The sequence below is a fragment of the Artemia sp. Qi Xiang Cuo genome, chromosome 7 (assembly GCF_049724085.1).
Source record: "Artemia sp. Qi Xiang Cuo chromosome 7, ASM4972408v1, whole genome shotgun sequence".
Lineage (NCBI taxonomy): Eukaryota > Metazoa > Arthropoda > Branchiopoda > Anostraca > Artemiidae > Artemia > Artemia sp. Qi Xiang Cuo.
This window is the reverse complement of record NC_142800.1, coordinates 36,371,954-36,444,042: the sequence shown is the minus strand read 5'-3', so window position 1 is coordinate 36,444,042 and position 72,089 is coordinate 36,371,954. Positions and strand designations below refer to the sequence as shown.

General features: G+C 35.5%; 2 protein-coding genes across 10 annotated transcripts in view; one reads left to right on the top strand and one right to left on the bottom strand.

The window, feature by feature from the left end:
* Positions 1-16,224: 16,224 nt before the first annotated feature.
* Positions 16,225-51,231, bottom strand: XRCC1 (DNA repair protein XRCC1). Of its 4 annotated transcripts, none has more exons than XM_089091513.1 (4): positions 51,210-51,231; positions 24,735-26,123; positions 20,504-20,648; positions 16,225-16,357 (listed from the first exon to the last, which is right to left on the bottom strand). In XM_089091513.1, exons 2-4 carry the CDS (start codon positions 26,116-26,118, stop codon positions 16,312-16,314), a joined length of 1,575 nt encoding a protein of 524 aa, XP_088947639.1. In that variant the 5' UTR covers positions 26,119-26,123; positions 51,210-51,231; the 3' UTR covers positions 16,225-16,311. The 4 variants fall into 4 exon arrangements, with proteins under 4 accessions (XP_088947639.1, XP_088947637.1, XP_088947638.1 ...); XM_089091511.1 differs by lacking the exon at positions 51,210-51,231 and adding an exon at positions 51,029-51,134; XM_089091512.1 differs by lacking the exon at positions 51,210-51,231 and adding an exon at positions 50,722-50,821.
* Positions 51,232-59,452: 8,221 nt separating this feature from the next.
* The window catches only part of LOC148950218 (uncharacterized), a 146,015-nt gene continuing 133,378 nt past the window's right edge, over positions 59,453-72,089 (top strand). For all 6 annotated transcript variants that reach the window (XM_089092241.1, XM_089092243.1, XM_089092239.1 and 3 more), the window contains exon 1: positions 59,453-59,510. The gene's annotated coding sequence lies outside the window, so the exon portion shown is untranslated. The remainder of the gene's footprint in view (positions 59,511-72,089) is intronic.

The window sequence follows — 72,089 nt, the reverse complement described above, 5'->3', positions numbered from 1 at the left end:
ATTTTTGTCCGTTTTAAGTTTCCAACTTCACTCTTTACTTCCCTCGGAAAACTTTGTTTTTTTTAAAATTAATTTGATTACAGAACAGAATCTACTCCATGCACGTTTACAAGCAAAAAATAAATTTATATGCCAGATACACTCAGATGTTAAGGCATTTGAATTGAAACTAACATTATTTATCAAGCATATTGAAGAAAGAAGGATCGATTATTTTCCAAATAGCAAGAACGCAGTATTAGAAGATAATATACATTTTGTTTGGCAAAATACTATTGAAACTAAGGAGTGACATTAAAACTTAAAATGAACATGCATTACTCCGTTTAAATAAAAAAGATCGTGGTAGCGCTGTTTCTACATTAAATTTAATCAAAAACGAACTAAGATTAATTTAAAAAAAAACAATGTTTTTCCGAGGGAAGTAAAGAGCGAAGTCGAAACTTAAAACGGACAAAAATTATTACTTCACAGCCTATTTAATATACATCAATAAAACTACTCCAAATTATCAAACTAACTATGTTTCCTTATGTTTCTAGGATTACAGAAAACTAGCGCTTTACTGAAAACACAAAATAATATAGGAGTGTTAAGGCATTTGAAATTAAACTAACATTATTTATCAAGCATATTGATGAAACAAGGTTGGATAATTTTCCAAATAGCAAGAAAGCAGTAGTAGAAGATAATATACATTTTGTTTGGCAAAATACTAAATTGAAAACTGCATTAATACAAATTCAAACTGAGTTTGAAAATAGTTTTCTCATTTCAAAAGATCTCACGTAAGGTTGATATAATCGTACACCCCTTTGCAGTGGATGTCAACAATGTACCAAGTGATTTGCAAATCAACGCGATAGACTTGTAAAGTGATAGGTTACCACATTTAAATTTGGCCGGGTGAACAAAAAACCTTGGTGGATATCTTTGGAAGTTTGTCTTCTGAAATTTACTAGGACTTAAAAAGGTTTGCACAGCAAATAATTACTATGTTTGGTTGTACACATATTTGTGAGCAAACCTTAACAATTCTGAATTATCGAAAAAATAAACACTATTCTCGATTATCGGATATACATTTAGACGCAATACTACGTGTCTCTACTACAAAAATGCAAGCTAGTATAAAAAAAATTGTAAGTCAAATGCAACAACAAAAGTCTCATTGATTGTATTAACTATTATAAACGTCGTAAAAATATACATTAAGCGCTTTATTTTTAAACCTAAAATATTTGTATATAAATATTGTAGATATATTTTAATCATTATGGTATACCTACAATACTACATTACAGTGTAATGACATGTGACCTAAGTGCTGCCCTGGCAATATCCCCACTTAAAATTTTGGCCCTTTTACAACAAAAGGTTGCCAACCCATGCTGTAGAAAGTCGACCACATGAATATTGGGCTCAAGACCTCTGACACGTGGATTCATGTGTCTTAGAAATTCCTGTACACTTTTAAAATCAATGCTTAGATGTTTTATCAAAGCTTCTGCGATAAAGTGACAGAGGTTATTTTCAATGAAGCTCACCAAAATAAGGTTTGCCCCATAGAAGAGTTAAATTTTGGAACAAATGTTGTGGTGCACTTGAGAATTTAACTTGCCGGATTTAGGAAGCAAATTCTAGTGTACGTGGTTGAACATGTTAGTCAAATCAGGAATAGAGTTCACCACAAATACGACACACTGAAAGCACTGTCGCTTTTTGATCCTGAAATTGACCCTGTTGGATAGCGCAATAGCATTTTGCCTTTGACCAGTAGGATTTTCTACACAATTAATGAAACCAAATTTAAACAAGAAGAGGTCCAATGTGATCTTGATGAACTTTGGAACTCAATTTTCAACGAAAAAGAACACATTATACACGTAACCACTGTAGAAGAGAATTCGTCAGTTTTTTTTTTTTTTTTTGCTGCCTTAAGAAAAAGTAAGAATGCCAAGGGAAAGAAATTTTAAGGACCTTTGTTGTTTCATGATGACGTTGTGTGGTCCATTACTTTTAATCCCCCTTGAGAAATTTGATATGGCAAAGCCACAGGATAGAACTGTGCCAGTTAAGAAACGAGCAAGGCCAGGTGCCATTGCCTCACCTTGTTATTTCAATAACTACGTCCTTGAGGCTGAAGATCAGTGTCAGATATACTGCGTTCTTTCTGGTCCTAATATCCCCTTAGTCACTTATGCTGAAGACATTTTTAACCTTAGCCGAACTCTAGAAAAAATTCCTGAAACATTTCAAAAACTGCAAACCGAGTATTTAAAATCTGATCTTGAGTTCATCGCTGAAAAAACTGACGTAGTCTTTTTTAATTGGAAAGTCCCACTTCCTGATGAAATTGTACTTGGAAATTCAAAGATCCGCCAGTCCGACTTCACCGTTTATCTTGGCATTCCCATTGGAAATACAATTTCTCACACTCGTCATCTTTTAACAGAACACTTCGCCGCATATCAGCTTCATACGCTTCAATAGTCTCTGCTAAGCTTCGTTTTAATCACCGTTATCTGTCAACCCTATACAACACCGTTGCTCTCCCCCACATCCTCTATATTGCATCCTTCTGGAAGGTTCTTACACACGTTAATAAACTGAGAATCCGTTGAACTCTCTTCCGTTTCACAGAATATTTACTGAGATATCCAATTTGGAGACGCAATTCAAAGCTCATCAATAGACTTCACATAGCAGATCCTACTATAGCTGCTGTTAAGCTCATAGAAAAACAAACCCAAAGGATTTCAAACCACGCTTGGAAACAACTCCTTTCTACTAGCCACATCTATATACATTGTCATGGCTCCTCTTCTTAATTTTTTTTTCATTTTCTTCATTTTCGTTACAAGTGCGTGTGTTCTTCATTATTTCTGTAATTTCTAATTGTCTTTCGTCCTAGAAAGTATAGTGCCCTTCCGTTTTTTTTTTTTCTGTGCTCCGTCATTTTTGTTGTTAAAACATGCTTGGAACCAATTCCTTCTACACTAGTTACATTGTAATAGTTGCATAGTTATCTATTGCTTTTTTTTAGTGTTCTGTCATTTCCTTTTTGTAATAAGACAGGTTTTCAATAAATAATTATATATATATATATAATATATATAAATAAATAATTTAATATATATATATATATATATATATATATATATATATATATATATATATAATATATATATATATATATATATATATATATATATATATATATATATATATATATATATATATATATATATATATATATATATATATATATATATATATATATATATATATATATATATATAGCCAAAAGGAGTCTATTTATAGATTCCAGGTGCTGTTTTTTGGAAGAATTTCCCCCTAAGATTGGTCTAGAAGACCATTTTTATAAGAGAACTTTAAGATTGATCAACCCAAACATAATAAGGACCAACTTTATATTTGTTGTTTTGAGTAAAAAACCAAATAGCTCTTTTTCTTAAATAGCTTATAAAAATCTCTGAAACAAATGAAAACACAATATATCATTGGTTCCTGGCTGGCCACCAGAAGACCAAGCTAGTGACTTTAATGTAAAACTGGCCCCATTTAAATTATGTTCCGGCTGAAGCTGAAGATGTCCATCTTCAGCTTCTAGCTGAAGATGTGTACTTGGGGATGGCAGGGAGATGCAGCAGAGGATACCACTCACGCAAATAACAGGATACTGCGAGCCCTAAAGAATCCATTGCTTCGGAGTCAACTTGAGCTCCAGCCCTATGTGCTGGAGCTGTTTACAGATTTTAATATTCTTTCCAAATGTTGTACAAAGATCCTACTGAAATATAGTGTACCGTCTTGGTACGGAAGAAAGATAGCAGAAGAATTACAGAGTTTACTCCTTTTTTTATCTTGCTCAGAGGTCCTCAGATGCTCCTTAACATAGTCAGCATTGTCTAGTACATTCCGACTTTACTATTTCCGAACATTGGTATGGAGTGGTTCTTTTCTACCTTCAAAGACGTTAAAACATATTATAGAACTCGCTCAAAAGTTTGACCCTTACCTCAATTACGCTGGCCAAGTCTAGCATGAAAAGAAAGAGACATGTGTCCCATGATTTAGAGGTCGATGCTCCCCTCTTAAAACTGCTCAAAACTTTAAAAACTAATGCACCGGCAGACGAGAACGTTCAGTGCAGTTAAAAAAGGAAAAAAAAATGATGAAAGTTTCTTTTGTATTTGAGGAAAAAGAGAATTGTATATGAATTTTGTTAAGTATAGGAGATTTTTTTTTATGGCTAAGATATTTATGTTGCCAATGAGGGAGGAGGAGCCCTAGGACAGACGAGTGTAAAGCTTGTCTCGGGAACAGAAACAAAAATTTCTACGTGACGAAATACTGTCAGATTTTTTGATTGGAGTTGGAAATTTGCTGCATTTTGGACCAGCATGGTGTCGTAAGAAGTCACCTTCTGTGGTCGGGTGTCTGCATTTTAAGGATTTTTATACAGATCAAACGGCAATCTTACATGAAGGTGAAGAACCAGTATTTCCACTTCCCCCGATTTTTCGGGAGATATACCGAATTTCTAATGCATCTCCCGACAAAAAAGGAAGCTACTGAATCTCCCGAAAATCTTAAGAAAACTTAATCCCTGGAAGATTTTACTTTGTGGTCATTCTTTTTTCTTTTTTTTTATCTGGCCGTTGTCTGTGGTCTCTTAGGGATTTTCCCCAACGCCCCAGGCAATTGAAGCAGTGCGATTTGAATTTATTGGCACATGTATGAACATTGCCCTTTATCCATTCCACAGTGGTTGCATTGATTTTCTGTTTTTGATCGTTTGAACACATTCAAGGTTTGTAATTAACTAATCATTTTTAATTCATAAACTAACCACAGGTGTCGGCTTGCACCAAGAAGATGAGAACTAGTACTATCTCGGTCCAGCTGATTCAGTAGGTTCAAAATGATCCAAAGTTACTACAAATTTAACGAAATATGACAAAAATTAGACTTTGTCTGCAGTTGCTCAGTAGATCTGACGGGGTTTGCATCAAATGATCCAGTACAAGATACAGAGACAAAAATTGCGGCATTTTAAAAACAGTTTACCATTTTTGCTGATGACAAATTAATCTCATTCCTGAAAAATATGCCGCATAAGAATGTTACTGATAAAGGAAGATTGGGTAAGCAGAAATTGACGAATATAGTCCGCCATGGCCTGTCAGTGTATTTTAAAACATAAAATCGCGAAGGAAGGATGAAAACGAGGATCATTAACAGCCAGTAAAAAAAAAACGAAAAAGCTTAAACCCGAAAAAGCTAAGTCACTAAATCCACCCACCCGTGGCCCATATTTAAGATGCTACTCATTGCCAGGGTGGTCGAGAAGCGCCATTGACAGAGAGTGGCGGGAACATCCGATAGTGCCAACGATGATGAAACGGTAACTCTGACAGCCAAGGATTACTGGAAATCAGCTTTGAGTACGAGGGATCACCGTGGAAACCAAACTTAGCAAAGTTTGTACAATACTTGTTGTCCTTGCCGTTTTCGAACCTAACTTCAGAAAGACTGTTCAGCTTACTCAGGGAAGTAAAGACAGACAGAAGAACTCGTTTGATAACAGTAACTTTGACTTCCACAATTCAGACGAAAATTGGAATGAAACGAGCCGGATATACAGCAGACACACTGACGGTAGACCTGCCCTTAGAAAGAGGCTAAAAGGAGTAGTAGCGTCTGCTAGCACAGCTGAGTTACTACATGATCAGAGTGGGCTGCTCATATAAAAAGCCATGTGATAGACACAGATTATGATTGTAATGCGGTCTCTGAAAGTTTTGCTATTTTTTGTACTTTTTTTCAGTTATATGAATTCTAATGAACTGCGACTTTGCATGTTTTCTTTATCATTTGTGAATAACTCTGGGGATGATGGTAAAAAAAAAACATTATCTGCTTAACCTAGACTCAATGGTCACAGGCCTGGTGTCCGTAATTTTTCCAGCTTTTCTGTCCCCGTCCTGAACTTAGCGGGCTGATGTGTGGAGCCTGTAGGTGCGAGAAAAATTCGGTGTAGAGGAAGAAAAATGTCTTAATTAAACAGCTTTAGAGTCTGAATGAAATGTGGCTGCACTTAGTTTCAAAATTAAATACATTTCAAGCTTCTAGCTGCTTCCTTTTGTTATGTTTAACAAAGTTAATCGACGAATTTCCTTTCCGGAATCGCAGCTGCCTCCAGTAAAACTGCACTCTTAACTCTTAGAATGTTGTACTTTATTCGCAAATCACGCGAACACCTCCAAACCTCCACCTCTCAACTTTTAGAATGTTTTTCTCCCGAAAATTGTCAAGATTTTACAGATTGTTTGAAAAGATAAGTGGAAGCACTGGAATGGGCCCTTTTCGAAGTTTCTACGACAACTCCTTCGATACGAAGTACCCTGGTATGAAAAAAAAGAAAAAAAAAACATCGTGCCAACATCGTTATTTACTTAGGCAGCGCGATTGCGCTGCCTATAATACAAAAACAGCATGACGTTGTAAAACTTTAGCTGGCAAAAACTTAGAAACTAAGCACGGAAAATGATAATGAACGTTATATTCTATCTTACTCAAATATTTTTAAAATGCCTAAGCCAAGACGAATCTGGGATAACATTACTGGTCCCTAATGAATCAAAACTAAACGGGTTAATTAATTGCTACCATTGTATTACACTTTTAGGAAACTCAAGCACCATTATCAGAGGCAGCGTGATAGCGTTGCCTATAGTAAAGGCCATACGGCTCCAATGTTTTATTATTATTATTTTTTTCCAGAGGCACTTCATATGGAAGCGGTCGTCGCAGAAACTTCAAAGGGGACTCATTCAATTGGAAATTGAGAGTTCTAGTGCCCTTTTTAATAGTCTAGAAAGTGATTGGAGGGCAACTAGCCCCCTCCCTCCCCACACCCATCATTCCCCCAAAAACATCCAATCAAAATTTTGAGATAGCCATTCTGTTCATCGTAGTTGATTTTCAGATAGAAAATATATTTTTACTTTTTGATAGTCGAAAGTGATTGGAGGGCACCTAGCCCCCCCCCACGTCCATAATTCCCCCACATACATCCAATCAAAATTTTGAGATAGACATTTTGTTCAGCGTAGTTGATTTCAGATACAAAATATGTTTTTGAGGAGGACACTCCCCCACAACCTTCAAGGCAAGAGTTTTAAGTTATACCCTGGGGGCATATAAGGTTTTTATAGAAGGCGTTGTCGTAGAAACTTCAAAAAAGGCTCAATCGATTAGAAATTCAAAGGGCTAGTGCCCTTTTTATTAGTCGAAAGTGATTTGAGGGCAACTAACCCCCCTCTCACGCCCACCTTTTCCCTGAACACATCCAATCAAAATTTTGAGACAACCATTTTATTAAATGTAGTTTTAAGTTCTGGAAATTAGGTCTTTGAGGATGGCAACTCCCCCACAACCTTCAAGGCAAGGGTTTTAAGTTATACCCTAGAGGCCTATAAGGTTTTTATAGAAGGCGGTGTCACAGAAATTTCAAAAAAGGCTCATTTGATTGGGAATTCAAAGGGATAGTACCCTGCTGAATAGTAAAAAGTGATTTGAGGGCAGCTAACCCCCCTCTCACGCCCACCTTTTCCCTGAACACATCCAATCAAAATTTTGAGACAACCATTTTATTAAATGTAGTTTTAAGTTCTGGAAATTAGGTCTTTGAGGATGGCAACTCTCCCACAGCCCTCAAGGCAAGGGTTGTAAGTTACGGACTGGGGGCATACAAGGTTTTTGTAGAAGGTGTTGTCGTAGAAACTTCAAAGAAGCCTCATTCGATTGGAAATTCAAAGTGCTAGTGCCCTTTTTATTAGTCGAAAGTGATTGGAGGACAACTAACCCCCTCCCCTCTCATGCCCACCTTTTCCTCAAACACATCTAATCAAAATTTTGAGACAGCCATTTTATTAAACGTAGTTTTAAGTTCTGGAAACTAGGTCTTTGAGGATGACAGTTACGCCCTGGGGGCATATAAGGTTTTGTAAAGACAGCGTTGTCGTAGAAACTTCAGAAAGGGCTCATTCGATTGGAAATTTAAATGGCTAGTTCCTTTTTTAATAGTCGAAAATGATTCTAAGGCAACTGACACCCCTTCCACGCCCACCATTTCCCAAACACATCCAATCAAAATTTTGATATAGCCATTTTGTTCAACGTAGTTGAAAGTTCTGGAAATTATATGTTTGAGCAGGACACTCCCTCCACAGTCTTCAGGTGCGAGGGTTATAAGTTATGTCCAGGGGGGGGTCTGTATGGTTCCTATGGGATGAATGCTCGTATAAACTTCAGACAGGGCTCATTTGATTGGAAATTGAAAGTTTTAGTGCACTTGTTAAGCATCAAAAGATATTAGAGGGTAACCAGCTTCCCCCCCCCATCCTTTTTTCCCAAATGCATCCAATAAAAATTTTAAGATAGCTATTTTGTTAAAATTAGGTCAAAAATAATATAACAAACATTCCGGTGTCGACACAACCCACCAGGGCCCAGGGGCAGGCGTTGTAAGCTATGCTCTGGGGGCGCATATGGTTCTTATGGAAGGAATGCTCGTATAAACTTCAAAGAGGGATCATTTGATTGGAAATTGAAAGTTCTAGTTCACTTTTTAAGAGTCAAAAGAGATCGGAGGGCACCTAGCCACCCCCCCCGCCACACCCTTTTTTCCTCAACCCCATCCGATAAGAACTTTGAGATAGCTTTTTTTCTAAAAATAGTTGAAAGACCATATAACGAAAACTCAGGGGTCAACACAGACCCTCCCCCCCAGGACCCGGAGGGAGGTGTTGTAAGTTATGCCCTGGGGGAATATATGGTTCTTATTGAAGGGATGCTCGTAAAAAATTCAGAGATGGCTAATTTGATTGGAAATTGAAAGTACTAATTAAGTTTTTTAGAGTCAAAAGAGATTGGAGGGTAACTACTCCCCCTCCCCACGCCCCCTTTTCCCCAAATGCACCCAACAAAATTTTGAGATAGCCATTAAGTTAAAAATTTCTCAAAAGTCAGATAACAAAACTCAGGTGTCGTCACAGACCCCCAGGGCCCGGGGCAAGGCGTTGTAAGTTATGCCCTGGGGCATATATTGTTCGTATGAAAGGGATGCTCGTATAAACTTCAAGAGAGGGCTCATTTGATTGGATATTGAAAGTTCGAGCTCACTTTTTAATAGGCAAGAGAGATTCGAGGGCTGCTAGCCCCCCCCCCCCGCGCCATATTTTTCAAAACCCATCTGATGAAAATTTTGAGATAGACATCTTGTTAAAAATAGTTCAAGGGTCGGATAAGAAAAAATCCGGTGTCAATAGAACCCCCAGGGCACAGGGGAAGGCGTTCTAAGTTACGCCCAAAGGGCATGTATGGTTTTTATGAAAGGGATGCTCGTATAAACTTCATAGAAAGCTCATTTGATTGGAAATTGAAAGTTCTAGTTCACTTTTTAAGAGTAAAGAGAGTTAAACTAGCCCCCCCCCACGCTATTTTTCCCCAAACCCGTACCCTACAAATTTTGTGATAGCCCGTGTTTTGTAAATTGTTCAAAAATTAGATAACAAAAACGCCTCCCCCCCAGAGACCAGGGGATAGGCGTTGTAAGTGTTGTCCTGGGGGCGTATATGGTTCTTTTGAAAGGGATGCTCGCATAAACTTCAGAGGGGGCTCATTTGATTGGAAATTGAAAGTTCTAGCCAAATTTTTAAGAGTCAAAAGATATCCGAGGGCAACTAGCCCCCCCACACACCCTTTTTTCCCCATGCCCATCTGATGAATTTTTATAAATAAGCCATTTCATCAAAAAAAGTTCAAAGGTCAGTTAAGAACAATTCCTGTGTCGACGGAACTAGCCAGGGCCCGGAGTCAGGCGTTATGACTAAAGCTCTAGAGGTATATATAGTTTTTAGGGAAGGGATCCTCGTGTAAACGTTATAGATGGCTGATTTTATTGGTCATTGGAATTTATTATACAATTTTTAAGAGTCAAAAGTGATCAGAGGGCAACTAGCCCCCCCCCCTCCTCCATGCCCTAAATTCATCAGATAAAAATTTTGAGATAGACATAATGTTAAAAATAGTTCAAAGCTCTGATAACAAAAAACTCCGGTGTCGACAGAGGGCCCGGGGGTAGGCGTTGTAAGTTATGCCCTGGGGGCATATATGGTTGTTATGGAAGGGATGATCGTATAAAATTCCTAGAGGGCTCATTTGATTGGAAACTGAAAGTTGTAGTTCACTTTTTAAGAGTCAAAAGTGATTGGTGGGCAGCTAGCCTCCCCCCACACTCCATTTATTTTTTTCCAGAGGCACTTCATATAGAAGGGGCCGTCGTATAAACTTTAAAGGGGGCTCATTCGATTGGAAATTCGGAGTACAATTGCCCTTTTTAAGAGTCAAAATTGATCAGAGGGCAACTGCCGTCCCCTCGCCCCGAGCCATTTCCCCCCAGATACATCTGATAAAAAATTTGAGGTAGCCATTTTGTTAAAAATAGTTCAAAGATCAGATAAGAAAAACTCCTTTACGTATGGTCATTTCGTTAAAAGTAGTTCAAAGATAAATAAGAAAAAATCCCGTGTCAACACCCCCCCCCCCAGGACCGGAGCAGTTATTGTAGTTATTGCTCTGGGGGCATATATGGTTCTCATGGACATATATGGTTCTCGAAGGTATGCTCGTATAAACTTCAGAGAGGGTTCATTTGAATGGAAATTAAAAGTTGTAGTTCATTTTCTCAGAAAAAAGATCGGAGGGCAACAAGCCCCACTCGCCCTCCACGCCTTTTGGTTTATAGGATGGATAAACCCATCCGATAAAAACTTCATGTGACAATTTTTTTAAAAATAGTTCAAACATCAGATATCAAAACTCCAGGGTCGACACAACCCCTCAGGGCCCAGGGATAGGCGTTGTAAGTTATACTCTTGGGATATATATGGTTCTTATAGAAAGGATACTCGTGTAAACTTCAGAGAGGGCTCATTTGATTGAAAATAGAAAGTTCTAGTTCACTTTTAAAGAGTCAAAAGAGACTGAAACTTAATCTAGTCCCCCACGCCCTTTTTCCCCGAACCAATCCGATAAAAATTTTAAGATAGCAATTTTGTCAAAATAGTTCAAACATCAGATAATAAAAACTCCGTGGTTGACACAAACCCATTTTTTCACTTTGATATTGTTATTTTGATATCAGTTTTGATACTTTAATAAATATTTGATTTTTTTAAGTTTGATTTTGAAATAACGAATTCTTAAAAACATGAAATTTTTTGCAATCAAAAACGAACAGAAATTAATTAAAAAAACTTTGTTTTTCAAAGAAAAATATGTTTTCAAAGAAAAGTAAAGGCGATTTTAAAATTAAGCTCAGCAGATACAAATACCTTTTAAAATTTAAACTCTAAACGACCATAAATTACTATTAAAGAATAAATGAAACCCAAAACGAACAGAAATTAAATAAACAATCATAGCAAAAACACACAACAAGTAAGAATATAAATGAATAAATATATCTTAAAGCGAGTAATGCTTAGATTGAATATGAATATGAAGCTTAAAATGAAAAAAAATATTTTCCTACTGAAGTATAAATGAAACTTAAAACGAACAGAAATTAATAAACAATCAGTGCAAACAAACATACAATAGATATTAATGTAAATTAATAAATAATTCTTAAAACGAGTGAAACTTAAATTGAATATGCAAATCAAGCTTGAAACGATCAAAAATCACTATAAACAAGAATTTGGGTATGACCTCCTTCTCTCACTGTAAAAGTATAAAACCTACTGCGGCATTGGCGCTTTACTGAAAACTATATGCGTCTTGAACAGTCTTGGAAAGTATAAACAACATCAAATTGAATATTTGATCTTTAATGATATTTTAAAAATTAAAACTCGTTTTTTCTTGCTTAATTTTTAGGTGATTTTTGTTCATTTCAAGCTTGATTTGCATATTCAATTTAAGTTTCCCTCGTTTTAAGATTTATTGATTAATTTAAATTAATATCAATTGTATGTTTGTTTGCATTGATTGTTTATTTAACTTCTGTTCGTTTTAAGTTTCATTTATACTTCAATAGGAAAATATATTTTTAGTTTTAAGCTTGATATTCATATTCAATCTAAGCATTACTTTCTTTAAGATCTATTTATTCATTTATATTATTACTTGTTGTACGTTTTTGCTATGGTTGTTTATTTAATTTCTGTTCGTTTTGGGTTTCATTTATTCTTTAATAGTAATTTCTGGTCATTTTGAGTTTTAATTTTAAAAGGTATGTCTATCTGGTGAGCTTAAGTTTAAAATGGCCTTTACTTTTATTTGAAAAACTTATTTTTTGGAAAGTTTTTTTTAATTAATAACGAAAACAACGAAGATACCGCTTAAACTCCGCTCTTATCTTACTTTTTATATAAAACAATTGACCTCGTAAGGGCGCCCTCGCGCAATCCAGATGCAAACGCAGAGTTTAGCACGATTCTTGACAGCTTTAAGACCGGGGTCTTCTTTCCAAACCGAGCTTCGAGTTTAACCTGGACGGGAGAGACAGCCACATTCTCAGGCACTCGACTAAGCAAAGGTAATAAACATTCAGTAGCACTCTGGCTTGTGATAAAAAAAAAACTCGTGCACAATAGATTGAAAGGGATCTTGACGCAAGACAACAGAGTAGTTAGGGTAGCTTTAATTAGATGCTTAGAGAAATCTGGGGGAAAACAAGGGAAGCGTCGGATGATTTGCACCCAACCACGCATTGCACTCCTGGCCAATGTCATCGAATCAGGATATCGGCACCTGCGCAACGCAGACCATGGTCACCATGCGAAAAAGTTTAGTTAGGAAAAGTTAAACACAAGGATAATTCGATGGATCAGAGGTTAATGTCACAGTAAGAGAGAGGGGAAGATGATCAAGATCACATACGTCTTCGTCAACATGAACGACTGCACAGGGAACATCGGTGGACCAAATACAATAACTATACAACATTAAATCTTTTGCAAAGTAAACAACTAGATCAATACAATCACTCCTGGCAAAACAAAATAAAAAAAATAAAAATTACAACACAAAAAACACCTATCCGTTCTGGGGGAAAAATGCAAAATTAAACATTCCTGATTATAGTGGTTTCAGAAATCGGCTCATGGACACTTCTGCATACTAAATTTGACGGCGTCTTTTTATCGCGAGTACCCTATTTTTTAGTTGTTTTCCTTCTTCTTCTATTACTATGCGAACTTTCTTATGTACTAATAACTTTGGATGTTTAACTTCAAGATCAAAACACATACATATTTGGAATTACTCTAAAATACTGATTCTTGGAATTAATGTTATCAATAGTTCAGCTCTTATTCTTTCGCTATTGATAAAGATCGGTATTTACTTACCATTCACTACTATGAAGAAGAATCTTATCTTATTTTACACCATCTAAATCAGATAGAAAAAAAGTTTGTGCAAAACTGGAAAGGGGTCATTCAGTCACAAATTAGAACTCATATTGCCCTTATTAAGATTCAAAACCTAATGGCGAGCAAGCCAACCAAGGATTAACGCACAATTTCTCCATGGTATTTCCCTACTCTGCTCTCTTTCCATTGGTTTGCTCATAGTCACTTTATAGACCCCTCACCCCCCCCCCTTTTTTGGGCGCCCATGTGTTGCATTGACTTTTATTTTTGTTTTCGTCTCAAGATATTCTTCCACCAAATTTTACAATATTTGTAAATCCTCTGCTGATTTTGCGGCCAGTATAATATCATCAACGAAAAATAAAAGTGAAACTGACATTGATCCCAGTTTCACTAATGGGGTCCACTTCCATAAATTATACTAGATCATTTACGAAATGTGAGAAAATTTAGGGGATAGAGTGCTTCCCTGTTTCAAGCCGATCAGATTCTCAAACATCCTTGACAACCCCTTTCCTACTACCATAACAATGTTCATTGTCCCTGGGTACATTCCTATTATTAATCTTACCAACGGGTCAGGCAGACCTACCCATAAAAGGCTTTCAATCATAAGCAATCTATCTCCTAGCCTTACATCTAGTAGGCCTTCTAAGAATTCAGACCCGCTTCAGTAAGTAGATTCGTCAGTAGAGCTGTCTTGCTTTCTTCGCTCACAAAGTGATTCGGCCTTGACGCCAGATCTGGAATTAGGTTAGGGCTATTCTCCACCGCTTGCAGATTCTCTGCATTCCTCACTTTCTTCCAAATTTCTCACTTACTGTACTCCTGGAAAGCCTTTATAGTAGCATTTTGTTCTCTCCAAGTGAATATTTGCTTCTTTTTGCAACTAAACTTTTGTGTGTTTTCCTCTCAGTCCTGTATTGCTGCAATTTTTTTCTTGCGTGTCTGCATATTTTATCTTTTGAAAAAGGCTTCTTAAGTCTCGTGTTTCATTTCTTTTATCATCGGGTCTAGTTCATTGTGTAATAACTGTATCACAACCTGGAATAGAGTGTTTGCGTGACCATCTTCTGTATTAATTTGTTCAATTTTTCGCACCACCACTCCTGATGTAAAATATTCACTGACGTGCTGCCATTCTTCTTCCGTTCATTCTCTTTTCTACCTGCCTAGACTAATTCGTGTCTGATTATTTATCGTTCTGTCATAACTCTCCTTTCCCTAAGCTTTTTAAGAGCTCCCGACCGGAAAATGATCCGAACCTAGCTTATGCATAACTCGAGCATCTAGGGATCCAATCATCCAAGTGACAGCCTAATGTCCACTAGTATATCCATTACACTAAAATTGAACCAGAAGAACAATTAAACTCAGCCCTCTGCTTATCATGATCAGACCTTCCGTTTTCAATAGCCAGACCATATTCACCACAAAGTGACAATAGCTTTCTCCCCCAATAGTTAAATTTTCTCTTCTCATCTTGGCTGCTTCTTGACATCTTATATGCTTCTGGTATCACTTACGTAAGATCTACCAATTCCAAAGATAAATGAATAACCAGCTCGGGCAGAACTGATATATAAGCATTAAAATCGCCCATAACTACCAAACAATCACGATGCTATTTATTATTACATTTTATATCTGTACACTAGAATACTCCACGAATCTTTAGTATTTTTTTTTTTGGGGGGGGGGGGATATAAGCACAGCATATAATTATGCCCGCACTATCACGACAAGTTACTCTAGCCCACATTACATTTTCCAAATTGGTTTTTAAGCTGACTACTCTAACGAACGATTTTTATTTTATGCACATTGGCACACCTAAGCAGAATCGTTTATTCTTCGAAATTTGTCTCGATACCTTAAAAACTTTAATACCCGGCACATGGATATCATCATGTTCCAAAAATCATGCGCTCGTTAATCCTATTACATCCCACTTCCTAAAGTTTACTTCTACCCCTTCTTTTATTTATTCGTTGGCCTTGTACATTCCATGTTATTATCAACACCTTCTCCTATTTCTTGTAAGACCCTCTTAAGCTATTGCCTATGCTTGAGTAATCTATTTGGTAATAGCCTATTCTAGAATGATAAGGTGGGTTCGACCTGTTGAAATAGAGATAAGATTCAGTAGAGGAATCTGTGAACAAGCCCCGTCCTCTAGCTGCACAATGTTGTGCTGCGGGACAATCCTCGCGGCAAAATGTTGCGCTATTTTTCCAAACTTTTCCCCTTTTCTGGCTACGTTCATGTTGTCAAAATATGTGTATGCATTATTACAAAAAAAAAATATAAATAAAAGTTCAAATAGAGACAAAATCCTTTTAATAGACTGATAAATTTCACAAAATACCCGATATTTCGGTCGCATATGCAGTGACCGTCATCAGTAATAAAACTTTTATTTATCGCAATGGAAAGGCAGAGTGGTGTTCGAAATTATCTACAAAAAAAACTTCTTAAATAAGATGGAAAAGATTTCTAATAAATACTAAATTTTCTGAATTTATGCTTGGCTATACTGAAAAAAAAGCGATCAAAAGAAAAATGCTTAATTTTCTGTACGAGTAAAATTAAAAGACGAAAAGCAAATCAAAAATCTGAAAGCACAAGCCAAGACTAAATAAGAGAACCATGTTTTCTACCTGTTCACCAGTTCTAGTTTTTAAGTCTAAAGCAATAATCCCTCCTATTATAGAATATCAGCCAAAATATCAAGATCCCAAAAAAGAGGTACCAATGCGAAAAAGGGCATAATATTTCTTAAAATTCCAATTTGACAAAAAATTAAATTCTAAAGGGTAAAATAGCTTCAATATTAGTTTCAGTTTTTCTTCTTCACTCGTCTGGTGTCAGTTTCTTCTTCGTCACTGTAAAAAAGAAAAGTTATGAAAAACATTCAACTAAAACACAAAAATTAAAAAATAATTCATAGCACCATCAGCCTTTCGAAACCTGTTTTCAACTCAGCTAACACTTCCCTAGGATTATAATACATATGATACATACATTATAAAAGCTTATATATGGCTCATGTATTAGAACGCTGTAATTTTCATATTCCTACAGTGTTCACCAAAAAACTAGTCGGCGACGAGAGGATATGCTGTTTAAAGTAACACAAAAGTTTGATAGGATAAACAACGCTTATTTAAGTGTTATAAAAGCATCGAGAGTCAGACGACCTACAAGAGGACCATCAATGTGTTTCTGATTAACGTTCAAGAATTGGTATGGTAGACGACCTTGAAAACCCTGTGAATCACTTTACCGACAAAACCATGACCAACTCAGCCGTCTAATAATAAACTCAAGCCTCCATATCCCTAAAGATTAGTCCTTGGAAAGCAGAAAACACCTCTGACTTCAGGGACGGTAAATTTCAATAGATTATGATCAAAGCAGCTGTGGATCTCCTTATTGAATTTGAAGAGGACAAACCTCGACTTATTACTCCATATATTTGTTTTTTAACAATTGAGCATTAAAGAAGATTGGCAAGCTTTGTCTCTTGAGAATATATATCTGCACGGACCTCTTTTGGATCACCCACCTCGATCTGGTGAATCGTGGGAAAGGGAAAAAACATTATTTGTTGAAACGTTTAGTGACAAGGGGAACGAAACATCTTTGGGATCAATAAGGGTACAGACAGGCGATAAAATCTGGACTTTTGAGGAGACCGAGCATGGTAGGGGAAGTTTAACAGGATTGTGTAGGTTCAAAAAACGGACTCAGTGTGGATAATAATCAAAGAAAAGTTGGCAGAGCTTAGGCAAATCTTTTTCCTTCTATCTTTCAGGGTATAAGGCCAATTTTTAGGAGGAATAAAAGTTTTCCTCTATGCATGTCATCTAGAAAAAGCACTTTTCGATAAATACAATTGTATCGCAAAGTTCTTTCAAAAGCAGGGGATGCCAAACTTGGGAAGTGTATTGCAATAGCAGCCTATTGAAGTACAAGTACAAGCGGAAAGAATATGTCCAAGGGCACTTGAATTTATTCGGAAGTTTGACCAAAGAGAGCAATGTATTCGATTATTTAAATAAGTTTAAAGCATGCATGTACTGCTTGACATCGTTAGTAATCGTAACACTTAGAAGATTAATGTGGTTCAATATATACGAAAATCGTAACACTTTACGAAAAATGTGGTTCAATACCGCTCTCTAGGGCTATAATGAAAGAAAGGTTGAGATGGCTAGGGCACGTTGTGCGGATGAAGGATGACAGATTGCCGAAGATCGTTCTTTTTGGCCAACCGTCTAGGGCTAAACGGACAGCAGGTCGTCCCCGTCTGGGGTGGGAGGACGTCATAAAGAAATATTTGAAGGAAATGGGAACTTCGTGGGAGGGTGTAAAAAGGGAAGCTTTGAATAGATTTGGATGGAGGAGGAGCGTGCGTAGCTGTGTTGGCCTCAGACGGCTTGGTGCTGCGGTAAGTTGTTAGTAGTAGTAGTAGTAGAAGATTAACGCAAACCATAGTTATTTCGAGCGTGGGGGTAGAGAGAAAAGAGAGGACTGCATTTTAGGAAGTCGATCGTAAACATGGTAACTAACCATAAGCGATATCATTGAAAAAACAGTAAAATAAAATACAAGTGGTCATCAAAAGGTCCTCCTGGGAATCCAAAAAGAAATAGAAAGGGTATCAGAATATAGGTTATGATATTTTACACATCTTGATCTATTAAAAGAACGGTAATGCTCAACAGCATTCAGTATCATATGACTGACCATTATGCAATCAAATAATTAAAACTTTTTTAGAGGTTAAGCTTAACCAAACATTTAAGTTCTCAATTGTGCTTAATATACTATGTATCAAGTGGAAAGATAATGGGTGTTGCAAATATGGCTCAAGATACTAAATTGTCTGGTGTCAAAACTGGGGATAATTTAAACTTTTTGCGAGCCTCAGACAAAGCATTCGTTAATTTTCAAAAAAGAAAATAAATTGAAACTGAAATTATTTGACGAAACTATTAACTGAAATTGAGCTTTACTGAAATTATTAGGTTTTCTTTAGGACGAGTTTGACAAAACTAGATTTCCGACAAATGGAGAATTTATCAATCCTTATAAATTAATTTGAAAAATTTGCTAAAGAACTGACAATTTTATTTGAAAAGGATTGTAAATGTTGGAATACCGGGCAAAGTTGTCAAAGATTGAGCTTCAAAACTTTTTTTTTACAATACTGGATGGAGAAACTGTGAAAAAAAGTATTGGGATTGTGTTTGGTGTTCATCAAGTGGAGAAAGAGGAGGTTTTAAACTATTGAGGCTTTTGTCTAAATCATAAGCAATCTTAAACAGCGGGGGGGGGGGGGGTCTACGGAGACAAAAATCAGTTCCAGTAGGATCTTTACCACAGACCTGCTTAATTTTTTTTTTGCTTATTAGAGGTCTTTGACTTGTAATAAAGAGAAGCACAAATTGAATTATTTTTGGTAAAGTACTTTCTTAGACTGCTGACTTCCACAATAAGACCTTGCTTTTAAAGATTTATTCTCTTTATTATTTTCTTATGCAAGGTTTATTGGTAATATTTTGTTGTGCCTTTTTCTTTTCCAAAAAGTAATTTTTGAGATTCTTCCTAAATTAATTTTGGGAAGATGAAGCTTTTTCATCAATATGATTTGTACTGAGGAGTTGATCAATTTCCACTCGATATAATCAAAGAGCTGCGTAGTCATTTTACATAATAAACATTTTACTCGTTTTTTACTGATAATAAGTGGGAGTTCAGACATCCTACCATCATCAATTGGTTGAGCGATAACTAATATCGTATTTTATACGTTTTACTTACTATCCAATTTGCACTTATTGGCGCAAGCTATTATGAAACACAGTTTCTACCACGAAACTACCCTATTAAACTCCGAAATTTGTAATGCTCTATGAATCTATCAACGCTTGAGAGTCATTCTTACTCAAATAATTTCTTTGACAACACTACTTTTCTATTTACAAAATTTAAGAGAGAAAAAACAATTTAATTTAAATAAAGTAGCGGAACAAAAACACAAAAAAAAAACAACAACAACAAAACTATAGATAATAAAAAAATTGAAAGGTCCAGGAGCCTTTTTAGACGAAAAAAGTCTTTAAGGAAAAAACACGATTTTTTTTTTTAAAATTAAAAATGTCAAAAAAAAAAAAAATTAAAGAACTAACACACAAGAGAAAAAAAAGAAAAGACAACCACAAAATAAACAGTGAGTTATATTGATTTGTTTATTTTCTGGTTGTTTGTTCTTTTTTTCTCTTATGTGTTATTTGTCGCTTTTTTATTTATTTTTAGACGGTTTTATTTCTTTTTAATCGTTTCTTTTCCCTTGAAGGTTTTTTTCCGTTGAAAAAGGCTCCCGGACGTGGTACCGAAATATTCGATTTTTTTATTATTTGAAGTTTTGTTGTTGTTGTTTTTGTTCCACTGCTTTTTTAAAAATTAAACCCGTATTTTGTCTCTTAAATTTTATGTCATTCTTACCCACTTTAAAACGGTTATTTTGCCCCCCTCTCCAATTATTTTATTTTCTGTGTAAATTATGGCACAAAATACCTCTTTTTTCCACCAATAAGTCTTCAAACTCGCATTTTATAGAAATCATAAATAATAACCACAGAATCGGAGTCCTTTGGAAGCAAGTCTCACAATGAGTAGAATTGAATCCCATCTTTTACGTAAAGGTTTAAGTGGGGTATTACTAAAATCAACTGTCAGTGACGAAAAACAAACAGATCTGCCATCACTTGGCTGCCCAAAATTAAAATACATTTGAGGAATTCTCAAGGTCTTCATGAGCATAAACTGTTAATAAGTTGAAATCCCTACATACTTTTTGGCAAACATAACAATACTATTTATGAAATGCATGATTCGAAATAACTAAATATAGGAAATTTTGAGATACTATTACTAATTTAAAAACGAGTCTAGGAAATGTTACTAAATACCATAGTAAATAAAAATCCGAAGTTAAGTAAAAGGAAGTAATAAAATAAAACCTGCTATAATCTGTAGAAGCTTCGTATTCACTATCGTCATCACTTGCCTCAATGTCCTCCTTTTCATCAAACGAATTGGAAATTTTATATGGTTGCTTCCCCTGTGTAGCCGGAAATTTTTGTTTGGCATTTTCATCAGTGTCGTCTACAATAAAACAAAATCAAGTTTAGGAGCAAAGAAAAAAGAAAAAAAGAGAAACAGATTAACATGTGTGTTCTTCATGTAGAGCAACAAGTTACCCAATAATACAATTAATACCAAATTATATTAGGGGCGGGATCTTTTCGATCAATCTTAGGAAAGGAATTATGTCTTTTTTTTACAATTGATAGGATCAAACAAAATTTGGAAAGCTGAAGGGCATCAGGGGTGGCCACCAAGGGTTGCTCCAATACATCATGCTACCGATGCTATGTTTTTTTATTTTAAAAAGTTAGTTTGTAGATAACATAATACTTATCTAAGTTCATTCTATTTTGATAAACAATGATAAAAAAGAATATTTTCAAACGTTTTCCAGAAAATCTTTCCCCAACTTTCCCAAAATTCAAAATATTTCTTCAAAGCTAGGCCAGAAAATATCCCCCGCAATAACTATAGAGAATGGAGGAACGCATGAATGATGTATATTCTAACTTTGATCGCAAAATGCATGGCATTTGCAAATATTACAGTTTAGGCTTGAACAAAGGTATTCACAGAAAAGTGTATTCCTTTAGAACCGAAATAGCCAATTGGAGGGTACTTGGACTTACAATCTCATGACTTTCAGGAAGAGGATTCGATTCCTGGTGTCACGAATCCTTTGGCTTGGTGCAAGCTCAGCCACCGTGAGTCTGGGAGCTTACGGCGAAACAAGTTCCACGTAACATATGAATTTCAGATGAAAGGTAAGGCGGAAAAATGCCTGGTCCTGCTGCAAGTACAAGCATAGAATAGAAATATGATATTTCCAGTGATGCAAAATATAGTCTTATTTAGAGGCTTCCTGGCTTCCTCTGTATGTGACAACCTCAAGCATCTAAATCCACATCTGCATAGATATGGCTGAAGGATTTCTGAAACATCGAGAATATGTGTATATTGATGGTACTATACTGGAAGACTACACCTTACAAATTAATATATATATATATATATATATATATATATATATATATATATATATATATATATATATATATATATATATATATATATATATATATATATATATATATATATATTTATAAATACGCCATGAAGAAAATCTCAGGAGAATGTTCAGTTAAACGTGTTTTTGGAAGTGTATAGTTTATATTTTGGAGAATTATTTATGTGTAACTTCAAAATTTAAGATATGGCCCGTTGTATATAAATTAAAAACATTTTTTTATCAAAAGAAAAAAAAATATCAACCGAATATGCGTATGAAAATTGTTTCCGAGAACGTAATCTTTTTTTTACGAAGAGAGTAGCAACATATTGTAAACTCAAAACTGTACCAAAGACAACCTAACTTGTCATTCTGCTGTGCGTATTCGTGCTATTTGCATGGTGATATTGGAAGTTATTAAGATATTTCATTACCAAACTCAAACTGCACCAGAGACAACCTAACTTGTTAATCTGCTGTGCGTATTCGTGCAATTTGCATGGTAATATTGGCAGCTATTAAGATATTTCAAACTCCAATCGCACCAGGGACAACCTAATTTATCATTCTGTTGTGCATATTTGTGTTATTTGTATGGTGATATTGAAAGTCGTTAAGATGTGAGTTTTGTTCATTGTTTTCCTTTCTTTATACAGTTTGTTTAGTTTAGCTTAATTCACTTATTTTATTCATTTTTTTTCGCTTATAAAGGCTTCCGGACGTGAAGTGGAAATATTCGGATTTCTCTATTACTTATAATTTGTTGCTTTTTTTGTCCACTACTTTGTTTTTAAATATTACCCGTTTTCTCTATATTTTCATTTACAAGATTATGCTCCTTCTATTACTGCTACTTCAGCTACTTATAACTGCAGCTTTGATTATTTACGACTGCGAATTTTTCCAACCGCAACTACTTATTACTGCTCCTGGCTGCAAAAATGACTACTTACGACTGCGACTAATTACAACTCTGACTACTTGCGATAGCCAGTCCAACTATCTCTGGCTGCAACGATGAATTGGAACTGAGATTATATGCAACAGCGACTGTAACAATTACTTGCGTCTGCGGTTACTTACGACTGCAACTGAAACTACTTACGACTGTAACTACGACTACTTGGAACTGCGACAACTTCCGACTTCTAGAACTACTACTGCTACCACTATTGAAGTAATTCAAAATAGTATAAGTGCATCCAGGTTGTCAAAATGGTACAGATGCAATATCTCAGGAATGGAATAGGGTATTGAGTTGGAACTTTCACGGAAAGTTGAGGGGGATACAAATCTAATCAAAGGACACTATATGCATTCAGATTGCCAGAAACACGTCTGTACAATATCCCATGAACCACTAAGAGCATTACTTTGGAATATTCAAGGCATGTTGTTGGGAATGTTCATCTAAAACAAAGACACTATGTGGATCCGATTTTATCAAGAGGGCGGGCCTGCGACAACTCAAAAACGGCTAAGGATATTGAGTAAAAAATGTCAGGGGATATTGAGCGGGGAGTTGAACTGTATCAAAAGACACTATGCGCATCCGAGGTTGTCAAAAGAGTCTGCGGTATCTCAGGAAAGGGCAAGAACTTTCGTTGCATGTTGAGGGTATGGTTGATGAATGTTTGTCTATACTCAAGATTATAACAGGATGGGGGTCAAAATTCCTTCAGCCATGTAGAATCTCAAAGACTAAGCAGGTTTTTCGACCACGTATTTGAACATGATTCCCCGATCTATCCAAAGCAGTATAGAACATATTGTTAAAATCTGTTGCAAAATTTTGTCAAACATATAAATAGCAAGCCAAAATCTTGATTCTTATGGAGAAAAACTGAAGAGATTTAAAAAGATTCGCTTCTATTGATCAATGAAAAAGACTATGTCGATAAAAAACAAACGGAAATTAATTTAAAAAAAGCATTATCCACAAAAAAAAAGTTTTTTCAAAAAAGTAAAGAGCTACAAAGACGAGCAGAAACGAAGTCAAGTAATATTTCCAGCGTAAGACGACCATAAATCACTATTAATAAATAAGTGAAACCAAAACGTGAAGACAATAAATAACCAAGTCATAATAAAAACAAGCAGAGAGTGCCACAAAGAGGAGTAGTAATACCCCCTGTGCCTTCTAAACAGCAGAAAGCAATTAACATTTTTGTTAGAAAAAAATAGTTCTGAAACGTTTTCTCTTTTATAACGTCAATAAACCTGAAATTTTTGGGACTTTCAGGAATGATTATCAGTGTACATTAAACTGTCAATCAACATTTTTTTCAGTAATCTTGTTTATTACTGTGATTTCTTCTCTTTTTTTATGTTATGAAAAATAAAACACAACTCGAAAAAAGAATTGTTTTCAGTTGAAATAGAAATTACCATAAAAGTTAAGAAAGAGAGGATAAGATATCAGAGAGGCTTTTAAAATTTGATATTTAGCTTTAGCAGTAAGTTCGTTGTACATAAAGGCAGCAAGCACTCTCTGAAATATTCAGAGGATCTCACATTAAAATTAGAATAACATTTTTAAACTGATAAAATATGCAACTTTAGTCCTGTTGCCACCCAAAAGAACTTTACGCTATATAATAAAAAAGAAAAGTATTTAAAATTCAAAGATTGGTCTAAATTATATTGGTGCCATAAAATTTTCTAAAGCAAAATCACTGTAAAAATCACAAAATGAAAGCTCGCAGAATAATGTCGTTTAATATGATCAAAACAGAACCAAAAGTTAAATTGGCTTCATTTCACAAAAAATTCCCAGTTAGCCTAATGCTTTTTCTTTTCATTTATAAGGTGAACCCCCTATTTTGTAGGAATTTCAACTTATTAATCTGCTCTATTGAAGTTATTCCCAGTAATCCACAAGCAAGAATAAAATGTAATTTTTTTCGCGGGGGGGGGGGGGGAGGTGGATTCTAGACTTAACCTTGAAAAATACTCAATTGTATAACCAAACAATCTCTATTGTGGGTAAACTCCTTTAACATTTTAGGTTTCTATTGCACAGTACAAAGAAAAGTACTATGTTCTTGAGTTTTGCTTAGAATCCCCACGTTCTAATCCACTTTGAAAAAGCCTACCTTTTTCTTTTACACAATCACTCCAAATTTCATCTTCACTCTCAGGACCTCTATCTTTCTTGTCCAAGCAATGTCTCCTCCACGGTAGTCTCTTCTTTTGTCTATAAGACTCAGTGATCCAGGATTCTTTCACAATTTTCCCTTTCCCCGAAACTTCTTGAAATTTTGGAGTATTTGCAAAGGCACAAATAAGATGAGTACAGGTATTGTCCCAATCAGGCTTATATTTTGCCCCCATTTCTAATGCCATATCACGAAGTTGACTCCTTTTAGGGTTAACATATCCACTCATAACAAAAACAACATCTTTCAGAAGTTTACTAAATGGTCTTCTTATGATTGGCTTTTTATTTTTTTCCTGATAAGTACAACTTTGTTGACCTCGTCCATTGACAGTAACTGAATTAGGTACACTCTTGCTGACCGACTCTGCAGCAGAAGTTGTGGAGGATGCTCCAGACGAAGAATTCATGGCTTGTACTGCTTTCAAGCTTCGATCATGCCATTTGTCATTATTTTTTGTCTTTAGATCACTTGACTTAATTTCAGAGTCTGCATCCCAAACCATTTTATTTCTGACTGGCAAATCAAACTGACTGTCTAATTTTCTTTTTTCTCCCTTTTTCTCAATAAGAGAAATCTGATTAGTTTTTCTTTCCTTGGCAATCTTCACTTTAGATGGACTAAGGTCAGGGGCTTTCTTTATATTTTCTATGAACTTGTGTGACTCTTTCAACGCTGAATCAGCCAGAGAAACTTTCTCTATTACTGGTTTAACTGACTCATTTGAACTTCTAAACTTTTGAAAGATATTTCCAACATTTAATTCAGACGATTCTTCAGCTTTCAATTTAAATAAACTGCCAAAAGATGGCTTCTCATTTAATATGGTTGAAGAGTCAGTGATTTTATCTTTGACAGAAATCTCCTTTTCTTGCTCATGTATTGCAATAAAAGTCAGTCCATACTTCAAGTGGCTATTGAATGGCTGAGAACATACAAACTTAATAACGTCCCATTTTTCCTTCCTAGCCTCCAATGACAGTTTATCAGGTCCGAACATCCTTACACGATTGCCATTCATACTATTTCTTGAGTCAATAGGAGTCATCAACGAGGAACTTGGTAAGAGAAGTTTATAATCAGTCTCATTTATTCCAGATCTCCCAACTAGAACTTCTACAAAACCTGCATTATTATTTGCAATATCTAAAGATCGAATTACTGTTGGCTGCTCCAATTGAAAGGTGACAAAGGCTGTATTCTCTCCCGGATTTTGGCATTGCCATTTTGATTTCGCGTTGATATTCAACAAATTCTCAGCCGGATGGTTGTGATCTTCTGAAGAAAACGAGAGTACTTTTGCAAGTTTTACTCTTCCCATTTAACCTGAAAAGATTGAACGATAAAAGAAAATCGTAAGATTTGAAAACACAAACAAATTTGAAGGAGCAAAACATTAATAAATTGTTATCAATCAATTGATACCAAATATATCAAAATAAAAATTATTTGTCATATAAATAGATTATCAATCCCTTCCTCAAGATCCTCACCACCCAATGGTTAGATATGTGTGCAACTATGATTTATAATTGATACCAGGCCAAAAGCAGATAAATTATAGCAAGAAGTATTAAACAATTTCTCTTAATCATCACCCATTTAGCAATACGAGATCAAGTCAAATCCCTAACTTAAATAATGACTGACCTTGGCAATGTCCTACCGCTATGTTACAATCTTAATAAAATCTAAGGGTGCATTGCGTGGACGTAGAGGAAAGCAAAATAAACACTTCAACATCGGAGTCTGTCTCGCAGAGGACAGGCAAACATGAGCATAGGCGCATCTGTAGACCAAGGACTATGATCATAATTAACTTTAAACCTACGTATCGAGTTCTAGTTCTACAGTCGTGATATAGTGACCTGGTGGTTCCTCAATTCATGCAAACCCACCGAGACTTAGGCAGAATGGTTTTCAGGGAAGACAACATTACCGAGTTTTTTTTACTCTGCAATTCCTGTTCACTGAACAACAGAATGGAACAGCTAGAGGTCCCGACAAAACAAGCTTAGTGTCCCATAGCAGCAGTGAGTGAATGTGCTACAGAAGAGACTATTATACGAGCTTCTTCAATACAAAACAAGATCGTGATCATGAGCACCGTCAAGTTGTCAGTTTATGTTGATCTCTCCAAGTTATTAAGTGAGCCTACTGATTCCTGTCAAGAAGTGATTTGGGCTGAGTGCAAACCACAATTCTTGTGAAGAAAGTTCTCATGTCTGATCGTTGGGGTAGTGTCCTGTCCCGAGAGCTCAAATAACGGGTAAGATTTGATTTAAAATCTACAAACATACCTGGACAACATCCGTCAACATCATACAGCTCTGCTTTTATTATTGCTCGAGGCTTTAAACAAATAAGCAGTGGATGGAAAGTATAGTCAGCCTAAAACAAGTGGTGGCAATTCGGATCTACCAAAGTCAGAGCATAGTCGACCTAATTTTCATGGACCTTTCCAAGAATTACCCACTACCATGTTCAGTGGGCCCATTACAAAACTCTGGCCACTTTGATATTCTCTGGGAAACCAAAGCTAATTTCCCAAAAGGAAAGAAAACTGAAGGAACAACCCGGATTTTGACTAAGGAAAGTATCTGCTCCTTTGGACCCTGGAAAGGAAATTTTCGACTTCAATGATATCTCCTTAATACCAGTCACTAGCTTCAAAATTAAGGCCCTTGACTCTTTTCTTCTAAAGAAATATCAAGAACACTTCCCAACCAAAACATCAATAGTGAGTAACAGCGATGAACCCTGGTTCAGGCAAGAAGTCAAAACACTAATCATGGCCAGAGGCCAACTCCACTTGAACAGTGAAGTTATATCAGCAAAATGATAGCACAATCGCATTGTAAAATTAAATGGAACCGTTCAGAAAGCATATGTTGATAATAAAGCAACCTCACTACTGACTACTAGCCCCTCTAAGTGGTAAACCGAGTTCAAATATTCGTCTGGAAAACTAATTAGTAGTGACTTGAACATATGGTACAAAAGGACGAGGAGTCTTAGTGTCATCAATTGAAGAAAATTCATTTTTGCGCTACATGTTTATATATATATATATATATATATATATATATATATATATATATATATATATATATATATATATATATATATATATATATATATATATATATATATATATATATATATATATATATATATGTATATATATATATATATATATATATATGTTTATATATATATACATATATATATATATTTCAATGAAAAAGATCTTGAAAACTCACCTGACATCTTATTGGAAAAATATTGAAAAGTTCCCTCAAGCCTGGAAGAAATCTTACAAACACATTATCCCTTAGGTCAAATACCCCAAATCCTGTGATGAGTTCCAACCCATATCAATAACCCTTAATCTAGCTAAAGCAACTGAGTTATCTATATACTGTGAACTTTTATTACAAATAAGTTCCTCTCATGAGCCTTACACGTGAATGTGACTTAAAGATAGTAGTATGACTCACTACTTAGTGCATCTTTTCCACCAAATCACACAGCAGCTAGACAAAGGGAATACCACACTTGATCTGCTTTTGGCCAATTATTTCAAGGCTTTTTTATCTAATCTGCCGTATCACAACTATGCAGAAAATGGAAAGGATCGATGCTAGATGACATTCTGCCATTGATAGTGTACTTACCGAGACCCCGATATCAGTGCGTTGATGCATATTCTGAGTAGGCAGAGATAACACGTGGTGCTCTGCAAGGCATTAAGATTGCTGCCCACTTATTTTTACCTGTAATTAACTACGTTTTATTTTCTAACACTAATGAATGATCCAAATATGTGGAGCATTTGTCTGCCCAACTAAAAAACCTCATCAAGAGGTCTCCAGGAATCCCTCAGTTTAATAGTGACCTAAAAGATCAATTCTGAGAACAGTGAAGTTCAAATTGATTCCAGATTAAGACCAAAGTGATACACTTCAATCCTCTGAAAAGAGAAGTTGCTTGCCCAGACCCCGGGTATACTATCATTTTGAATGCAGTTAGCCTTGCTGTGACATTCAGTAACAACTGTTCTTTTAGCTCGCACGTCATGAGCCTCGTAAGAAACGGAAACTACGTGCTACGATGCCTAACCACATCGCTTAGACTCGGGTTTTCTACAAAGTAATTGCTGCTCATGTCCCCGTGCTATGAATGATTTCTGCTTGAATACCCAAGCCCAGTTTAGGAACCACAAGTGCACAACATCGATTACTTTAACAACGAACTAAAAACAGTAGAAAAACGAGCCTTAAAATTATCCTAGGAGCCAAGTATGTCACTTACATATTTGCCCTCACAGCTCACCAAATCCCAACTTTAAAAGATTGCAGGTACCAGCTCATGGGCAAGTTTCGGCACTCTGTTCTTTTGACTGCTAAGCATTATTCTCCCCCCACCCCGCCGCTGTAGTAAACATGGACACACACCCCACAAAAAACCCTGAATCAGTGCACTGTAGGACAAGTCATTTTAGTGATTCATTCATTCCTGTTTTTACTGGTGTGACTAACCATGTTTAGTGTTTAATATGTTAAAAAAGTGGCATAATTAGTTGCGGCGTTAGCTGTATCTAAACGAATCTTGAACATATCATACAAAAAAAAAGTCAAGATTCTACTTTATTAAACTGTCAAAAAAATAAAAAATCTCTAAAGCTCCCTCGCCTCCTCTAAAAAACAAATCCTGCATCCGCACCATACTTGACTGCACCCTGTCTTTAATCTCCTTTTAATAGGTACGGGCAGAATTGTATAGGAATACACTGACTAGGTTTTTAAAAGACAGGTGGGGGCAGGAGGGAAGGGAATCAGAAGAGAACTAAACCACATATGTTTAGCTGGCTATAAAGGAAAAGACTATGATTTATAGTAATATGCATTTTTACTGAAACTTCTCTCCCTAACTCCTCAATTCCTTTCTTTTGTCCACTGGTAAATAGATTTTGTAACAGCTTGACTGTTTACTAGGCTATATCATGAATCACTTACAATCTTTCTCATTTCATTTAGTTTTATGTTAAATTTTTTACCTTAAGTTACACACTCCTACAAATATTTAACATTTTGACAAGATTTCAGAATATGATTGTGACGTGTAAAAAAAAGTGTAGACACCCAGAAAAATGTTTGCATCGGTGAGTTTCCTTGTCACCATTAACTCACAGAGTTCTTCGCTTTTATTGTGTGTCTTTTCCGGTTTTTTTTTTCATTCTCTTCCTAACTTGCATTAATATTTTATTCTACTTTTTGCATTGAGGACCACTGAGTAAAGGTCTTAGTCAAAATTTTTTGCATTTCTCTTCTTTTTCATGTGAGTGGTGTGCCAACTAAGATCTTATTTTTGGCATTTTCTGTTTGTTTCAAGTCTGGCTTTATTAGTACTTGAACTTCACTTCATTTTAACTGTAAAATATTATACAACTATTTGTGCGTATTTCACATTTAACATGTAACAACACTCTACTTTTTTTTTGAACGTCCTATTTTTAATTTAATCTTCCAAAAAGAAAGTTTATATGAACACACAAACAAGATGAAAACAGTCAGCTAGAACTTCATCTTACTTGAAAAAATAATAAACCAAGACCGTATCCATCTTACCGGGTGTGAACCCCCGCCCCCGAAATTTTTCACTAACTTGTAAAAACCTAAAAAAAATGAAATGTAAAAAAATTTAATTCACGTTTCAAAGTTTTTTTTTGTAATCCCCCCTGAAAAATCCCCCCCCCCCACTCTGAAAGAAATCCCTGATACGCCCTTGGAATCAACAGTAAGGTTTTAACAGGCAAAGCAACTATTTATAAAGACTGGAAGGTCATTTTTCTGGTGCGTCTGAACTTAACCATGGAAATCAATTGTAACTTCAGATATTTTTAGCTTGTCCTTTGTGATCAACACCAGCACCAGTAGGGGCTGTGAATAGAGATCTAGCTTGTATAGCCTAAAAATATTGGGTTGGTCTAAGCCGATATTTTCATCCTTACAAATTAAAGTACTTGATTTGTCTTTTTTATTTAATCTGTAGAGCTTTTTCCGCCTCAGTGGACGTGGAAGGCCACTGATCTTAGCTCCAATTTGGAGAGAGGCACTTACAAATAGACTGATAATCATAGACACCTTTCTCTCTTGTTTCCTTGTTCATATGCTACCAGTATCCATTCTAGATGGGATTAACTAAATCTAGAGGGATTTTTCTGGTAGTAGGGGGGTGGGTGGGTCGGGGGTTATGTGGGAGGATCTTTCCATGAAGGAAGTTTTCACTTAAAAAAAGATGAGAAATCAAACAGTTCGTGGTAACGAACTGTAAGTAAGGAGCGACCCGGCTCAATGGTAACCGAAACTCTAAAAAACGGAAATTTGGTACCAATATATACGATAGAAGACTAAAAATGAAAGTTCAATTTCAAATATATGAGTGTCATTAAACTTAACCTTACTCATAAACGGTAAAGCACCTGAGAAAATTTTGGCTGATTTTCTAAAAAAGAAGGAAAGACCCCCTAGCAATCCTAGACTATAATTTAAATTCACACATGCATATGCAACTTATCATAAAACCCTACTGTATAGGTTTCAAGCTCCTAACTACAAAAATGTGGAATTTTACATTTTTTGCCAGAAGAAATATCACGGGTGCGTGTTTATTTGTTTTTTGTTTTTTTTTTTTCCCCAGGGGTAATCGTATTGACCCAGTGGTCGTAAAATATCGTAGGAGGGCTCATTGGAACGGAAATTAATAGTTCTAGTGCCCTTTTTAAGTGACCAAAAAAAATGGAGGGCAACTAGGCCCCCTCCCACGCTCATTTCTTTCTCAAAGTCACCCAATTAAAATTTTGAAACAGTTATTTTGTTCAGCATAGATGAAAATACAATAAATGTCTTGTACAATGACGTGATTCCTCAAAGTACCCAATGTACGGGCTGAAATTTATGACCTTTAACCATTGCTTACATCTTTTAGTGTCGATTGGAACGTCTCCCGACATTTTCAGGACGAATTTTTTTTCCGGTGGGGGGGCTGGAGGAGGGGGTTACTTGGGAGAATCTTTCCGTGGAGCGTGTTTCTTTGGGGTAAGGGACATTTCTATGAAGGGGGCGCCATATTTCCAAGCATTATTTAAAAAACGATCAGAAATTAAATTAAAAAAAACCAGTTTTTTCAACTGAAAGTAAAAAGCAACATTAGAACTTAAAATGAACATAAATTATTACGTACATGAGGGGGTTCTCCCCCAAGTCAATACCTCGCTCTTTACGAAACAGTGTTTTTTAGTGCTTTCAAAAGAGCTATCTATTCTAATTAAACGGCCTTTGTGATTCAGGGGTTTGTGAATTAAAATTTTTTTTAACTTTTAACGTAAAGAGCGTGGTATTGACTAAGGGGAGAACCCCATCATATACGTAATAACATATACGTAATAAAAAAAATCAATAAAAAAAACAAGCGATACGGGTCAATAGTAATCGAAACTTTTAAAAACGGAAAATCTGCAACTGTGTATTTTTTGCCAGAAGAAAAATATACGAATATAGAAGTTCGTTACGTAAGTTAATTTCTAAATTACGTCAGAACCAAATTTAGAGACAGCCATTTAGCAAAAGAAAAGTAAATTTTTATGCAAATTTTGCTTACTTATTCAATGCCGGTGAGCCAAAATAAAAGCTGCATTGTCTAAAAAACGATCAGAAATTAAATAAAAAAAACAAGTTTTTTAAACTGAAAGTAAGGAGCGACATTAAAACTTAAAACGAACAGAAATTATTCCGTATATGAAAGGGGTTGTGCCCTCCTCAACGCCTCGCTCTTTACGCTAAAGTTTTTATTGTTTAAAAAAAGAGTTGTGAGAAAGTCAAACTTTAGCGTGAAGAGCGAGGCGTTGAGGAGGGCACAGCCCCTTTCATATACGGAATAATTTCTGTTCGTTTTAAGTTTTAATGTCGCTCCTTACTTTCAGCTTAAAAAACTTGTTTTTTTTATTTAATTAAATATAAAAAAACAAGGTTTCCAACTGAAAATAAGGAGTATCATCAAAACTTAAAACGAACAGAAAATATTACGTCTATGATGGGGTTCACCCCTAGTCAACACCTCGCTCTTTAAGATAAAGATTTTTTAGTACTTTCATAAGAGCTATTTATTCTAAATAACGGCTTTGTGATTAAGGGGTCATTTTTAAGTAATTGTAACAAATTTTGAACTTTAGCTTAAAGAGTGAGGTATTGACTAGGGGGCGAGCCCCCTAAAATACGTATTAAAAATATATGAATATAGAAGTTCGTTAAATAAGTTAATTCGTAAGTTACATATATTTATTACTAATAAAAACGTTCGTAAATAAAATTAAACAAGTTTCGAGAAAGCCATTTAACCAAATAAAAGTAAAATTAATATTCAAATTTGTATTAATTATTCATGTACAGTGAACCAAAATCAAAACCTACATTAATTCAAAAACGTTCAAAAATTTAATATAAGAAAAAACAAGTTTTTTTAACTGAAAGTAAGGAACGACATTAAAACTTAAAACGAACAGAAATTATTCCGTATATGAAAGGAGCTGTCCCCTCCTCAACGCCTCGCTCTTTACGCTAAAGTTTTTTATTGTTTTAAAAAATAAAGCTGTGAGACAGAGTCAAACTTTAGCGTAAAGAGCGAGGCGTTGAGGAAGGGACATCCCCTTTCACATACGGAATAATTTCTGGTCGTTTTAAGTTTTAATGTCACTACTTAATTTCAGTTAAAAACAACTTGTTTTTTTTTATTAAATTTATTAAAATTTTTAAATTAATTCAGCTTTGATATATGCTAAACATACATGAATAATTAAACCAAGTTCGGATATTAATTTTCCTTTTTTTGGATAAATGGCTCTCTCAAAATTTTGTTCTGACGTAACTTACAAATTAACTTACGTAACGAATTTCTATATTCTTATGTTTTTATTACGTATATTAGGGAGCTCGCCCCCTAGTCAATACCCCGCGCTTTACGCTAAAGTTAGAATTTTGTTCGAATCACGAACCCCTGAATCACAAAGGCCCGGTTAATTAGAATAGATAGCTCTTTTGAAAGCACTAAACAACTTTAGCGTAAAGACCGAGGTATTGACAAGGGGGCGAACCCTCTCATATACGTAATAATTTCTGTTCGTTTTAAGTTTTAATGTTGCTCCCTTATTTTCAGTTGAAAAAAACTTGTTTTATTTAATTTCTGATCGCTTTTTAAATAATACTGGGAAACCTGACGCCCCCTTCATGGAAATGTTCCTTCCTCCAAGGAAATATCCTCCATGGAAATATCCTTCCCCGTAACCCCTACCCCGACCCCCCACTAGAAAAAACTTCCTCCTGAAAACACCTGTATACTTCCCAATAACCAACACTATATGTAAACAAGTTGCAGAACTTGTAAATTACTGCCCGTTCCTGTGTACCTGTGGAGGATCAAATCATTGTCAACGAAGCATTTATCGAGTTTTTGATTCTGATGAACTTAATAGTTCTAGAGAAATTTACATTGGTCGACTTCGGGAAAAAAATTAGCGTGGTTGGGGGCCAAGTTGCCCTCCATTTTTTTTGGTCACTTAAAAAGGGCACTAGAAATTTTAATTTCCGTTCTAATGAGCCCTCTCACGATATTCTAGGACTACTGGATCGATACGATCACCTCTGAAAAAAAAAAAATAATAAAAAAAAAATAAACGCGCATGTGTAATCTTTCTTGTGGCAAAAAATACAAAATTCCACATATTTTCAGATAGGAGCTTGAAACCTCTATAGTAGGGTTCTCTGATACGCTGAATCTGATAGTGAGATTTTCACTAGAGTTATTTTCTATGACTTTTAGGGGTTGTTTCTCCCTTTTTTCGAAAATAAGGCAAATTTTCTCAGGCGTGTAACTTTTAATGGGATAGACTAAACTTGATATATTTGAAATCAGCATAAAAATCTGATTCTTCTGATGTGTCTATTGGTATCAAAATTCCGTTTTTTAGAGTTTCGTTTACTATTGAGCCCGGTCGCTCCTTACTTACAGTTCGTTACCACGAACTGTTTGATATTATGTGATATGTTACAAAATTTGAAGTTCAATCCTGACAATTTTTTACTTTAATATTAGTAACCTGACTCATAAATGTTTACAGTTATCAAGCAGCTAGTAATGGTTAGTCAATGGCTAAAGTAGTTACATAAGATTAGTTCAATTAAAAGAAAACAGACTATTCAACCACACGAGGATGCTCTGCCCTTTCTTTATGATATTTTTCTTTCTTGTCTGGATTATGAACTTATCTCCACTAACTTTGACTTTTCTAGTACATAACTCTAAACTTTATTTGATTTGTCAAAACAATATGCAATGAAGTTAAGCTACAAGCAATCATTAAAGAAATGCCAAACCATTGCCACGTTTTAATACCTATGTTCACTACAGATAGGAAACAAGACTAGAAAATCTTTCTTCTATGTGGTTAATGGACGTTTGAGCACATTTTTGCTGATATTTAATACACTGTATGACTTGGCAATTGCCTGGGAATAATATATCTACCAAAGAAGAAAGAACATCCAGTCTGCAGAAAGTACACCTAGGTAAGCTTGGTAAAATCTTTGCACTTTATGCAGACTAGTTGGCTTTAAGTTGGTAGGCTAACTGAGGACAAATGTCTGTTTTCTTTATTCCTTATCATATTAATGTTTCTGAAAGGCGAGTATGCAGCATATCAGGGTCCAGTAAAGTTCATAATTCCTATATGGGTTTTCTTTCCATTACTACGACCACTTTTCACATTCATAGGTTTCCCATTCTCTTTGCAAGGTGGTTAGAAGTGAACTGATGGTTTCTTGTTGTGTGGATCTATCTATGCTCCTGGAAGTGGCATTATGTAGGCCCAATTTGACCCACCTTTTTAGATGTTGACAGAAGACAGTCAAAGACTCCAGATTAGGCTTGATTGTGGCAAGCCAGGGTGGTTCTTTTAAAAGGGCAACGACATGAAGGTTCATGATTTCTTCATAGTTAATAGATATTCTCAAAGCAGGTGAACCCTGCATTTCTTTATAATATTTGCTATATTTTATTTTTGAAGCCAATACTTTCCAACTGTTTCATCTGAGACCCTGTAGGCAAAGAGCAGCCAATCAAATTCAAACATTCTAAAGATTCCAGCATCAGTGTACTTGATGGCTCAAGTTCTACTGTTATACAGCAGTTCTGAAGATGCCTACAAATAGAGGGTGAGTATTATAGCATGGAGAAATTGAAAAATAGTGTCTAAAACGTACTTTTACAAATATAGAGCCCCCTCCCCCCTGGAGTTAAACCTTTGTGAAGCTAAATAGCAGAGAATGCTCAATAGCAAATCTATTTCTATAGACCAGATACAGGATAATCTGGCAGAGTTAATGTGTTTAAAACTTGAAGATCTTTGTGACTTAATGTAGAGTAATATATTAAATTTCTGACTGGTAGATTTTGGACTTCTGAAATTCACACGACATAATTCCAAATATAAGTAAGTGTTGAAAATCAGCACACAACATAAGTCCTTTTGTCTTTCAACTGTCCAAGAAATAAGTCTATATATCTTGTTCCATTGAGCACAAAATGCAAATTGCTTATTTGAAATGTAAAAAAAAAATGTATTTATATGTTTAAATGTAAAAAACGTAATTGAATTGTTTTCCATATTGTCAAACATGGAAAACAATTCGTTAGCTGTATCTAAGCGATCTCTTTGCCAGTTATGAGGTTTGACTTAAATGGGGGGATGAGTTTCTCAAGGGTTAGCTTAAATGGGGTCGAGTTAAAAGAGGGTTAAATTAAACGGGGGTTGAATTGAATGAGGTTTGAGTTGCATGGGGGTTTAGTTGAACGGGGTTGAGTTGCACCAGAATTGAGTTGACTGAGATTTGGGTAGTATTGGAGTTGAGTTCAATGTGATTGAGTTAAACGGGGTTGAGTTGCACAATGGTAGAGTTAAATGGGTTTTCAGTTAAATAGACTCAGTTGCACGGGATTCAGTTAAACCAAGGTTTAGTTCCATGGGAACCCTAAATAAAATACGGTTAGATGGATTAGACCAAAGAACCGAGCGTTACGGCAAATAATACCTCTTGAATTATCGTAGCCACCATATGTCCTGCCTCAAGACCAGGAAACAAAAAGTCCAAAATATTCATGAGCAGACACTGGTAGTTCCCTGGATTCTGAACTTCTGTCTAAAGTTAGAATCAATCTTTCTGGAATGTCTCAAACCTTACAATTAGTAAAAGAATTAAGGAATGGAGCTGAAAGCTTTTTTCTTGGTCTTTAGCTAGGCTGTAGTATTTTAAAGGTTTCATTGATCTACTACAAAATGTTTCCAATTTCCTAAAAACCCAGCACCCTGGATACCAGGAAGGAGTGGGAGCTTAAAAATTCCTTTTCATAACCGACTTTAAGCATTCAATCCATTCTGGAAAGTTTTATTCACCTAGTCTAAAAACCTACTAATACAGCAAAATGGTATTGATATAAAATTTTTAAAAATTTTTGCTATAAAAAGCAACTCCTACTTTCCAATAATCAAAAATTACAATACTTTTTTATTCTGATACTCCTTTTTGATTCCTCTCATAGTTGAATAGCCTTAGACCAGTCAACAAGGTAGATAATCATATCTTAAACACAATAATCCCTCGTATGCAGTTGTCCTTAATCTCCCAAAAACGCTCGATAATCTGGATGCTCGCAGGCATTTTGTCAATAGTGTTTACCGGAACTCTGATGAGATAAATGAACTTCGTAAAACCAAGCATGACAGGGAGCTGATAGTAAGATAAAAATCGTCCGCAAGAACCATCGTTGAGAACGTGAAATCAAATGCCCCCGACGTACCTGCAAAACTTAAAGAGCGACCCTTGATTGCAGTTCTCAAGCGTGTCCCATCTAGTATGACAGAGCAGGATATCAAGAGGCTTGTTCCTACTGCCACTAAAGTGGCTGAAATCGGCAGTTATGAACGCACAAAAGTCTTCAAGATTTACTTTGATAGTAAAAATGATCTAGATCACTTTCTTAGCAACTCAATCAGAGTTGGGTATGAAAAGCTGCTTGCTAAAGTTTAAATTTGTGCCCAAACGCTGCTACTTCTGTCACTGTTTTGGACATATCACAGCTGATTGTTCTCAATCTCCCCGTTGCGGACGCCGTGGTTCACAAGACCATACCTCAAGTAAGGATCTTCCTTGCAAAAGCGATATGTTCTGTATATTGTGCAACAAGAAAGGCCACACTTGTTATAGCGTAAGATGTCCAGCCAATAACTCACCATTAAAATGAACGCTACACCCAGCAATGTCTTGTATAGTGTTGCATCATGGAGTCTGAATGGTAATTTTCTGAATATTCTGAATTCTTATAAGAACTAATGCCTGATTATGATCTGGTTTTTGTTCAAGAAGATTTTGCAACTTCTCTTAGTCTGAACTTATTAGATATATCCCAAAGTCATACAGTGTTCTCTGTCCCTGTACGCCGACCACAAACTCACGGTCGCCCTTCTGGTGGGTTGGCCACTTTTGTGAAATCTTCCCTCCCGTGCTCTAGTTTTGACTCTGGAAGTGATTTTCTTGCAGTGAGGATTAACAATATTGTTTTAATTAATATTTATCTTCCAACGGATTATCAACACGAGAAATCGGAGAGGCTGTTTGCAATTAGTGTGGCTCGGCTAGCTAAATGTCTCGAAACTGTGAAAGAACTGAGACTTTCTTGTGCAATAGCGGGTGATTTCAACTGTGACTTGACAAAGAAAAATGAAACTGCATCTAGTCGTGTGACTCTACTTTATGGTTTGCTTGACAGTGAATATATACTCGCATCAAAAAATAAGGACTTTTCTTATATCCACAACAGCGGAACTACATCTAATATCAACCATGTTGTTCATACTCCGTCGGTCTCTGTTTCTGAAGTAACCGTGTCGGACTCTTGTTTTATGCCAAATAATTTTCCGCTTTCTTTTGTATTTAATGTGAATGTTAGCCCTGCAAGTTTGTGTCCTAATCCGGGGGCGAAACGGTTTATTTTGTTTTTGATTGGGAGCGTGATTCTAGGGACTGTTTCCTGAGTGTTAGTGATAGCATATTAGATAAACTAGAGTCCTGTTTGATTTGCTTATGAATAGTTGTAAAATGTATCTACTTGAGTCTCGACTTCGACTCAACACGTATTGCACTGAGCTAACTCATGCATTGCGTTGTAGCTGAAAAGTCAGCTGTACCAGCTAGAAAATTAAAGACTATACAGAAATTCCTGGCTGGTCCTCTAATATCAGTTTACGGAATACTTGTAATTCTGCTAAGTTGTGGCTTTCTATCTGGCAGGAAGCTGGTTCACCGCGTGATGGTTGGCTGAATAAAATTCGGATTCTTACGAAACGGATTCTTGCAAAAAAGCTTTCTTTGCATCGTGGTTCTTTAATTGCGGCAAATTCTGAAGCGGTTCGTTCGAATCCGAAAAAGCTTTGGTCAGCATTATCTAAGGATTCCCGCAAAGATCCACCTTTGCAAATTCCTCACTATCATGGATTGAACATCACCAAAATGAATTCTTGCCACCAGACCCACCGCTTCTGGATGGTTTTAAAACTCGTCTTGATGATTTTTTTCACGTGCAAGAAGTCCCGGTGCTACTATTAAGAAGGTTATGATATATTTGGCTGTTAAAAAGCTGAAGAAATAGAAATCGCGAGGGTTTGATCAGATTTCGGCTCAGCATTTATTTTTGTGCAGCGATTTATTTTTTAGCACCTTGTTCTACTTTTTCAAATGGTTTTTAACCCAGGAATGGTACCGGATTTTTTTGTATAGGTTCCCTGATGCCGATTTTGAAAAAGGGTGAAGTATCGTCAGAGTGCTCTTCATACCGGCCGATTACCGTTACAACTACTTTTTGCAAGCTTTTTGAGCTGTTGATTATAGATGAGTTACAATCAAAGTGCACTGTCCAGGACCACCAGTTTTACAAACTGGCTTTGGATGCGGACATGCGCTTAGTGCTCTTATTTCGGATCTAACTGATGCAGAAAACCATGGTGAAATCCTAGCACTAGCATCCCATGACGTCAGACTTGCTTTTGATTCGTTGATACATGAAGGTATAATACTTGATATGGGTCTTAGAGGTGGTGATCCTGGTTTTTTGGCGCCACTGTATGATATGTATGTTCATTTAAAAGCTGAGCTTTTGCTTCCTACGGCCATCGACGCAGGACAGATCCCATTAATTGACTGTGCCATTGAGTTGTCACCACGTGGCAACCCTATGTTGCCAGTAAAAAAAGGAGTAAGACAGGGTGCTATTGATTCACTGACTGCATTTAACAATAGCATTGTTAAACCTCAGTCTAGTGCCCTGACTACATGTATTCTTCTTGGGATCGACGTCTCCCTGATTGGTTACGCAGACGGCATCTTGAATATAAGTCGTTTTCTGTGTGACCTGGAAGAAAATTTTCTGCAACTCCAGTGCGCGTATAATAAAATAGGCCTCCAGTTTAACACTGACAAATCTACTGTGTTGTTGTTTAATTCAAAAGAAAGTGAGCACGCGCCAGTTCGATTGGGTAATGCTAAAGTTGAGCTAGTTAATTCTATCAAGGGCGGATCCAGGATTTTTTTTTCGGGGGGGGGGGTTACTAATTTTTACTCAGTTTTCGATTAATTTTACTGAATTTTACCTAGGTTTTACTAATTTTCGACTTATTTTCGACTCGGTCAAAAATTTCGGGGGGGGGGGGGGGTTAAACCGGGTAACCCCCCTCCCCTGGATACGGCCTTGAATTCTATTGTGTGTCTAGGTCTCCTGTTTGGGTGTTCAATTGCGGAAACCTGTCGGCTTCTTATGGCTCACTTCCACAAACGCGTCATACACCTACAGCTATTTTGTTGCAAATAAGCGGAAATTTGATTGCCAAATTCTCTCACGACTTTGTAACGCTATTATGCTCCCTCATTTGCTGTACTTGAGCCCGTGCTGGCGAAATTTTACTATGAGTGATAGGCGTAATCTTTGAGCTACATATTATAGGTTTGCAAAGATTTTGCTCCCATGAATGAGCAATCAGTACATGTCTAGGAGATTCAATATAATTGACCCAGAGGATGCTATAGGAGCGCAAATCCGGCATTTTAATTTGTGTATTTGCGGTCACCCGTGGGCTGAATTGGTACAACAGTAATGGACTGTCAAGTTTTGTCTTGTTGACTTTGTATGGCTTTTTATATTTTGTGTTATTTATTTTGAAGTGGTGTTTCTTTTGTTTTCTTGTTGTTTGCTCTATCTGCCCTTGTTTTTGATGGGTTAATAAACTATATATAATAGCATTTTAGACATTATTACAACTGCTTTTTTAATGACTTTTAGTCTTTTTACAATAGCATTCGTAAATGATGCAATGTGCACTTATTTGTAGCTTTTTCACTTATCCAGCTGAGAGCTTTTTTGAAGGATTACTGGAAAAAATATTTAGATTTAGGCAAAAAATAGTATTTGTGCATTAGAACTACAACTATTATTTATTAGTCTTGAATATTATATAAGCCAGACTCCTGCAAAGTTATCACTGGTGTGCTACCACTCATCAGAAAACTTCTTAGATGTAAAGCTTGGTGACACTGTCCTAATTACTGCTTACCTGCCAGATGACAAAAATTTGGTTATGGTTGTTCTCAGGCCTATGACAAGTTACAAGGTTTAATTAGTAGAATTGAATGTCTTGGCTACTTGCCAGTGATCTAAATAGCAACATTCACACATCCTATAATGGGGCTGAGACCCTGCTAAATGTTCTACCAGTTATAAATAAGTTTATTAACAGAGATTGCAGTTTCTCTTGTACAGTGGCATAATTCTGTCAGAATCCTGGCGGAGGAGAGGGGGTAAAGTTGGAGTCAATTTTCCCAAATCAAGTGAAAATGGCAGTAAAAACTGAAAAATGAGTCATTTGGTACTATAAAAGCACTATAAATATACTTTATAGTAACAAAAAGGTAATTATATACTAAAGACAACTAACTCATTTCTGTTGATGCTTGAATTATTCAGGCTTATCTTAGTTTTGACAAGATGTTTGAACAAACTAAATTTCAGTGGGGGGGGGGGGGCAAACCGAGGTCTGGGAAGAGCAGTTGCCCCCCTGTCCTATATCAAATTATGCCCCTGCTCTTGTATCCGAGTTAGTGGTGCAGTAGACTTATACCCCCATGTGTTTTTCCATTTGTTGATTTTGTCTGTGTTGATTCAATTTAAAGGTACATGGGTTGAAACAAGGGTAAAAATTGAGGAGTTCACATAAATGATCTACAAATAAAGTGAAAATATCACTTGATACGTTTTTTTTTATGTTCTTGCAAAATCAATCAATATTTTTACTGTCCAAAAAACACACAAAGGTTCAATATGGAGTAGATGAGAAGACAAAAAAAGAAAAAAAGAAGAACACATTCACAAAGAAAACCATACTACTAAGAATAGAGTCAGATATTTCTACTAAGACATAGCAGAATGGAGGCTGTTTGTCCTATCAAGCCTAGAAAAATAGCAACCCCAACGCTGCTCAGCCATGGTTAGTAGCTCAGTCAACCCATAGGCTGACACTAGTCTTTTGTTTCTAACCCATAGGGATATACACAAAAGAAATTTTGCAAAACAAAAATACATGGATCTAATAGTCTTTTTATCATTAGCCATAAACATATTCCACAAAAGCATCACAAAAGTACTGTAGACACGGGCGAGAATAAACCTGCTGTAGCAAGCTTTACAGCAAACTAGCACACCAAACGCTTTTCTAAGCTACTCACTTAGATGAGAGATAAGGAGAGCCCTTTTCATTTTTACACTATCCCCTATCAGGAGACCGAGATACTTAATACAAGCAGATAACTGAACACTCGATTTCCTAACTGTACGCATCCAACATCACCAAGAGATTTGCTAAAAGCGAGGACCTTGTTCTTTGAAGCATTAAAATTGAGACCAATTTTGGCATATTCCCTACTAAGTACAGAAAAATTCTCCTCAACAGACAATACAGTTCTACTTAAATTCAGGATGTCATCAGCATGATTGAGTATGGAAAGGTCCAAACCTTAAAAACAAAACTAATTCTAGCCTTTTTCTGGGATGCAAACACACTATTATTATACAATAGTGGCAAAATTCCCCACCCTGGCAGATTCCTTTCCAAACTTGAATTATGGCTTTACACATTACATAACCATGACAAGTAGGTACTTCACAACAACACATAATCTTGCATGTAAATTTTTAAATACCCGCACAACTGAATGATTGAGACTTTGCTGCTGCACACTATACAGCAAATGGGAATGAACATTAGAATCAAAAGAATAAGAGACATCATGAGCCCCAGCATGCCACTATTCTCTACATCCATCAGAATGTTGGCAAGTATATAATGCATGTGTTCCCAACTATAGCCTTCCTTAAATCCAAACTGGTTGTATGGAGTTGAACAAGCCTTATTTACAATCTTAATCACTAGTAACTCCAGCAATTTACATAGAACAGAAGAAACTGTTATAGGCCTAAAGGAACAACATTGCCAACTATCTTTATCTTTTTCAGAACAGGAGTCAATGTACCAACACATGATAGTACAATAAATATCAGAGGCCATAACTACATAACTAATATCTGATTCAGTATCAACTAGACTATCCACTAGCAGTAACTCATAGCAGGTTTTTAACACTGGATCAGGTGGAGAAAATTTGCTAGTGAAATAGTTGATCCAGTCACTCTCACTTGGAAGTTCTGAAGCAACACCTTTTGACTTTTTTTCTCCCCAATGAATCTCCTGATTTCATTTGGGTTAGTTGCAAGATGCTCACTTCTGCAATCAATAATCTCAGCTTTGTGATCGGCAAGACACTTAGCAAAATGACATTTGGTATATAAACATATGTCATTAATGGCACCAGATTTGAGGTGGTCTCAATCATTCCATATTTGGTGACAAAACTTTGAAGATTTGCAACTTTGCTAAAAAGCCAAATTTATTGACCAGCAAGGTTTTTCTGAACCTGGAAAAACTGTACATACAGGAACAGCACAATGCTCAGCACAGCACATTTGCATGTGTGATTTCACTACAGTAAATGCCAATTAGAATTTTTTTCCCAACTTGGTAAGTTCTGAGGATTGAAGCAGCAGTTGGAAAGGGATCTTAATTTTGTCAAGTGTGGCATCAAGCTCTGCTTTATATACAAAAGTATTTATTTTCTTCCAGTCACATTTGAATTCCCACTTCTGTTTCTTTTCATCTTTTTTAAAGAGAACACTATCAATAACAAAAGAGTTGGAGATTGGTAAATGATCCAATACCAATATGCTAAAGTCAACATGGCTTGAGCCATTTGCAGTCACACTATTTGAGCAGAGCATAAAATCAAGTGGACTTGTCATTCCAGAGTTATGGATATATGTATAAAAATGGTCATTTGGGACAACATACAGATTGGACAGAGCAGACAGAAGTATTTGAGATATTGAGTGATCTGGCACTGAGAGGTTGCAGTTCATGTCAATGGCAAGGATAACACAATGAGATGCATAAGCACAATGCTGCAAACATTTAGAAAGCTTTTTTGTTGCATGGGAGAACTTTTTGTCAGAAGCTCAGTTCTTGTTATCAGTTGGTAAGTAGCAGCAATATGCTATCAGATTTGCAACTTTCATACCAAGGAGACACTTATTCTTGACAAATACTGATGCCACAAAATGAGAACTGACTAGTATTGCTAGTCTGCCAGAAGGTCTTCCTCTGCCCAAATTCTTAGCTGGCACCATGAAAAGGCAAGTTTTGTTATTCACTTTTAAGAGGGAAAGTGAGTTGGCTGAAAGGAAATGTTCTTGTAGACACAAAATGTCATTGCAAGACATCAAGCTTTCAATCAGTGGGAGTTTATTGACTACACTACAATTCAGAATCCACAAAGATATGTTTAGCTCAGATTTGGTCATGGCTTTATCATGAGCTTTCTGGCTACAGGGCATTTAAAACTGTAGCAGGGATGGTCTGTCTGCTTACAGAAAGCACACTTCAGTGCAGCATTTCAGGGTAAATCTTTATTATTCACATAGAATAGAATTTTATTTTTAAAACTTCTTTCACAGCATGTTTTGCCGAATTTGAATTTTTTGTCCAAAAAAAAAAACACTATATATATATTTCAAAGGCACTATACATATATATATATATATATATATATATATATATATATATATATATATATATATATATATATATATATATATATATATATATATATATATATATATATATATATATATATATATATATATATATATATATATATATATATATATATATATATATATATATCACACAGATAGAGAACATATAAAAACAAGATAGAGAACAATAAAATTAATGAAAATACATAAAAAAAATATGATGAGTCAAAAACTTAGTTAAAAAGTCAAAAAGAAAAAAAAATTGATAACAATAAAATTAAAGACTAATTCTCCTGGCTATTGTACAACTCAACAAAACTCTTCCAATACCTTTCATGTTTAGTGTGGATGGGAATCAGTTTGGGGACTTTTTGGGATTTTATTTGGAATGGTCTGTTGTGGGCAGGAAAGTAGGGTTCAGGATGATGGAACATAATTGAGGAACAGACAGGGTCTTGGTACTGAAACAAAGGCATAGGAGGTTCCTTCTCTTGGCCAACGTGGTGAGCTTGAACTTACCTAGAAGATAATGATATGGAACCTTCCCTTAACCATTTATTATTCTAAGTACTCGTTTTTGGACATTTTCAACCTTATAAATATGCTCTGAAGAAAGACCAAAATGCCACACTGGACAAGCAAACTCCAGTATTGGCTGAACAAAAGAACAATAAAGTTGGAGAAGATCCTTAGGGGGGGCAAGAAAATTTAAACAAAAGTTTTAGAAGGGAAACCAAAGGGGAAGCTTGTTTTAGGATATTTCAAACATGGGCATCCCACTTTAAGTCAGCAGTTATTGTCACCCCAAGTAGTTTAACGCATCTGACAGAGATTTTGGGAGGAATGGGGTTTGTGAAAGAAGGGGGTGACTTAAAAAATTAACTGTCATAACTGACGATTTATTAGCATTAACTATCATCTTCGACAAAGAAGCCTGTGACATCGTCAAGTAATGTCATAATTGAGCTTTTAATATTTTGACAACAAACCTCAAGTGCAGACAGGTCGTCCACATACTTCCATTGCTCTGTATGGTCAGTCATGAGGCTATTAATCATTATAGGAAATATAACTGTACACATCAGAGGTTCATGGGGCACCTCACTATAGATAGGACTGGGATTTGAATAGATCGTCTTATTATTCAGCTCACGAGAATAATTTGTTTAAAAGGTGGCAGCAATTTTTGATGGAAAAAGACTTGCTTTAAATTCCGTGAGCAGTTTTTTTAAAAGGAAATTATGGTCAATTTGGTCGAATGCTTTCTGGAGATCAATTAATAAAAGATTCAACCAAGTATCAGGGTTTTCAAGGTTTTTAAGAATGATGTCAAGAAGACTAAAGGGTAGTATGAAGTAGATATCTCCTTAAGGTTTCCAAATTGTTGCAAGTCAGCAAGTTCAAGAATCTCTGCCTTTAACCAATTAGCTATGAAACCCTCATACATTTTTGAAAAAAACTGGGGTTAAGGTGATTGATCAAACTCCAGTAAAATCTTTCATGCCTCCCTTCTTTAGGATTGGAGTAATATAGCCCAGCTTCCAACATGATGGCTAACATCTGGAATTACTAATATCATTAAAAATACTAACAAGGGGCATTGATAGTTTATCATTGAAAGCTTTTATTAGATCAATTGGGATATCAATGTGACAAATACTAGTTTTTTTCAGTTTCTGTATTTTTTCTATTATTTGCTTCACTGAGATTTCTGGGATTTTATCTTTTGGAGTTTCAGGGATTAGCTGATTTTCCGAGAGAGGAGGGAACGTCTGCACAATGATAGTTAGGTGTTTATTAAGCTCATTTGCTGTCTGTTTAGGCAGTTGATCCAGAAGAAAATCAAGGTTCTTGCACAACTGACCCCCTATTTCTTTCACTTCCTTAAACCATTGCAGAGGTTTGCTCTGTTTAAGTCATTTAATTTATTCTTACCATAACGCAAAGCTGCACGTTGTATTTCCTTCTTAATTTGTTTAGGGAGGGTTAAGGCTTCCTCTTTCTTTCCAAGGAGAAAAAGTTTTAGTTTCAAATGGATTAGTCCTTTTAATTTTTCATTAATGTAAGGTTTATCTGAGGAACATGCCTTCTTGGTAACCTCTGGGAAATAATTTTGGTAATTTGTCATCAATTTTGTTTGAAACAAACTAACCTTTAAATTAAGATTTACACATGACAAAACATCATCCCAACTCTCGGACGTAATCCAAGAACCAAAATCAAAAAGACCTTGACTTGTTATTGGGCAGTACCAAAATTTAGAAATTGAGTAGTTTGTTTTGAAAACTAGCAGTGGTTTCAAAAGTAGCATGAAATGATAGCTACCACCGAGGTGAGGAAGGGTAGTTGGAATATTGTATAAGGTTTTAAGATTGGTGCAAATAACATCCAAACTGGTTCCACCCTTTGTAGTAGGGAAATCAACAATTTGCTTAAGCTTCTGATCATTGCACAGATAATTAAGAGTTAGTTCATTTGTGTCTCTTGCTATAAAGATACCAGCATTTGGATACTTTGTTGTCACAAAGTCAAGACTTGCTTGCAGCCTGTCATGAAAATTATGACAAAAACAAGCATTCTGTCTGGGTGAAATAAAAAGAGTAAATTATTAAATTAGTGTAAGGCCACGGTAGGCATTTGGGCTTAGTAGATATCCAAATGATTTCATTGCAATCACCTAGACCTGGTACATGGATAAGGGTAGGAGATAGGCCATCCTTTGTGAAAATCATTACTCCTCCTCCTTTTTTCCCAAGTGGATGGTCAACTGGGCATAACCTTATAAACTCCTGAAAACCAGTCATTTGTGACACATGATTGTCACTGCATCAGGGACAGCAAATAGCATTTTGACAGTCCTTAGCAGCATAACCATATTCTTGGCACTGAAAACATCTCATCAACAAATAATGATATATGTCTATTTGAAAGCACTCATCACCCAGAGTTATAAGTTTGTTCATTGCTACTTGTAAATTGTCCTTACTTTCAAAGACAAGCTTGTATGAGCAAGTTTGTTGAATTCTTGGTAAATTTCTAGGTGGCATTATAATTTAGCTAGGATGAAAGTGAAAACATCATTTGATGCCTTTTTTATGCTCTTTCATAATTCAATAATTACTTCTGCTGCAAATTGCATCTTGAGCCCTTAAAGGGGCCCCAAAGGTATATTATATGAATTATAAAAGAGCATAAAAAAAAGCATCAAATGATTTTTTCACTTTCATTCTAGCAAAATCATATGGCTCACATCAAATTTACCATGAAGTTCACCCCCTCCCCCCACCCCCTAATGTGGAAATATATACCCTGAATTGTCAACAGCAAAGTTTTGAATTGCAAAATTCAGCACTATTTTTGTCAACAGCATTTGAAAAACTTGAAATGGTAGGATAATAGTTTATATTTGAGTTGCCTAATAAATGAGATTTGAATTGTTATAAATAAGTATTTTTGGAATATATTACTCTTGAACAACTCATTTATAAGCTAGTGATATGTTTTTAACCACTTTTCAATAACTTAACTAGTGTTGATAACTTCTTTGTGTGGTTACAAAAACAAAATACATTTGGGGCCCCTTTAAGGGCTCAAGATGCAATTTGCACCAGAAGCAATTATTGTATTATGAATAAAAAAGGCATGTTTTCACTTTCATCCTAGCTAAATTATAGCACTACCTAGAAATCTACTGAATTCTCTTGGCTTTCATGCAATCCCTAACCTCTGCATTTATTGACTCTCAATTTTGTCACCATTGATTCAATTTACAGGTAAACTGGTTTTAACAAGACAGATTCTAACAGAGGTATGCTATATAGCTCATATCCAAAATAAGAGAAAATGTATCATCTTTATGGGTCTATAAAGGGCTTAGGAAGGTGCCCAATGGATATTCTTTAAAAAATTACATTCTATAGAATGTAAAAATAATATCCAACTACACTTAGTATCAAGATAAAATATCATGCTAGACAGATAATAACATTTCTAAGACTCTTACACCTTTATCTACCTAGCTGAATATTTAACTGTATATGTAATATACAGAATATCTACCTAGTTAGATAATAATGTAGCTAAGTGTTTTTAATATATATCCAACTAGGCAGATAAGAAGATTCTCTAAGCAGCTTGGGGTTAATATCCAACTAGTCAGATAATTCATTTCTCTTAGCCACAGCATGAACATCTAACTGGGTGGATAGTACCAGGTCTTAACACTTCTGATATACATCCAACTAGGCAGATAAGAAGATTCTCTAAGCAGTTTGGGGTTAATATCCAACTAGCCAGATAAGTCATTTCTCTTAGGCACAGCATGAACATCTAACTAGGTGGATAATACCAAGTCTTAACACTCCTGATAGGCTATATATCCAACTAGGAGGATAAGTAAATTCTATTAGGCTATGCAGTTTTTGGATAATATCCAACTAGCCAGATAAATTGTTACTCTTAGACAGAGACAATATCTACCTAGTTGGATAATAATCTTCCCTAGCGATTGTGATATATATATCCAACTAGCCAAATAAAAAGATTCTCTAAGCAGTTTAGGGTAAATATCCAACTAGCCAGATAATTCATTTCTCTTAGGCACAGCATGAACATCTAACTAGGTGGATAATACCAAGTATTAACACTCCTGACATATATCCAACTAGGAGGATAAATAAATTCAATTAGGCTGTGCAAGTTTAGGATAATATCCAACTAGCCAGATAAAATGTTTCTCTTAGGCACTGCAAGAATATCTAACTAGCTGGATATTTCTAAATCTTAGATCTTCTGATAAATCTAGCAAGTTAGATGTTCATGCTATGTCTAAGAGAAAAAATTGTCTGACCAGTTGGATATTATCACTAGTTTGTATGAAGAATTTACTTATCTGTCTAGTTATATATATATCAGAAGCATTAAGTTAAAGTATTATCCACCTAGTTAGAAATATTAAGTTGGCTCTTATGCTTTATTGTATTTGGCTAGAAAGATAAAGCTATTTTTCTTTAAAATTTTAATTATTTTCCTAGTTGGATAATTTCTTATTTGCTTAAAAGGATTTTTCAGATAGCTAACTAGTTGGATAATTTTGGCAATAACTAAGTGTGGTTGGATATTATTTTTACATTCTATAGAATAGAAATTTTTAGATATTATCCATTGGGTATACTCCCAAAGGGCTTCAAATTAAATGGTAAATTTTTACCAAATCATGTTATTGACTTATGAATAAAGTGAAGATACCACTTGATGCCTTTTTTTATGCTCTTCCCAAATATAATAATAATTTTGTTGGAAATGAATTTTACCCCCACCCCTATATATACCAATTCAGGTATTGCACATTAGGGGGGGGGCAAATTTTATCTCTGATGTAAATAGGAGGTAGGTTTAAAATTAACCCCTACCCTTCGAAAGTGCAAATATATACCCTGAATTGGTATTTAGGGGTGGAGGGTAAAATTCATTTCTGACAAAAATGATTATTATATTTGGAAAGAGCAAAAAAGGCATCAAGTGGTATATTCACTTTATTTGTAGGTCAATAATATGATTTGGTAAAAATTTACCAATTAAATTTGCAAGCAAAGTGATTAGCTATTATATTTGGAAATAGAAGTACCTTCAAAATGTTTAAGCCTAGCTACAATTTTCCTGCATATCATGAAGTAAAAATTGTTTTCCTAACATTTTTCTTTCTCAACAGCCCCAATTCCAGGCTTTTATCTCTTTCCTTTTATGCGTAGTTGTTCTAAGAGCTTATTTAAATATCAGGCCTAGCCTCCTCCTAAAGGCTGTTGGTGAACAGTCCACCTACTCTTTAATAACCACGTTCGATTTGTTTTACAGAAGAAAATCCAAAAGCTTATTCCAATTCTTGATGCCATACAGACCAACATCCATTAGTTCTATTATTCTCTATATACTACCTGTATTATGGTTTCTTAGCCCGCCAAACTATCACGTTTTGTCGGTTTAAAAAGGCTGCTGTGAATTTTAACTGATGTGTTCAATATTTAAATAGATAAAGTGTGAGCCCCGCATAGTCTGATGAAATGAGACAGGAAGATGTCACAGCACCCGGGCTGCAAGCACCTGGTGACTTATTACTATTTCTAGCAATTGTTTTTTTCCTAGTAATCTCATTTTGGCTAGTAATTTAAATGAAATCCAGTAATTTTTGCTTTATTCTCGAATCACAAGAATGCCCCAAAATTTCAGTGTGAAAAGGCCATAAACGCTTGCTTCACAGCAAAATTAGTGTTGGAAATCTAACCTAGCCCGCCAAACTATCACGTTTTGTCGGTTTAAAAAGGCTGCTGTGAACTTTAACTGTCGTGTTCAATATTTAAATAGATAAAGTATGAGCCCCACATAGTCTGATGGAATGAGACAGGAAGATGTCACAGCACCCGGGCTGCAAGCACCTGGTGACTTATTCAATTGTTTTTTTTCCCAGTAATCTCATTTTGGCTAGTGATTTAAATGAAATCCAGTTATTTTTGCTTTATTCTCGAATCCCAAGAATGCCCCAAAATTTCGGTGTGAGAAGGTCATAAACGCTTGCTTCACTGCAAAATTAGTGTTGGAAATCTAAATTTGAGGAGACAGTCTGCAAGCAACAAAGCATATACTGTCTTAGAATGCATAATGTGCTTTTAGTTCCTTATACGTTACTTTTTCTTTCAATACCTACTATGTCTGTTTTCTTACTAATGGATCCCAGCTCTTTGAATAATCCGCGCAACAAGATTGTTTAACTAAGCCAAAGAAAATATATAGGGTACTGTGTAATATTATCCATTTCTGGTCGAACCGTGTTCACTTGATATTTCAGGTCAAAGCAATCTTATTCTTTACAACATATCAAGAGGTTTCATATACGAGGAGGGGGCACCCTTCTTGCAATATTTTCGGTTAGTCGGTAAAATCATAACGCCAAGCACTTGGTTTTACTGGACATTATTTAAATTCAACCAATGAAAGATTACAATTAATTTGATTACTAGGTGAATTAAAGAAAATGAAAATAGCGATATGACTATCGCTGAAACAAGGACCAGCCAAAATCTTTTCCTCCTCAGGTAAATGCAGCGATTGTACCAACACAATTTATAAATTAGTTAAAACGTGAATTTGATAAATAAAAATATAGTATGTTTGAAAATAGCTAATAATACTAATGACGGATTTTTCCTTAAGGTAAAAACCACAAGAAGCAATTATTTTCCAGGTTTTAAGATGTGGAAAGAAATATGGATTATATTAATTATTGATCAAATAAAAGCTTTCGATGAAAATGACCAGCAATTGATAAGGTCTATTGTCCCTCACTTCCAATCCCTCTGGCTAGTGCTGAACCTGCATGAAGCTAGCAAGTCACCAACGCAGAGCCCACTGGTGTGATTTTTTTCTTTACCTTCGTTTGTCCCCAGACTGATAACAATGCTAATTTTTCATCCATAGTAGCATCACCGTCATCATTAAGCACCTGTTCGTTTCTGCTCTATGTAGAATGTCCCCTATTTTCCAGAAAAACTGCCTTGAACTTTTTCTAAAGACATATGAAATCAAAAATCAACCTTTTATAACGCTTACAGAAGGCAGACAAGTTCTAAATTTGATGATTTTTGGGCTCATTTCGTGATTTTGTTCAAGATTTTAGTGATTTTATTTTTGACTTGGTGAAAAAAGGGCATAAGACTAGCATCCAAAGAAGTTGCAGCTTCATTGGAGGCAGTGAAGAGCAAAGTTCTTAATAGTTTTGGGTGATTTCTCAATGAATTTTCAAAATAAAGGTCAATTTCTCCAGCAACGGGAGCATTCTGAAGATTCTCAGTTAAAAGAATAACTATAAGGCAATTCAAAGAAGATGCAGCCCACGATTTTACTGCCCCTAGTAAAATTACAAAGGAAAAAAAATGTGTCCCTCTAATAAGATAAGCAAATTTGTAGGTTTTCTGTACTATAAAAAAAAGGAATGCTTCTATGTTTACCCGGGACAGTTTGTTTTGCAGATCAGTTGCCGATTGGTCTGTCTATGAAAAAAAACTCTATCTTTAGAAGCACTAATGGCTGTAAAACGTTTGAAACTGTGTTGGCAATCTGTAAAGTAAAGAATATATACAGAAAACGGTTTTCCATCCCTTAAATTATTGAACGTAGCTTTTATCTCCATAGTTTTCTCTTTTTTGCAACTACAATTGTTATATGAGTTATATGAGTCAGTTCACTAATTTCAGTGACCGGTGTTTGAGGCCTAGTAAATGAAAGCTATCCAGCGATCTCACAGGTCGTGTCATGAAACAATCAAATGGCAATAAAACATCCACTGAGCTCGCTGGTGTCCCACATTAATACCCAGGGCCTTCAGTGGTTGGGCCAGTGAAGTAAAAATGGGCTCTTGGTGTCACTTACATCCAGCCGAGAACTACTTAGAACTAAGCGCGCTAATTTTTGTTTAGCCATATTTCATTTCCCACGATTACTCCGCCTTTTTTTTACTTTCTGTAAACGCAAAGAGATAGGCAAACAGCACCTAAACGGCTAGACCGTTTTGTCAGAAACCGCACTGGAAGAGCAATTAAACCTTGGTGACGAACCTTTTGCAATACCGTCGAAATTCAACTTCAAGTTAATTGGCAACTTCTACAGAGAACTGAGAATTTTTCAGAAATTATTTTTTTATTTTTTCAAATAGTATCACAAAATCATAAGCAAAACATCAGTTTTCAAGCATTTTAATAAATAAATGCACACAATAGAACTAAGTAATAAGGAAAACAAGACGCATACTGAAGACGGCCGTTTTTGTTATTTGTTGTTTGTTAAAACATTAAAAAAAGAAACGTCTGGTAAGTATTTTCAATCAAAATGAATAAAAATCGATCTAAGTAGAGAAGCAACCGAAAGAATTGACTAAAGCTACTCGTAAAATAAGATAACTTCTTTTGCATAGTGAACAACAGAGAAATCTTTTTTCTTTTTTGTTGAAAATCTCCTGCAACATTTGGTACTAAAGCCACAATTCTGACCAGACGTTCCATGTGAGTGAATCATTTCCATCGCTTTCCCTCTACATATATTGTTTAGAATAGATAATGTCGGCTACGGTCTTGGTTAGAAATCCATCTCGGATCATAGTTTTGAGGCTGTTAAGGTTAGGAAACTTCTGCTCTGTACTTGCACTTGAGTGTGGCAGCGCATGTAAATGCAACCTATAATCGCGTAGCTCTATAAAACTCCCACCACTTTACTTTCTTACTGAAGACCAGAAGACTACGGGGTCCTTAAAAAAAATTCTACCCCAGAGTAAGAAGTGCCTCTTGTTTTAATTAAGGTTTAAAAACGACTGGTGGTCAATTTAATCAGAAGACTACGGGGTTTTTCAAAAAATCCTTCCGCAGAGCTCTTATTTTCTTTAAGGTGTATAAGCCACAGGTGGTCAATTTTAATTCTAGTCTTATCCCTATCTGCTTTGGACTCGGCAATGGGGTGGACGTTGCACGTGTTTGCCTAGGGAAAGCCATGACTGCAAACAGAAATGTAGGGTATCCTCAAATATTGGCACTCTGAGGGTGTCGTAGCCAAGTAAAGGTCACAGAATTCCACTCAGTCTTGATAAATATAAAATGATTAAAGCTTGTAATCACCTAGCAACCAGGTGGACTTTACTAGCACTAGCACTTAGTTTGTAGCTTTCTGGTATTCATGCGTTAAAGCTCAGAAAAAAAACTTTACAAACCTTTTTTTTTTCTCTTTTGTGGATTCTTAATCTCTTCGACGCTTATGCACAGGATAAAATTGAATCAAGTTCACTCCACTATCTAAAGAGTCGTTCTATAACTGCTGTTGTTGTTTCCAGCCTTTATCTTTACTTGCTAGCTGAATATAGATTATTCGTATGTTCAGTTTCTTCTCACACCCTACTAAACTTGCATACCGTCACCGGAGAAAAAGTACGCAACTGAAGCCAGAGTAGGAGTAATAAAATACAGAAAGGTCGTTGTTGGAAAATTGTTTATTTTATTTCATATGCTAGAATCATTCTTCAAGTGAATAAAGAAAGCTTCGCACTTTTGCGTGAATTTTCCTTGGAAATTGGAATTTTCAAAAAAGTGTAATTTTCCGTGTCTTACGTACAACAGTAGGACAGTGACCAAAGAAGTGAAAAAAAAAACACAAAATTCCGATAATGGAAACCCTGGTCACAGCAGTCATCTTGTCACGTGGGAACCTTATATTAAGCTTTTCTAAGAGACAAATTACCAGCTATTCAACAACTGAGACTTGTTGAAGCCTTTGTAGATCTACGGAACATCTATTGAATCAACTCCTTTCATTTTTAACTATTTTATATGTTTTGCCAAAAAAAGTCAAACATCGAAGGAGAGTCCTTAAATAAAAGAAGCAGGGCTTTGAGCGTCTGTCTGGTCTCATATTTGGGGAGCAGAATGGCCAATAGCAAGAGGTACTGGTGAACAATCAGTCTGCTGACCTTACTACATAAAGTACTTTGAAGGTAATGAAAGAGACGTTTAAACGATTAGTGAAATCAAAGAGCTGTGATTCATTGTTTTTTACTTTTTGAAGTAGACGTAGTTGTTCCAGTTCTAAAGTAGACAACTTATTTACAGTTCTATTTCTCAAGCTAACAAAGATGACATATATATGATTTTACCACAGAAACCAAATTAATAAGAAGCTTTCATGAAGTTTCCAAAGTAATTCGTTTTATACTTTTGAAATGAATTAGTCATATTATCCAAAATCAATGGACGCAGGGAGAACTAAAGCTAGTACTACTACTGTCTAATTATCATCGATGACAAGCATTTAAAGATGTAGAATCCAGATGAGTACTAGGCTTAGTGCCTTTTAGTTCTGCCTTTTTTGTGGTTCTGGACGAAAAGTCTCCTGTGGCTCGCCAAATTGAACTTCGCATGCAAACTGCATATCAAAGTGAAGGCCTAAGATAGCTCTACCTGACAATTTCTACATACCGACTTATTTTTGCACAAAAATGAGTTTTTTTTATGGAGTTGTACCATAGGGACCTGGCACAGGTCCCTTTTTCTGTGAAAAAAGAAGATAGATGGTGCTAACTTCTGATCTGCTTGAGATGTTAAAATTTGATTTTAATCAATGAAGAGAACGCTTAAAATTAACGTGGAATGCTATTACTTTACTAATCTATGTCTAAATCCTTTGCCAAGACATTAGGGGTTCTTATGGAGTTTTACAATAGGGCCCTGGCATTGGTCCCTTTCCTTCTGTGAAAAAAAGGAGACACGTGCCACTAACTTCCGATCTGCTTATGCTAAAGCTTGTTTATCATGATAAGATGATTCTTCACTTTGCGGTAATGATAACGATGAAAAATGCCTAAAAATTACATTTTTTGATGCAACACCTGGAGTGGGAGGGCTGGGAAGCTTAACCAGGGTATCATTATGATATCCATGGTCAAAAACCCTTAACTCGAGGTTTAAAATTTCCCCTCTTATGATCCCCCTTCCAGTTCCCTTAGTAAGCAAAAACTGAAAAAACAAGTCTTGAAAATAATGCTCAATGAACAAAACATAATTTACGTATTTCCATGGAAATAATGGGATTTCTTATGTGCATTTTCTTAAAGATACCTGTGACAACATACCCCTCGGATTTTTCAGATATATTGAAAGGCTGCACATATCTTGTGGAAAAGTTTAAGAGAAGAGGTAAAACTTATTTTTAATACCCTATTTTGCAAAGAGTTGTTTTGACTTTAGTTGTTTCATAGCCTAACTTAGAGATACTTCTTTAAGGCATTTTTTGTATATTAAAAAAAAAAATTAAAACGAACAATCTAAGCGAAACAAAGTTTATGCTACGAAATTAAAGATTGAAATTGAAGCTTAAAACAAGCAAAAACTAATGCTTTACATTTCCCGCAAGATATATCTACAAAGCTCGTTCAAAATAAACTGACTTGTGATTTTTGCCAACATGTCTAGAATTCTAAAACCAGTGCCTTAATAAAAACTGTCCCCTACAACAAACCCTGTAATTTTCAACTTCATACTCCTAGCCGTTCCTGAGATATTGCTGATGCGCCCTTTTGACAACCTACATGCTCGCAGTGTTTTTTCATTCAATTCAACTTCCTCCGTCAATATTTCCTGAAATTTTCACTCATACTCTTAGCCTTAATTGTAGTTGTAGTCACTACTATAGTAGTAGTAGTATTAGTAGGAGTATTACTAGTAGTAGTTGAAATAAGACTAGTAGTAGTACTAGTAATATCATCAGTAGCACTAGTAGCAGTAGTACTAGTAGCAGTAGTAGTATCCACATATTGCCTTTTCGCCAGTTGAACATCCCCTCATCGCGCCCTGGAGGTTTCAACTTAATACTATAAGCCGCTGTTATGATACTGTCAATATGCCCATTTGATATCCTGTATGCCCCTCACAGTGTAAGCATTCCCTGAAAGTTCAAACTGAATACCCAGCCATTCCTAATAAACACAATTTTTACAACCTCCATGCTCATGCTTGGTTTTGATTTAGTTCAACTTTCACCCTAGCATTCTTTTAAATTTTCACCTTCATCCCCTTAGGCTTAGTGGTACTAGTATCAGGTAGCAGTAGTCGTAGTAGTAGTAGAAGCAACAGTAGTAGTAGTAGTAGTAGTAGCAGTAGTAGTAGTAGCAATAATAGTAGTAGTGTTGTATTAGTAGTAGTAATAACAGTAGTAGCAGTAGTATTAATAAAAGTAGTAGTATGTACAAATTACCTTTTGGTCCGTTGAACAACCCCCTTTTGATGACCTGGAAGTTTCAGCTTGATACGGTAAGCTGCTCAAGCTTAAGCTGTTGTTAAGATATGCAGATATACCCTTATGAAAATGTGTATGCACATAATGTACTTTGATTTAGTTCAACTTCCACCTCAATATTTTCTTTAATTTTTACCTTCATACCCTTAGCCTTAGTAGTACTAGTATCAGCGTAGTACTAGTAGCAGTAGCAGTAGTATTAGTAGCAGTGGTAGTAGTAACAGCAGTAGCAGTAGTAGCAGTAGTGGGGTATTAATAGTGGTAGTAACAGTAGTATTAATAGCAGTAATAGTATACACATAGGCTATTAGGCTACATTTTGGTCAGTTGAACATCTCCTTATGATGCCGTGGAAGTTTCAGCTTGATACGGTAAAATATTCCTAGGATATTGCTAATATACGCTTTTGACAATCTGTATGCACATAGTATTTTTTTATCTTGTTAAACTTTCCCCTCAATATTTCCTCAAATTATCACTTCAATATTCTCAGCCTTAGCAGCAGTCGCTGCAAAAGCAGTGCTTGTAGCAGCAGTAGTGGTGGTAGCAGCAGTGGTGGTAGCAGTAGCAGTAGAAGTAGTAGTAGTAGCGTACAAATATTGCCTTTTTGGTCAATAGATCATCCCCTTCATCATTCCCTGAAAGTTTCAACTTAATACCCTTAGTCATTTCTAATTAAGCCCCTTTGACAACCTGTGTGCACTTAGAATGTTTTGATTTAGTTCAATACTTCCCTTAAAATCCTCTGAAAGCTTCAGCTGAATCCCCTTGGTCTTTTTGGACACTAAAGGTCAAGCATGGCTTCTTTTCCAAGAACTAATAGCATATGTAAACAATAAACGAATGGTATTACTTACAGCCCTTGCCCCGAAGGCTGGGGGGGACTGAGGTCCCCAGACACATAGTTATTGGACTATTCAATTATTTTGAACAAATTGGCTATCTAAAATTTGATTGGATATGTTTGGCGAAATAAAGGGCCTAAGAGGGGGACTGCTTGCCCTCGATCACTTTTGATTCTTAAAAAGGGCACTAGAACTTTCAATTTCCAGTCGAATGAGCACCTTCCGAAGTTTCTACGACAACTTCTTCAATATGAAGTGCCTTGGTGAAAAAAAATACATTGTCCTCACTTCGCTATTTACTTAGGCGGCGTTTTTGCGCTGCTTATGATCTGATAAACAGCTATAAATTTTTCAAGCGTTTTGCTTTTGCCAAGCAGCCGAAGCGGCAAGCTGCATTAACCAGTGCCTCACTGTTGTCTTATCTTAGACGCAAAGTGTACAGTGATGTTAGGTAATAATTAATATTGAACCCAACCAATGGTTTATAGGACAGAATATAAATCCGTAACAGTTAAGCTAAGTAATGGGCTCATCACAAAGTCACAATTTTCTTATGTATGTTTTTTAATTTATTTAAGCAGTATATATTTTTTGGCAAATGTTGGATTCCAAAAATAATTTTGCAGCCATAGCTCAGGCTCTTGTTCCCAGTGCCTGTTATCGGGGCTATTTTTGGATCTAGTTCTCTTCCCAGGTTCCTACTCAACGGATGTATAAGAATTCCTAGGATATAAACAAAACTTTCCTGGTAAGATTTTTATTACATTCAATGAGTAAGCCATTTAAGACTGATCTGGTGTAGTGAATGCAGCACTTGTTGAGATTGAACCACTGCCGACATTTGTTTCTAAGTTAGGGTTGAAAATTAGGTTCTGTCTTGTGTTCCGGTTAGACAGTTTTTTTGTTTTTTTTTGTGCTGAGACGCTCCGAAAAGTTTTACCTACAATTTTAAAATGGGCCTCTTAATGACCTCTAAAATGACCTCTTATGCCTAAACAAAAACCCGACAACCAATTGGAACATTTTTTTGTTTCTGGTATAATTATGTATGATTTACTGCTTTGAGTAATTTTTCTGTTTCTTCAAAAAATCTTCTACAATTCATTTGATTTTAGGTTTTATGAATAATATATATCAGAGACACGGCTATGTGGCCTTGTGAAACTGTTGCATCAGAATTGGGCCCTTAATAGCAACCTAAATAAGGTTGAGAAGGTTTCATAAAACACACACACACAACGGCCGTATCGAAAAGGGTTAATGGTCAGAATTGGAATTTCTAAGAAGTTAACCAAACTAAGTCCGTTTTTTATTGGTTTTTAGATTCATAGAATCACAAGTAGATTCCCAAAAATAAGGAATTTTGCACAAAAACTCTTTTATCATCGAGTATGTTTGGTGTTGACTTTTGTTAACTAAGCATGCTTCTTTTTTATTCGACCATGTGAACAATAGATACCCTTAAGTAAGTTTTCGACGCTGAAAAAAATAAACAAACAAAAATCCTAAAATTTCTTACAATTTGGCCGTCGAACTGATTATATAACTGAATAATATAATCATGGCAAAGTTTTCCACAGAAACCAAAAGTGCCTGACATGAAATGATGAGCCTGGCACGCCTTTTTAGGGCTAAAACACGCCTTTCCAATAAGAAAATCCATTGACCAACACAATAAAAGATAACGTGAAAATATGCTGTATTCTAAATCCATTACTTTTATTCATATATAGTCTATAATGGTTCATTTTTATGGACTCCATTTACGTTTCAGGGCGAATAGTATACTCCATGCTAGTCTTTCTACTGGGATTGGGAGGGTAAACAAGCAACCTTTCAATAGCCCCAAGAATATTTGCTCAATAACATTTTGATCCACCAAAATTACTGATCTATGGACCAAAATTCGAGAATGTCTGCCATGATCTCTTTTGTTACTAAACAATGGCATTAGATCTTCAAATGTCTTTTCGAATGAACTTTCTCTCAACAATTAGGACTAAGGACTACGAACACGTGTAACCATCCTGATCTGCAAATTAAAGAAATTTCGTATTTAATCAATAGCTACTTTGCTACATAAATAGCTACTTTACAATAGCTACATGTTCAATTTGATCGTATAATTTCCGTCAAAACTGCACCCCATCCTGGGGGAGTTCAATTCATATTTCTAAAGCTGTGCTTATTTTCGGATGCTAATATCTTTTTATGAACAACTTTAAAATTGATACGTTTTATACATACAGAATTAGCAAACATTTTAGATTTTGTTGGTCCATATGTTTTACTCGAAACACCCTTTTTACAGTTTCGGTTTCTAATGACCATTGTTTTCTTTGCAAACTGTTTGTTAATAAATAATGTTTGATCCAAGGCTCTCTTACATGTGAAAGAAGTTACCACTCCCTCCTTCAACCCCTATTTTTTATATTCAATTTAATATTCTGATGATAATGCGTTGGGAATGATCATCATCCCTGGAAAAGTACAAACTTCAGATATTTGTGTGTGTGGAGGTGGGAAGGGGGTTTGAAGTGGCAGAAAGTACCTATAGGGTCATTAAGTCCTGGCTGAAGGCCAGTTGCACCTCCTGAAGGGAGATCAGTACTACTGGCTTGGACTTTAAGGGTCTAGTGCCGTATCCATTACCTTTTACCCTTTTTTGTATCCACAGTTGTAAGGGTGAATTCTTTTAACAAATCTTTTTTATAGCACTGCTTCCCATAGAGCTGGCAAGGGGGGCAAGGGGTGAACGATCCTGAGCAACAAGACTCCGTCAAAAGATGTATATAATTAGTACAATTGGAAATTTTCTGTTACTCGAAATTTCAGAAATTTGAAAAACTATAATTTTTCGAAATTCGATGAAAACAAAGCTTCAGGTTCAACTTGCCCCCCTGCCCCTGGGGACTTCTCAGTAGTGATAATGATACCTCCTCTTCTACACCATTTCTACTATCAGTAAGAATAAGAATTTAATCACTTATGTTACAGAAAAATATATTTCCTGCAATAAGGGGGGGGGGGAGCTATTAGCTCGAACCAGTCATATTACAGGTCTAATCCAAATATTTCCCCAAGCGAAGAAAGATTAGATTAATTTCAACCCCTTTCTCCAGACTATAAAACCTTCGAATGAAAGATCTTAAGCCATTGACAAAAGTTCATTGACAAAATAATTGAAAATAGACGTGTTAAACATGATAGTAGGGTTATTGGGGTTTCTCAGTCTTTAGATTTAGATGTATCAAAAAGTTTCATTTCATTGCCATATGTACCTGGTTTGGGTGAGAAACTTTCACGGGTTTTGCGTAAATTTGGTATTGATACATGTCTCCAATCGTTGATGCCAATGGGTAGTTTCTTTAGTTCTTGAAAGGATTTAACCCGGGGAAATTTAGTAAGTGGGGTGTATAAAATTCCGTGTTCTTGTGGGAAGTTCTATATTGGTAGGACTCGCCAACAATTTGTTGAAAGGTTTATTGAACACCGAAATTCGATAGAAAAAACCCTACAATTAAGCAAGCCTCAAGAAACTTTTGTTTCAGCTTTAGCAGAACATATTTGGTTTCAACCAGATCGCTTTGTAAAATTTGATGAAGCCTTAGCTATTTCAAATGATAAGGGGTAAACTCAATGGGCGAGGGAAGCCATAGAAATTAAAAAACATATGTTTGCTAACCTTTCGATAAATAGGCACACAGGTAATTTAATTATTGACCCAATTTATGATAACCTTCTAAAGAGTGAATCAACAGTCAATAAGGGAGTTAAGATTTTAAATAATCACCATGGGACCATTTTGCCTGCTAGACTAAAACGATTTGCTTCAGTAATAGCCAACAAAAGGATTATTTCGCAACAGAATAATTAAAGTAATTTATAGTTTTTTTTATTTTTCCTCAGTTACTCTGATGTCCTCACTGAAGTAACTCTATAATAGCATCTTTTCCCTACGTGGATCAGTTTGCGCCAATTGTATATATTTTTTTTTGGTGGTGGTTTTATTGGTTTTTTGTTTTGGCTTGGTTTTTTTATCTTGTTCCTCTTTTGTTTCCTTCGTGCTGAAGACACCTTGTTTGGATACAGGCGATATAACCGCGTTATTTTGTCGTTTCTCTCCACTGGCCGCAGTCTCGTTTTTTTTTTTTTTTTTCATTTTGATTTTTCTCTTTGTTGGTTTTTATAAAACCTTCTATATCTATCTGAATGATCACGAAGATCTGGGACATTCGGACATAAAATACATTTTTTAGACTGCGGACACACTCCCCCCTGCACAAAGAAGTACCGGCGCTCCTTCATAACTGCTTATGCGCAATTATGCACCACAGTAAATAATTTTATGAAGCTTCAAATAAATCAACTTGTAATTTTCCTTTGCCGTTATTCATAGTACACTCACTGCAATAGCATGATATCACTATGATACAAGGATAATCCTTTTTAACAGGTTTTTATCAGATTTTGCTTATTTCCTACTATCAGGTAAATTTTCAAAGGCTCGCAACTTTTGGTGAGTAACCTCAAATTTAACGATTATACATAAATGGAATCACCATAAAAAGTCAATTCTTTTGATGCATACATTGTTATCAAAACTTTTTTATTCGGAGCTCCGGTTACTTTTAGTACGAGTCACACCTTACTTACCATGTGGCAGTAACTCAACGAATCCTGGATTAAGAATATTGAAAGGCAGTTTAGAGACAATCCCTTTATCTTGAAAATTTCACAGGCAAACACTTAAAAGAGAGCTAATTCCAAAAAAGGTATTTATTAAGAATCCAGAAGTTACGCGAGAATCGTATAGCGAACATGATTCAAGAAACCAGGCAAACAGCTTCTTAAACCCGTAATTCGTTTGGCAAACATGGGTTTCTCACTCCGTGAATAATATTTAAACTTTAGGTTTTTGGGGTTTAGGGGGAGTAAAAGGTACCTAGGTTGGGTTAGTTTAGGTTACGTTAGGCTACTTATTTAATATATGCTATGCTTTACCCCCCCCCTAATATGCGAATATATGGCCCAGATTTGTTTCTGAAATACTATATTTTAATCCTATTTTGTTTTATTTCATTAACATTAACGAAACTTCACTGATCGCGTGACTACTGGATCATGGTTGCAGCGGCAGCTGCAACCTAGTAAAGAGCCAACCACAGCCCATAGCAATAAAAAGTTGAAAAGCGTGTTTTCAAAAAAAAACTGTCTAGTGAAAAAAATTGCCATTTGACAATGAATCAGGAATGGTAACTATTGTTTCAGTTATTCTGGGAAGTAAAGATTTTTTGCGGAACGAAATTTATGGTGATTTCAAAAAAGAGCATGAAACCCCTTGAAAATGGCGTCAAATCGAAATAAAAAGTGCACCAATGGAATCAGCATGGTCGAAAACCTATTGTAAGATAATTACAGACCCCCACCTTGAACACCAAGCAAAATGACTTTTTTGCATGGGTAGCACTGACCTGTCTCCCTTTTTTTTTCTAGCAGGATTAAGGGGTGCCCGGACAATCATAGAGAGGTGTGTGATACCTCAATTTTAAAGTGCAATAAATTTGTAAGTACGATTTTGAAGTGACCAAAAAGAATAGAGGGCACGTAGCCCCCTCCTCCCTACAGGCCTTCTTCCCCCCCCCCCCCAACTAGCCCTATAAAAATTTTGAGATAGCCATTTTGTTTAACATAGTTCAAAGGTCCAATATATTTGGTTCTGATGATGATATTACCCTCCATAGTCCCTGGGGAAAGGCTGTATGTGGTATCGGGTGTATGTATATCGCGCGTATCGGTATCGTGCGCATTGGTATCGCACGTATCGTATCGGGAATATCGGTATCTGCTGTTGTTTTTTTTCAGTTATTTTCTAGGCTCATTTTTTTAAGCATGTCCCGGCAAGGTATTATGGTTGCAGCGGCAGCTGCAACCTAGTAAAGAGTGAACCACAGTCCATAGTAACCAAAAGTTAAAAAACGCGTCTTAAAAAAAACTGCCTAGTGAAAAAAAAATACACATTTGACACAGACTCAGGAACGTTAACTACTATTTCGGTTCATCTTAAAAATAAAAGTTTATTGCGCAAAGAAATTTATGTTGATTTCGAAAAAAAGCCTCATACCCCTCGAAAATGGAGTCATATCAAAATGAAAAGTGTACCATTGGAATCAACATGATCAAAACCTTGTACAGGGAAGTTACAGTCCCCATCCATAAGCAACAAGGAAAATCACTTTTTTGCATTGGTAGCACTGATCTGTCTCCCGTTTTTTTTTTTTTTTTGTTTGTTTTTTTCAACAGGTCTAGCGGGAAACCAGAACATCATAGAGAGATTCTTAATGGCTCATTCAAAAGTTATTTCTCATATCTACGTGCTTTTTATAAATTCTGTCATTCCGCAGGTGCCATATGGTAAAATGGCACTTTTTGTGCTATTTCTAAAAGGGTGGCACTAGCAGGCTACCAGAACATCGTTGGTAGATCTTTTATAGCTCATATAAAAGATATTGCACATATCTAAGTCTTTCATATAAATTCCACCATCATCAAGTTCAAATGACACTAAAAAAGGCACCTTTGGTGTCGTGTCTCAAGTGGAAAAGCTGCACTGTAAAAAAAAAAAAAATTGATTTCCAACAAAATGTTTTGCTCGAATTCAAACAAGTCAAAAAAAAAAAAAATTCTGTTGGAATTGTGACTTGCTTATTGAATTCCAACAAATTATTGAAATTATTAAGATTCATGTACTTTTCAGTAGAAAAAATGTAATTTTCACCGTAAATAGGCTATATCAATCAACATGGTTTAAAATTCAACAGTAGTTTGAAGTTTCTTGAATATCATTTTAAATTTGACTATAGGACCATCGAAAGTAATACGTTCAGTATAGGTTCAATTCAAATATTTGAATTATAGCAGAAAAAGGGGAATGCTAATTGAAATTTGAGTATAAAAAGATAATTATAAAAATAAGGCAATATATTTTTACTTTGAAATAAGTTGAGCTTTCTTGTCTGCAAAATGAACACGCAGAAATTTATGTACAAAAATTATATTTTAACTTTTACAATCGCTTTTTTTAAATAATTTTTTTGTGAGTTTCTGTAGGTAGAAAATTTCTTAAGATGCTACCCTAACCTTAAGTGTACTAACGGTGAAAATATATTGCTTTCTGAATTCAATTTTTTTTTAATTAAGAACGAAAATCCTTTTGTGGGAACAACTTATGTTCTTGCGATGAACGTCATTTTGTAATGAGACCCAAAAAGAGTTTAAAAAAAAAATTCTTCCCTGGATTTGCATAAATTTGCTGTGTACGCTGAATAACCAAGTAAGCACATTCTAAGACCTCACTGGCTATACATGACAAATGAAACTCAGAGAGGAAAGAAAATAACAAAATGAAAAACAAATAAACAAAAGGTGAAAAAATGAGGATTTTGTCAGCCAGTGGCGAAATATGAAGAAGAAAAAATAAGCAAATATTTCGACAAGGACCCCGCAGAGTCGTCCTCAGTGCTAAAGAAAAAAGAAAGAAAAGAAAAAGAAACCAACGAAAATCGAACCTTTCGAAGTTTACTTAACAACGACAGAACAAAAACTGAGTTTTTGTTTTTTGTTCTGTCGTTGTTAAGTAAACTTCGAAAGATTCGATTTTCGTTGGTTTCTTTTTCTTTTCTTTCTTTTCTGCTTAGCACTGAGGATGGCTCGGCGGAGGTCCTTGTCGAAATATTGGCTTATTTCTTCTTCTTCATGGTTCACCACTGGCTGACAAAATCCTCGTTTGTTTCACCTTTTTATTTTTTATTTTTTATTTTGTTATTTTCTGTCCTCTATGAGTTTCAATAACCAAGTAAGAACATATATCGAAGAAAAGAAGAGGCCTGTAAGGGTATTTCAGTCCTTTACGTACACGTAAAGGAACCAAAAGCTTCCCCCAAGAAGAGAATTTTCTAAAATAGTGCACATTTCAACTGGACTCAGAAATACTACACTTTAATAGCATGAATAGTGCTTCAAAATCTCCGGTTTGCTACAGGATTAATTAAAAAATAGGACGTTAGCCCAATAAGTTTTATCAAACAGTTCATAGTGTTAAACTGTAATTAAGGAGCGACTCAGCTAAATTCTAACCGAAACTCAAGAATGAAATATTGATAACAATGTATAACAATTGAGTTTCTATACAGACTCCAAATATATAAATTTCATTACGTTTAACCAAAGGCTCCAAGCCTCTGAAGAAAAAGGGATTTTGAAAACAGGGAGCCTGATTTTCGAAAAAGGGAGAAACACCCCCAAAAAGTCAATAAATCTTAATGTAAATCAGACCTTCAGATTCAGCGTATCAGAAAATGTTATGATACCCTATCTGCATCTGCTGCGGGGGTTATGATCTCCTATCTGCACAAATGTGGAATTTATGTTTTTGCCAGAAGACTGATCACGGATACGTTTCTGTTTGTTGTCTTTTTGTTCTAGTGTCCATTTTAAGAGACCATAAAGAATGGAGGGCAACTAAACCTTTTCACAAGACCTATTTGTCTCTTATTTTGTTTTCGAATGTTATAATTTAAGATCAATTTGACAAAAAAAGAAATCATCTCCTTCAACTACCTACAAACGTATAATACAGAAGTAGATTTAATGTTAAGACCTTCAAACGACGAAGCGATGATTTTACCTAGGGGGCATTCAGATCAGAGAGAGAAGACATTCTGATTGTGATGGTAAGTATTCAGTTTAGTTTATTAATATTGATAACTTGTGTCTTATGTTTCCCAGAATGTTTAAGATAGTACATTTTCATAAAAAAAAAGTTTGGTAAAATTCTACGATACTGTTCTATTAGCTGTAAACCATGCAAGAAGTGAAGTTCGGTTAATGCTAATGAAATAAAACAAAATAGCATAAAATGTAATAGTTTAGAAACAAAACTCGGTTATATATTTGCACATCAGCGGGGTGGGGCGTAAAGCAATGCATTTATTAAATACGTAACCTAACCTAGGTACCTTCTTCCCCCTAAACCCTAAAAAAACTAAAGTTTAAATATTGTAAACACAGTTAGAAACCACTGTTTGCAATCCAGTTCTCCGTTGAAAGATACTGTTTATCTAGTTTCTTTTTTCATCTATCTTTCTTTCCTTACATCTAACAGAACAGTACCAATTCCATTTTAGCTACTTTTAGCTACCTTGGAAAGCGGTTAGGTTAGTAAAATGAAACCCTCAGGGAAGGGTCTAACATCCTAGAGTATGGGTACTTATGTACTATCTGGAACACACGCGAAAAATGAAGTGTGGTTGATGCTAATGAAGTAAAACAAAATAAGATAAAAATATAATAGTTTAGGAACAAACTTCGGCTATATATTTGCACATTAGGGGGGATGGGGAGTAAAGCATAGCATATATCAAATACCTAACCAAACCTAGGTACCATTTTCCCCCTAAACCCCAAAAAACAATAGTTTAAATATTGTAAACCCAATAACAAACCACGCTTTACAATCCATTTCTCAATTGAAAGAAACCCGTTTCGAAAGAAACCCGCATCTTCCCTATATGTAGGAAGCTATCAGGAGGTACCACGAGAACACATGTGCTGCCATCTATAATTAAGTCTAACGCTGACGGGATATAATTTATTCACGGATTATTGATCGAGTCTAATGGGGTCAAGGCCAATTGATTTGTTGTTGTTCGTCTAGGTGTAATGACACTGGGGTGAAGTTTGCACATGTATTGATCTTGTTGATCTTATTGATGAAGATGTATTGATCTAGGACTTGAGGGGGAAATGGATTTCCGAGAACTTGATTTATATAAACGAAGGGGAGAAGATTTCCGAGAAATCGATTTACATAATCGACTATGACAAGAGGGGAACTAAATTTCTGAGAAATTAATTTGCATAATTGAGGGGAATTACTGATCCACAAAAGGGGAATTGAGAAATATTATGGCTTCTTTGATCTTTAGGTCTGAGGGATAAATGGTCTTTAGTGACAGAGATAAATTAATATTCTATTTTTAAATATGGCTTCTCCGATCTTTAGGTCAGATTGATAAATTGATATTCTATCGAAACCATAATAGTGTAATTAGGAGCATCTTAGAGATGAAGTGATTAACGCGGGAAAGCGTTTCCTAGGAATTACAAATGTGACAGCGCAGGGATGCCAAAACAAAAGGAACACGCAGAAATTACTTTTAGGGGATTATTTGGGCGAAACCGTTTGAGAAATTTTGGAAGATGATTTAGGCGAAACAGTCTGAGACATTTTAGAAGATGATTTTAGAAGATGATTTAAAAGATGATTTGGGGTGAAACTCTGTGGTCATTATAATACACAATTCCATTTGAACAATATTGTGAGGTCCCCTACCCCAACCTTAAAGGGCCCCCAGGGCCCCAAAGGCCCCACGGGCCACCAAAGGGAACCCTTCCCCTGGGGTCCCCCAAGCCCCCAAAGCCCCCCAACCCCAAAGAGTCCCCAAAGGGCCCCCGATTCCCCAAACGCCCCCGGGCCTCCAAAGACCCCCGGGGCCCCCAAAGACCCCCCCGGGCCCCAAAGGCCCCCCATTTTTTAATACTTTTTTATTTGCGCATTTTAAGACACAAAAGGGCCCCATCACCCCCACTTTTTGGCTCCACCTCCCACCATTAGTGGTTTGTCGTGGTTTAACTTGTCGCAGTTACATTCTCTTGATTTTTCAAAGTTAATTTTGGATTTATTTCGTTGAAATGCAAGAGTCGGAATATTTCAGTAGTGTTTTGTCGTGGTTTACCTTGTCACAGTTACATTCGCTTGATTTTTCAAAGTTCATTTTGAATTTCTTTCGTTGAAATGCAATAGTTGGAATATTTCAGTAGTGTTTTGTCGTGGTTTATCGTGTCACAATTACATTCTCTTGATTTTTCAAAGTTCATTTTGAATTTCTTTCGTTGAAATACAAAAGTTAGAATATTTCAGTATTGTTTTGTAGTGGTTTACCTTGTCACAGTTACATTCTCTTGATTTTTCAAAGTTCATTTTTGGATTTCTTTCTCTGAAATGCAAGAGTTGGAATATTTCAGTAGTGTTTTGTTATGGTTTACCTTGTCACTTTTATATTCTCTTGATTTTTCAAAGTTCATTTTGGATTTCTTTCATTGAAATGCAAGAGTTGGAATATTTCAGTAGTGTTTTGTTTTGGTTTACCTTGTCACCCTTACATTCTCTTGATTTTTCAAAGTTCATTTTGGATTTCTTTTATTGTAATGCAAGAGATACAATATTTCAGTAGTGTTTTATTGTGCTTTACCTTGTCAAAGTTACTTTATCTAGATTTTTCAGAGTTCATATCTAATTTATTAAAATTAAATTAAGTATTTGGAATATTTCATTAGTGTTTTGTCGTTCTTTTCAAAGTTAACGATACATTATCTTGTTGTTACGAAGTTCATTTTGTATTCCCGTTGCGGAAATTAAAGTTTTGACATATTTGCGTAATGTTTTGTCGTGTTTTACCTTATCAAAGCTATAGTTTATTAATTTTTCAAAATTAATTGTGGATTTTTTTTCATTGTAATGTAAGATTTTGAATACTTCAGTAAGGGCCCCCGCCCCCCAACTTTATTGCTCCACCTCCCACCATTAGTGTTTTGTTGTGGTTTACCTTGTCACAGTTACATTCGCTTGATTTTTCAAAGTTTATTTTGGATTTCTTTCGTTGAAATACAAGAGTCGGAATATTTAAGTAGTGTTTTGTCGTGGTTTACCTCGTCACAGTTAAATTCTCTTGATTTTTCAAATTTCATTTTTGGATTTCTTTCGTTTAAATGCTAGAGTTGGAATATTTCAGTAGTTCTTCGTTGTGGTTTACCTGGTCACTGTTATATTATCTTGATTTTTCAAAGTCCATTTTGAATTTTTGTCGTTGAAAAACAAGGGTTTAGATATTTCAGTAGAATTTTTTTTTGTGGTTTACCTAGTCACACCTACATTTTCTTGATTTTTCAGAGATCATTTCGGATTTCTTTCGTTGAAATTAAAGAGTTGGAATATTTAGGTAGTGTTTTGTTGTGTTTTAGGTTGTCACAGTTACATTCTATTGATTTTTCAAAGATCATTTTGGTTTTATTTCGTTGAAATGCAAGAGCTGGAATATTTCAGTAGTGTTTTGATGTGCTTTACCTTGTCACAGTTCAATTCTCTTGATTTTTCAAAGGTCATTTCATATGTTTGTCGTTGAAATGCAAGAGCTGGAATATTTCAGTGGTGTTTTTTGTGCTTTACCTTTTCATATTTAAATTCTCTTGATTTTTCAAAATTCATTTTGTATTTCTCTCGTTGAAATTCAAGAGTTGGAATATTTCAGTAGTGTTTTGTCGTGGTTTATCTTGTCACAGTTACATTCTCTTGATTTTTCAAAGTTCATTTTGGATTTCTTTCATTGAAATGCAAGAGTTGGAATATTTCAGTTGTGTTTTGTTGTGCTTTACCTTGTCACTGTTACATTCTCTTGATTTTTCAAAGTTCATTTCAGATTTCTTTCGTTGAAATGCAAGAGTTAGAATATTTCAGTAGGGTTTTGTCGTGGTTTACATTGTCAAACTTACATTCTTTTGATTTTTCAATGTTCATTTTGGATTTCTTTCGTTGAAATGCAAGAGTTAGTTTATCTCATTAGTGTTTTGATGTGCTTTACCTTGTCACAGTTATATTCTCTTGATTTTTCAAAGTTCATTTTGGATTTCTTTCATTGAAATGCAAGAGTTGGAATATTTCAATAGTTTTTTGTCGTGGTTTACCTTGTCACAGTTACATTCTCTTGATTTTTCAAAGATAATTTTGGATTTCTTTCGTTGAAATGCAAGAGTTGGAATATTTCAGTAGTGTTTTGTCGTGGTTTACCTTGTCACAGTTACATTCTCTTGATTTTTCAAAGTTCATTTTGGATTTTTTTTCCATTGAAATGCAAGAGTTGGAATATTTCAGAAAGGGCCCCCACCCCCGACCTTTTTGGCGCCCCCTCCCACCAGTAGTTTGTTGTTATGGTTTACCTTGTAAGATTTACATTCTCTTGATTTTTAAAAGTTTATTTTGGATTTCTTTCGTTGAAATGCAAGAGTCGGAATATTTGAGTAGTGTTTTGTCATGGTTTACCTTGTCACAGTTACATTCTCTTGATTTTTCAAAGTTCATTTTTGGATTTCTTTCGTTTAAATGCAAGAGTTGGAATATTTCAGTAGTGTTTTGTTATGGTTTACCTTGTCAATTTTACATTCTCTTGATTTTTAAAAGTTCATTTTGGATTTATTTTGTTTAAATGCAAGA

Coding starts and splice junctions, on each gene's coding strand:
- XRCC1 (XM_089091513.1), bottom strand. CDS start 26,118: ATGGGAAGAGTAAAACTTGCAAAAGTACTCTCGTTTTCTTCAGAAGAT. Junction 20,649..24,734: donor TGATTGTGTAAAAGAAAAAG/GTAGGCTTTTTC, acceptor GTTTTATTGTAG/ACGACACTGATGAAAATGCC. Junction 16,358..20,503: donor GCTTCTACAGATTATAGCAG/GTTTTATTTTAT, acceptor TCTTTTTTACAG/TGACGAAGAAGAAACTGACA.